The following is a 72,089-nucleotide window of genomic DNA, read 5'->3' as shown; positions in this document are numbered from 1 at the left end:
AACGAAACACTTTTTTTGTTTATTATTCTTTTTTTACCAGGTAAAGGCCCACTGAGCTGTATAGCTTATCGTCACGTGGAAATGTAGAGCAGCCAATACTCTAAACGCGTGATGATTCTAAAATGTGGATGGGGGGGGGGAGAAATGGGAGGACCCGTATAAAAAAATATCCACGCGACTACGGGGAGAGAGAGACACGCAGACTCCAAATATGCAGCAGTGGTCTGGGCCGGGATCGAACCCACGACCTCCTGTAGACCGGGCGAGGTAGTTGACATCTCCTAGCCACCGTGATGATGATGAGAGAGAGACACGCAGACTCCAATTATACAACAGGCGTCAGGGTCGGGATCGAACCCACGACCTCCTGTAGACCGGGCGAGGTAGTTGACATCTCCCTGCCACTCTCGCCGCTCACGTGGTGAGTGCGAGTGAGCCGGAGCGTCTCGTCGCACCCGGGATTCGTCATCCGTCGGTTTGTCCGCGTGAGACGCCTCGTGGGTGGCGATCTCTGCGGAAGGAGGGTGTGCCGTTCAAACGCTGCTCTTGCAAACTAAACTATTATATACATAAAAATGTATTACCAGGTAATGCCCACTGAGTTAGGTAGCTCTTTTTCAGAAGCGACCAGGCCACAAATGATAACTCAACGGAGAGGCTTGTCACGTGGAAATGTGCAGCATCCAAATACTCTAGAAGGCACGTTTCTAGTAACAAGCGAACTCTTCTGAACCAAACATAGCAACCGAATAAGATACCGAGGGATTAACGACTCCAGATGCAAGAGAGGTCATTGTTCCTGGGGAGGGACTGCATGATGATGGATGATGATATTAATGAGGCCATCACTAAACACATTCCCATTGTGCTATCAGAACAAAGGCACGAGACGCACCGAGTTTGATACTTGAATCACCAAACTCGAGTTGTCACAACAAAGTGTCATTATCCATTGTTGGCTCGAGTTGGTTGCGAACTGGGGCTGTGAAGATCCGAATTCTCTCGACGGCTTTCGCCCCACGGGGCCGACTTGGAATTCCCTGCGTCGGAAAATCTCGCCAAGCAGAAAAACGTCACCAAACACGATCCGATCAAAAATTGTAACTTTAACATTTAAAATCACACGGTTTGTGATATTCGAATGAATGTATTGATTAGGTTGTGAGCCGTGCTGGGCCAGGATTGGGCAAAGACGTTACCCACTTTTCACCCAGGCAACCAGAGAGTACAGGCCTAGGTATTTCTTAATCTATCACTAAAAACAACAAACAATGACACTTTTGGAACGGACGAGTAATTTTTTTTCCATATCCTATTCATTGGAATCATGATTACAGAACGTTTGAATTGTATTATCGCTGTTGACAACCCACGAAGGGGTGCCGTTTCCTCAGCTGGTACTGATTTTACGCGCCCCAGAGGGACGATTATGATTGACTGATGGGATTTACACGTGGTTCTCAGTGAGTGGTCTACGCAGCATGCAGCCATCCCAGGCACGTCTCCGTGCGAGATGCTATCACACCGTACGTTTCTAACATTCCGGCATGAAAGGAAGACGAGCTATTGCCATTTCCTGTCCCTCGTGTGAACTCGAATATCGCTTGGCATTCTCGAGTCATCTGGAGCAGCAGGCAGTGAGGATATAAACCAAATAGGCAATTATTGAACTAAGTAGCAACTCACTCAGCGACCGCAGCTGCAACAGGCCACGCAGATTGAGCCCATAATCTCGATGGGAGTTGATAAAACTCGTACCACTTTGTGGGCGCGTGCGACCAATTTTCGCGTAAATGTGCCCGATATCATCAGATCTCAGAAGCTAAGTCACGTGATCCCTGCAGCCGCTACATTCACAAGAATGTAAAAAAAAAATTGAGTCGGTTGTTGAATTGAATTGCGACGCTTGAATCTTTGACCACTTGCTTTTGTGGAACTCCACCAATAACGCGACGCAAAAAAGGTCGGAATTGGCTCCTTTCTGAATTGTATTTTTTGCAGAATGGAGCCGATTTTTCCAACAAACACGGCCGTCATCTCCCCAAGAAGTGGCGGAGTGGGTTACCGAATAAATAGTTCCACGAATCGGGCGCTTTGTCAACGAAACTATTAAACTTAACTATTTTTTTAATTTTACCTCAGAAGCGACCTGGCCACAAATGATAGCTCAACGAAGTGGCTTGTCGCGTGTTAAACTTATCGCAACAAAAGCAATCCAAATAAAATAGACGCACGTTTCTAAATGTGGAGGGAAAACCCGGAGGACCCGGAGAAAAAAATCCACGCGATCACGGGGAGAGAGAGACACGCACACTTTAAATATACCGCAGGCGTCAGGGTCGGGACCGAACCCACAACCTCCTCCTGTATACCAGGCGAGGTATCTAACATCTCCAAGCCACTGCGGCTTTGTCTTTGACCAGCGCCGTTGCCCCGAGGCTGCGGGGATGCTCAATGGACATGAGAGGTGTGAGTGAAGCCTGGCATGTGGAAGCTTTCCCATACCGTACTTGACCCAACACAAGGGCAGTTTTGAGAATTACAAAAAAATTCCTGGCTTGGGGTGGGGCTTACTGCGAGACTTGGATATGGAGCTGGTGCACGCGGCCTCGTCCACCAGAGGGCGTGTCGAATCATCCACCCCCATCACGCCCCACGCGCGGAAAGTTTGCAAAAATAAATCTAAAATTCCCGTTCCACGGGGCAAGTTTACAAGACTCTTCACCTCTGAGATTTGCAGTGGAGTGCTCTGCTCTGAATTCCAGACGAGGTGTCTCCCGGTGTGAGGGTGGGTGCAGTGTCCATTCTCGTTGGTGGCGGTGGTAATCCTGAGCCGAGCGGTGGAAATTCCACATTCCTACAACAATTGCCAGCCCATACAAAGTAATTCACATTAACTATTGAACAAACTATTTGTATTTTACCAGGTTAAGGCCCACTGAGCCATGTAGCTCAGTGTAGCTCAACGAAGTAGTTTATCACGTGGCAATGTTTTGCAGCCAACTACTCTAAACGCGTGTTTATAAATGTGGAGAGAAGAACTGGAGAACCCAGAAAAATCTCACGCGATCACGGGGGAGAGGGACACGCAAACTCCAAATATACAGCAGCAGGCGTCATAGTCGGGATCGAACCCACGACCTCCTGCATACCAGGCGAGGTAGTCAACATCTCCTAGCCACCGTGATGATGATGAGAGAGAGAGGCAAACTCCAAATACACAGCAGGCATCGTCAGGGTAGGGATCGAACCCACGACCTACTGTATACCAGGCGAAGTAGTTAACATCTCCTAGCCACCGTGATGATGATGAGAGAGAGAGGCAAACTCCAAATACATAGCAGGCATCGTCAGGGTAGGGATCGAACCCACGACCTCCTGCATACCAGGCGAGGTAGTTAACATCTCAGAATCACTTTGATGATGATGAGAGAGAGAGGCAAACTCCAAATACACAGCAGGCATCGTCAGGGTAGGGATCGAACCCACGACCTCCTGCATACCAGGCGATGTAGTTAACATCTCAGAATCACTGTGATGATGATGAGAGAGAGAGGCAAACTCCAAATACACAGCAGGCATCGTCAGGGTCGGGATCGAACCCACGACCTCCTGAATACCAGGCGAGGTAGTTAACATCTCCTAGCCACCACGACGAAACACCCCAGCACCGTCTAAATGCAACCGCGTCTCCAGACGCTTCTCACAGGGGGTGGGGAGGGGGCTGTTTTCGCTCCACGCACACGAACACAAATGGGGCCTTAAGTCTCGACGCGTACAAGGGCAGCAGCGGTAGTGTCTGAAACGCACGAAATTCAAGAGGAAGAAACATTCCAGACAGCGGGGAGCAGACGCCGAGAAGGAGCGACCTCCCAGTCTGTCCACAGGGTGACTGCCCGACGACACTCGAGATTAATGAGAACCAAAATGCCATCGCTCCCACGGTGGGAAGCGCTCCCTCTGCGCGGCGTTCGACAAACGTAGTCGGTGCTGTTGTGGTGGATTGTGGGGAGTAAAAGGGATAGGCAAGGATTTGTTGCCGTGTGAAACGAAAACTAAATAACGATCAGGCCCAGTAATCAGCGGTGCCTTCTGGACCAATGTTGGTTAAGTTTGCAAAGCAGCTTGACTTGGACGTTACAAGGGTGTGTGTGTGTTTATGTTATGAGCCCGGTTCCAAATAACAACAACAACAACCGCCATTCGCCACGAAGTGGCGGTGACGTCACCACGACGCTTGTGCCAGGCTATGTGCACCTTGAGGCCACGTGAAGTGTCGAACGCCCGCTGGCAGGAGGTCACGGGGCAGACCCAGGTGCCACGGGTCGACTGACTGAGATGACTGAGACGAGTGGCTGATGCACCACCTGTGCCCCCTACTGTGCCAAATTGCTGTGCTTTAGCCACCCGGCGCTCTGCTCGTCGTTGTGAGCGTCGCTCATCCGCCCTCCGTTGATGTTGGAGGGCGACTGCCTCCAACTACCCAGTAGCGTCCTTCACGAGCCTCCTCCACAGAGGTTCAACACACATACGCGGTGGCGCCTACGAACCCGGCGACCCGAGTTCGACTCCCACTCATGGGCAACAACAGTGGCGATTATCTGAACCGGTCCTGGACTCAGCCTCAAATGAGTACCTGGTACGGTGTGTAAACATCACCACTGGGGAGATAAAGACGTGACGCTACTCAACTTCCCCTCCCCACATTCCTTCGCGAGCCGTTTCCGGCCTGCATCGGTGCTCGCTAACAGCACTTGCCTCGTCTGTCAAGGCTACACCGGGGAATCTTTGTCTTTGTGTGAACCCGGTTACCTGAGTTGGATTCCTGCCCACGGATGACATCTGAATCGGTCACAGATCCCCCTTCACCAACACACGCTGCTGACCAGCGTGGTGAAGTTTGGCAAAAAAAGTCACTTTCACTGAAATGTTATTCAATTCCTAAGCCATGACTATAGGAATCCAACTCAATTGGCTGGGTTCATAGCGGAACGTGCATCACCACGCCACGCAATTATTGCAAATGCAATATGCTAATCGGGCTACCCAATTTATTTTATTTTAACAGGCGATACAACCTGCCGAGACCGAAGTCAAACCTGGCGCAGAGCTGTCCTTGATGAAATAAATGCTACTGGGGGATATTCGGGCACGGGAAGGGACGTAGTTCAATGGACCGGGTGATGTTTTAAGTTGGCTCACCAACACAACGCCGCTTTCCTGAAACAGCTGAAGAGTGAACTCGCAATCGGCGTGAACGAGTTCAAACCCTGGACAGGAGTCGTCGTCTCAATCCGCAATCCCTCCATGCCGTGTCGATGCAACTTTGTTGTGACAGTGAAAGTTGTTCCCCCCGACCAGAAGGGCGGCGGAGTCTTCACGGCTGCCCTTTGACGACGCGAGCCGCGCCCCGACTGCTCGCAAGGCGAACTCGTCTCGACTGCTCGCAAGACGAACTCGTCTCGACTGCTCGCAAGACAAACTCGTCTCGTCTGCTCGCAAGACAAACTCGTCTCGTCTGCTCGCAAGACAAACTCGTCTCGTCTGCTCGCAAGACAAACTCGTCTCGACTGCTCGCAAGACGAACTCGTCTCGACTGCTCGCAAGACGAACTCGTCTCGACTACTCGCAAGACAAACTCGTCTCGACTGCTCGCAAGACGAACTCGTCTCGACTGCTCGCAAGACGAACTCGTCTCGTCTGCTCGCAAGACGAACTCGTCTCGACTGCTCGCAAGTCGAACTCGTCTCGACTGCTCGCAAGACAAACTCGTCTCGACTGCTCGCAAGACAAACTCGTCTCGACTGCTCGCAAGACGAACTCGTCTCGACTGCTCGCAAGACGAACTCGTCTCGACTGCTCGCAAGACGAACTCGTCTCGACTACTCGCAAGACAAACTCGTCTCGACTGCTCGCAAGACGAACTCGTCTCGACTGCTCGCAAGACGAACTCGTCTCGACTGCTCGCAAGACGAACTCGTCTCGTCTGCGGCGCAGCTTAAGGCGCCTTCTGAAGCGTCTTGGTCAGGGGTCGGCCACCAACATAACCCAGAAGAGACATTTTTATTCGGCAACAGCAACAACAACAAACCGCTCGGTATGTCAAGAGCCGCAATGCGCAGTGGTGGTGGTGGTGGTAGATCCGAGACAGCGGTCCTCAAGCAACGACGTCACGAAGCAGCAGGTCCCTGAACGAGCCTCCGCGCGCCGCTCTGGAGACGCGGGCTGCCGACCGCCTGGCCGAGGCAGGAGCGCGCTCAGTTACACCCCGAGTTGCGTCTCCCCCCCCCCCCCCCATGTTTACGGCGTTTCGCAATGACGCCGTCACTTTCACGAAGAGCGCCACCTGACCTGCGTCGCCTCACATTTGTAGTACATGTGTAGTAGCTACAAATGTAGTAACTACACATGTAGTAGCTACTACACATGTAGTAGCACAAGTAGCTACACATGCTACGGGGCCCCGCACTTTCAAGGGCCCCGCGCTAAATGCTTTCAAGCTATCAATTCCGGTTTAGTGATTCTGCACTTGCTCTATTACTATAGTACTATACCGCCTTCAACTTCTAAGAACGACCGGGTGTTTAAGGTTAGCGATTTTTCGTATTATGTGGCTGTATAACAAATGAAAAAAATACAATTACTTTACTATGCAAATGAAAAAATTGTGTTTTAATATTTATGATTTTTTTAAATTTAGGGCCCCTTTATAACATATGCTACAGACCCGGCACAAGCTTCATCCGGCACTGCGACTACCCTGTAAATCCCTCTGATTCACGTCGTCTCCATGTTTCGTCGTCGCACCTTTCGGGAACGCATCGCCCGACGTGACCTGGGGTGCAGGGTGGGGGCACTTCGCTGAGCCATCGCCGCGTGTGGCCGGCTCGCTTCTGCGAACAACAAAAACACGATACAGCGCGGTGGGTCTTACCTGGTGGATATAAAAAGAAAATAGTTGAGATTGTATATTAGTTCCGGGCAAGCTGGTGAAATAAAAATAGTTGAGTTTTTAGATTAGTTGCGGGCAGCTGTTAGTAGCGAGCCCCCCCCCCCCGGCCTGCTTGCTGTTTGGCTGTTCTTGTTAGCTCCCCATTTGGCCGGGGCCCGGCCGGCTTGGCAGGCAGGGACAGCAGCTTACCCTCCTCCGCCTTGGCAGCGGCGCTCCGGCTGGCGACTGTCTTCACTTTTGAATCCCCAAGAATTCGATGTTGGAGGCGCCTACCGTTAACTTGGATGCCATTCAGGCGGGAGCGCAAGGGACGACCCCCCCCCCCCGAGCAACCATCTCAAACTCAATCTCCATTCCCCCCCCCCACTCCCACCGCAATTCCTTGCTGCCAAGGAAGGCCCCTACAAACTCCCGCGCCAATGGCCCAACAATCAACAATCAACAGGGCCTGTGTGAGAGAGGCGAGGCGCGCCGTGGAAAACTTCGTTGTAAATGACTCGTAGCTACAACACACACACACGCACGCGCGCTTACACACACACGCACGCGCGCTTACACACACACGCGCGCTTACACACACACGCGCACGGCCGCTTACACACACACGCACGCGCGCTTACACACACACGCGCACGGCCGCTTACACACACACACGCGCGCTTACACACACACACGCGCACGCGCGCACACACACGCGCACGCGCGCTTCCACACACACAAATTATTAAGATCATCCCTCCCCCAGGAAAGCCTTCACAGACTCTTTGGGCAAGTATTGTTAGCGAGTAGCACCTATGAAGGCCGGAACGGCACGCAAAGGGGGGTGGTGTGGCAAGTACCACGCTCGGACGCCTTTGTCTCCCCAGTGGCGATGTTTACAGCACTTCGCACCAGAGACTCATTCGAGGCCGAGCCGTCCTAGGGGAGGCCCAGAACCGGTTCAGATAATCGTCACCGGGTGTTGGTGGCCGTGAGCGGGTTCGTAGCGCAGCGCTAACCGCTACACCGCCTCTTACACTCTCACACAAAGATACAAAGATCCCACTCCTATGTATCCTCAACAGATTGCAGGAGCACACACACACGAACACACACACACACGCGCGCGCACTCACAGACACACACACGCGCACTCACACACACACACACGTGCACTCACACACACACGCGCGCGCACTCACACGCACACACGCGCGCACTCACACACACACAAACACGTACACACACACACACACGAACACACACACGCACACACACACGAACCCACACACGCGCGCACTCACATACACACGAACACGCACTCACACACACACAAACACACACACGAACACACACACACACGAACACGCACAGACGCGCACACACGCACTCACACAGACACGTACACACACTCACACAAACACGTACACACACACGCGCACTCACACGCACTCACACATACACGTACACTCACACAAGCACATACACACGCACTCACACACACACGCACTCACACACACACGCACACACGCACTCACACACACACGCACTCACACACACGCGCGCGCTCCCGCTCCGTAAATGCGCGCAGTGTGGCTCAGAGTGGGAGTAGCAGCCCAGGGCTGGTGGTGCCCGAGAGTGGGAGTAGCAGCCCAGGGCTGGTGGTGCCCGAGAGTGGGAGCAGCAGCCCAGGGCTGGTGGTGCCCGAGAGTGGGAGTAGCAGCCCAGGGCTGGTGGTGCCCGAGAGTGGGAGTAGTAGCCTAGGGCTGGTGGTGCCCGAGAGTGGGAGTAGTAGCCCAGGGCTGGTGGTGCCTGAGAGTGGGAGTAGTAGCCCAGGGCTGGTGGTGCCTGAGAGTGGGAGTAGCAGCCCAGGGCTGGTGGTGCCTGAGAGTGGGAGTAGCAGCCCAGGGCTGGTGGTGCCCGAGAGTGGGAGTAGTAGCCCAGGGCTGGTGGTGCCTGAGAGTGGGAGTAGTAGCCCAGGGCTGGTGGTGCCCGAGAGTGGGAGTAGTAGCCCAGGGCTGGTGGTGCCCGAGAGTGGGAGTAGTAGCCCAGGGCTGGTGGTGCCTGAGAGTGGGAGTAGTAGCCCAGGGCTGGTGGTGCCCGAGAGTGGGAGTAGTAGCCCAGGGCTGGTGGTGCCCGAGAGTGGGAGTAGTAGCCCAGGGCTGGTGGTGCCCGAGAGTGGGAGTAGCAGCCCAGGGCTGGTGGTGCCCGAGAGTGGGAGTAGCAGCCCAGGGCTGGTGGTGCCTGAGAGTGGGAGTAGTAGCCCAGGGCTGGTGGTGCCCGAGAGTGGGAGCAGCAGCCCAGGGCTGGTGGTGCCCGAGAGTGGGAGCAGCAGTCCAGGGCTGGTGGTGCCTGAGAGTGGGAGTAGTAGCCCAGGGCTGGTGGTGCCCGAGAGTGGGAGTAGTAGCCCAGGGCTGGTGGTGCCCGAGAGTGGGAGTAGTAGCCCAGGGCTGGTGGTGCCTGAGAGTGGGAGTAGCAGCCCAGGGCTGGTGGTGCCCGAGAGTGGGAGTAGTAGCCCAGGGCTGGTGGTGCCCGAGAGTGGGAGTAGCAGCCCAGGGCTGGTGGTGCCTGAGAGTGGGAGTAGCAGCCCAGGGCTGGTGGTGCCCGAGAGTGGGAGTAGCAGCCCAGGGCTGGTGGTGCCCGAGAGTGGGAGTAGCAGCCTAGGGCTGGTGGTGCCTGAGAGTGGGAGTAGTAGCCCAGGGCTGGTGGTGCCTGAGAGTGGGAGTAGCAGCCCAGGGCTGGTGGTGCCCGAGAGTGGGAGTAGCAGCCCAGGGCTGGTGGTGCCCGAGAGTGGGAGTAGCAGCCCAGGGCTGGTGGTGCCCGAGAGTGGGAGTAGTAGCCCAGGGCTGGTGGTGCCTGAGAGTGGGAGTAGCAGCCCAGGGCTGGTGGTGCCCGAGAGTGGGAGTAGTAGCCCAGGGCTGGTGGTGCCCGAGAGTGGGAGTAGCAGCCCAGGGCTGGTGGTGCCCGAGAGTGGGAGTAGCAGCCCAGGGCTGGTGGTGCCTGAGAGTGGGAGTAGCAGCCCAGGGCTGGTGGTGCCCGAGAGTGGGAGTAGCAGCTCAGGGCTGGTGGTGCCCGAGAGTGGGAGTAGCAGCCCAGGGCTGGTGGTGCCCGAGAGTGGGAGTAGTAGCCCAGGGCTGGTGGTGCCCGAGAGTGGGAGTAGTAGCCCAGGGCTGGTGGTGCCCGAGAGTGGGAGTAGCAGCCCAGGGCTGGTGGTGCCCGAGAGTGGGAGTAGTAGCCCAGGGCTGGTGGTGCCCGAGAGTGGGAGTAGTAGCCCAGGGCTGGTGGTGCCCGAGAGTGGGAGTAGCAGCCCAGGGCTGGTGGTGCCCGAGAGTGGGAGTAGCAGCCCAGGGCTGGTGGTGCCCGAGAGTGGGAGTAGCAGCCCAGGGCTGGTGGTGCCCGAGAGTGGGAGTAGTAGCCCAGGGCTGCTGGTGCCCGAGAGTGGGAGTAGTAGCCCAGGGCTGGTGGTGCCCGAGAGTGGGAGCAGCAGCCCAGGGCTGGTGGTGCCTGAGAGTGGGAGTAGTAGCCCAGGGCTGGTGGTGCCTGAGAGTGGGAGTAGTAGCCCAGGGCTGGTGGTGCCTGAGAGTGGGAGTAGCAGCCCAGGGCTGGTGGTGCCTGAGAGTGGGAGTAGTAGCCCAGGGCTGGTGGTGCCTGAGAGGGGGAGTAGCAGCCCAGGGCTGGTGGTGCCCCCAGCGCCTCCGGGGGGGGGGGGGGGCTCCTCGTGACGTCGCGCGCCGTCGGGGCCCCGAGGCGACGGCGCCGGGTCCGCTGGGGGCTCAAATCCTGGCGGCAGCCGCCGCCTTCTCTGCCGCCGCTGCGAAGGCGGCGGGGGGGGCGCAATGAGTCGCGTTAAATCCGCGTCAGGCTCGCACTTAAACGTGGCAAAATTCCAGCGCTGAGAATTACGAGGTGGCATGTTTAAAGTCACGATAAAGTGGTTTTGGGGAAGGATCGCGTGAAGTATAAATGTTGTGTCGTAATCCCTCTGTAGTAGGTTCGAATTAGGTGCACACACACGCAGCTTGGAGGCAACACTATTTATTAAACGGTAAGTAATATAACACTGTACATAAGGTGGTGACCACCTTCCTCAACTCACTAACACTCTGGAACACGACACAGACTGGACCAGGCAGGCAACGGCCTGCCTGGCCCAGGACGACGACTCGGGACTTGACGACCGATGATGTCTTCTCTTTGGAGTACAGTACAACCGCCTTGCTCTGCGTTCACACCACGCTTATATCTGCTTTGGCATGGCCGGCTCCGCCCAGGCGTGGCTGGCTCTCTCCAGGCCACGCCTCCCTTCCCAGGACACGCCTCACTTCCCCCACCTCTGGGAAGGTCCGGATCCCTCCAGCACGTGACCCCCCAGGCACCCCCTTGGGCCCCCAGCCCTCGTACGGGCCAACACAGTAGTGACCGTTCTGTCACTACACCTCCACCACCCGACACAGCCGGTAGGGCTTGTCACGTAAACAACGCGCCTGTTAGTTACTGTGTCAGCCCAGCGGTGTGTTGGAGAGTAAATCCACAACATTGACAATTTGCGTTGTACGACGTTTCGCTGGTAATTACATCCAGCATCATCGGGCGATTTGCCAGAATAGTGAAGCCCTCCACCTGCTTCCGGTCTTAAATAGAGCAGCAGCAGGACGACGTCATCACTGAGCCCATCATGTGCAGAAATCAGAGGCGGAGTGGGTGGGGGGGGTATTGTAATTATGTAATAGATTAGTAATAATTTAATTAGTATGTGTTTCCTCGATAACTAATTGTAAGATGTCTTCTGCTTCCACGCGTTTGTCGCACTCACGTCGGTCCGCCGTCCTTGCCAACCTGGACGTCGCTCTCACGTGGGTGGGTAGGTTGGTGGGTGGGTGGGTTGGTGGGTGGGTGGGAAAGTGAGTGGGTGGGTTGGTGGGTGGGAAAGTGGGTGGGTTGGTGGGTGGGTTGGTGGGTTGGTGGGTGGGAAAGTGAGTGGGTGGGTTGGTGGGTGGGAAAGTGGGTGGGTTGGTGGGTGGGTTGGTGGGTTGGTGGGTGGGAAAGTGGGTGGGTTGGTGGGTGGGTTGGTGGGTGGGTTGGTGGGTGGGAAAGTGGGTGGATGGGTTGGTGGGTGGGAAAGTGGGTGGGTTAGTGGGTGGGTTGGTGGGTGGGAAAGTGGGTGGGTTAGTGGGTGGGTTGGTGGGTTGGTGGGTGGGAAAGTGGGTGGGTTGGTGGGTGGGTTGGTGGGTGGGAAAGTGGGTGGGTGGGTTGGTGGGTGGGAAAGTTCCGCCCTGTGACACTGGGCTGGATCGGAGGTCGCTTGGAGGGTGTCCAGAGGGGACCCCGGTGGTGTCGCCTCTCGTGCACCATCCTCGAGCACGATGGATTGCGCTGCGCTGCGAGAGATCCGATTGGATACTTCGTCTCGTGACGTCACCCCAGCGGCGGTGGTGATGGTGGCATTAGCGTTGTTGTAGTGGTGATTGTAGTGGTGGTGGTGATGGTGGCATTAGCGTTGTTGTAGTGGTGATTGTAGTGGTGGTGGTGATGGTGGCATTGGCGTTGTTGTAGTGGTGATTGTAGTGGTGGTGGTGATGGTGGCATTGGCGTTGTTGTAGTGGTGATTGTAGTGGTGGTGGTGATGGTGGCATTGGCGTTGTTGTAGTGGTGATTGTAGTGGTGGTGGTGATGGTGGCATTGGCGGTGCTGGTAGTGACGGAAGTGGCGATGCTAATCTCACAAACGGTGGCATTTCACATTGGGGTGCATCCCATGTGGAAAGTGTTTGCGTTACAATAAAGCAAAACTAAAAGTGCATAAACATTTTATGCAGATTTAAGTCAGGAAACTCTACGGCGCACGCATGGAATGTGCGTGATTCACAACTTCACTCTCTTGTAAACTAGATCTTCACCATGACCCTCGAGAGGGAATTTCTAGTTCAATCTGTTTCAATAACACTTAAATGATGTGCGTATTACGCCACATATTGAATTGCTGATTCACTTTCTCAGCTATTTTGTTTTCTCGAAGTTGGACGTGTCCTGAAATAGATGAATGCCGGCTGTGTGTGGCTGTGGTTACCGAATGTCTTAACTCACGACTGCACGGTTAGATTCTGAGCGATGTTCAAGATCAGCTCCTCGCCCCTTGCAATGGTTTGCCATGTTATGGCACTGTGGAAGCTGTCGCTATTACCATCATTATTATCATAACTCCTTGGGTCGATAAAATGAGTACCACGTCGTGTGAACCCAACAATGGATTTATATATCGAGCGACTAGCCCCCACGCACCCATGATATCACAGGGCCGTTATCATCCTCTTTAAAATAGATGGCAGATGACATACTTTGGTAATTCGCAACAGAGGGAGGGGCAGTAGCAGAGAAAGAGCGACCTCCCATTGAGCGGAGGTTGACTTTTAAGCAACTCTGTGGACTTTACATATAAACGCCGCTCCGTTGGTTCCGCTCGACTCCACGTTTACGAGTCGGCCGGGCTTCTCCCTCCGCGAGTAAAATGGGATGACGCGCATTGCCGACGTGTGTTGACCTGGAAAGCTGAAGCGGATTAGGGGGGCACGGGATCCGGGGCTTGCACGAGATCCGGGGCTTGCACGCCGCGCCCACCTTGGGAGTCCATTAATGAGGTTCGGCGAGCGGGCAACTCGGAGGTGCGCGTGATGACCCCCCCCCCAGCCCCCCCCAGCCCCCCCCCCCCCCAGCCGAGCCAGTCGGAGTCAAAGGTTCGGCTCCTAAAACCAAAACCGACACCTCGTCACCAAGTGGCGGTGACGTCCCCACGGCGCTCCGTGCCAGGCCAGGTGAACTTTGAGGCGACGCTGGCCCGGACGTCACGGGACAGATCCAGGTGCCATGGGTTGACTGAGATGACTGGCAGATGCACCAACTGTGTCCCCCCCCCCCCCCCCACTGTGCCGACTTGCTGCGTTTTAGTCGCCCGGCGCTCCGCTCGTTGTTGTGAGCGTCGCTTCTCTCTGCCCTCCGTTGTTGTTGGAAGGCGACTGCCTTCGAATTGTCCAGGAGGGTCCTTCACGAGCCTCCTCCTCGTCGACTCCTGCCACAGCTGCACGGTAATTTCTGCAGGAGAATCTCTGCAGGGATTTCCCCCAAAATGTTCTAAGCTGCTGTCAAGCGGTTAAAGAACTGATGACGTGATCGATCACAACACACGGGGGGAGGGGGGGGGCTCTTGTGTGTGTGTGTTGCATCGTAGCCCAAGTGCAAGATGCGATCGTCTCGCAAACACGGGTACTAAACGTCCCTTAAGTTTGTGGACGGGCAGTGGTTAAAAAGACACGCATGTTTCACCAGAGTTAAATTGATTCGATATATTTGAATTCGCCTCAATGACAATGGTCCCACCACTGACGACAGTGTCGTTATCCGCAGCTCCTGTCAAAACCACTGCCGGATGAAGGCCTGCCCATGCCTCGTTGGTCGCAAGGGTTGTTTGTGTGACCATACTTCACCATGTTGGTCCATTCAGCGGTTCAGATCTTAACTCGCCGCTGATGTTAGCCCTGGCTGGGGATCAAACTCGGGTCGCTCCTCTCCACGCCAACCCCCTCCACCCTCTCCGATTAGCACTGGAGCTAAATACTTTTTTACCTGGATTGAAAACTCATTTCTAAAGATCGGTTTTAATGTGTTTAGTTTGTTGTCCTTCCCCCGCACCCCCGATTAGCGCGGTTGGCTACGTACGGTGCGAAAGAAGTTCAACGTACGTGCATCTGCATTGTTTAAACCATCAAAGATAACTTACCAGCATTTTAAGAATGAGTGCAAAGGCTTTGTTTTTGGTTTTATTAATGGACAACACTGATTATTACATTTATTCAAACTGTAAACTTCACAGATTAAGATATTACACTATGTACAAGACGGAAGCATTTGTCATATGACCGCGGTGCATGTGTATACATCGTTGCAAACAGCAGACACATAATTACTGTCAGCAGTGCCTATACACCTACACTGCTTCGATGTACATTTGTACAGCATGTATGTGTAATACACATGTATCAATGAACGCATGTACAATGTACTCTTATATTTATACACGCGCACACGCACGCACGCGCTACTGTTGAGTGGATACGTAATCTTCGAGCAAGTGCTGTTGGCCAACGATCCACCAAGGCCAACATGGCACGTGATTAGGTTGGTGTGGCCTGCGTCACCCCGACCACGTGGTGTGGTGTGGCCTACACCACCCCGACCACGTGGTGTGGTGTGGCCTCTCCACCCCGATCACGTGGTGTGGTGTGGCCTGGGCCACCCCGACCACGTGGTGTGGTGTGGCCTTTCACCACCCCGACCACGTGGTGTGGTGTGGCCCGAACCGCCACTCAGCAGCCACCTTTGTCTCCACGGTGCCGACGTTCACGCGCCGCGACGATTTAAGGCCGAGACGACCCAGGAGAGGCCCGGGACAGGTTCAGGTGCTGCACACTTCATCGAAGCCAACGGCTGGGAGTTGAACCCCACGCTGCTCAGGACGTCGGCGCAGGCGCGGCGCGTGAACTCACCGCTCCGCGTCGCGAGCAGACACAGCCACGTGCGCAGCCACAGGTGAGAAGGGATTTAATTTCTTTGATACTTTACGTAAAAATAGGCTATAAAACGTCCCAAGCATATTCACATTATATTGGCATGACTGCAGTAAAACGTTACTTACTTAAACCGAACCGCCGCGTCGTGCCCCACGGAGGCACGACGCACGCGCCGCTCTCAAGGTGCCGCCAACGATGGCCGGTGACTCGTCTTCAGTCTTCTGTTGTCGTCGTCGTCGTCGTTGGTGAGCAAAACAAAATCCCGCTCCCCCCCCCCAAAAAAATTAAGCCAACGTACGCTCACACTATTTTATCGCAAACTGTGCACCTTTTGTCGAACACGTGAAATCACGTAAAAAACAAACCAAGATTGCTTTACGTTGACGCTTTGCAACTTTTCGTTTGTATGTCCCAGCTTCGTCGATGAAGGCACGGGGACCGGCCACACCGCGTCCGCGAGCCGCGAGGGACGCTTGAGGAATCCACCAGGCCGCAGCGGGCCCCCGGCCTCCACTCGGCCCGCCGTGCCCGCAACGGGCCCCACAAGCTGGCTCCACGGTTGCCATTTAACACTGCTTATTATAATAATAATTATTATTATTACAATAAATTCTGCTCGAACGTTCCAAAGTCATTGTCCGAAGGTTAAAAGTGCTTTTGATTGTGGGGCAGCATGATTCTTCTTTCTTTACATTTCTTGTCACCGCGCCGCTCCTCGAAATTTATTCCTGCAACAGAAACAACAACAACAACAACACATTTAAATTTAGCATTTTTAAAAGCCAGGAATTGGCACGTAGAGCAATTGTTATTATTTTGAACGCTTTAAATGTTGGAGAGGTTAATACTGCATAGGCACAATGACACTAAATGGGCATAAAGAGCACAAGACTTAACCTGCTCATGCAGCAATGTGACATTGCACTTAATATAAATATACATTGTAAATTGCACTGTGATTGATATAGTGGAGCGCGCTGCGCTGCGAACCCGGGAGCCCGAGTTCGATTCCAGCTCACGGCCACCAACACCAGTGACGATTATCTGAACCGGTCCCGGGGCTCTTCTAGGGCGACTCAGCCTCAAATGACTATCTGGTGCGCTGTGTAAACATAGCCACTAGGGAGACAAAGGCGGCCGGACATGCTGCTAGCCACCCACCCCCTCGTGTGCCGTTCCAGATTTAATAGGTGCTCCCTAACAGCACTTTCCCCAACAGTCTGTTCAGGCTATACGGGGGATCTTTGTCTATGCTACAGTGTGTTGGAGTAAGCCTACACAAGCATTGTATTGGCTCATGAGCGATCCTGGTCGAGCTGGCTAATGTCTACTCTTTTAAGTATAAATTCAGGGTGAAATATAACGCTTAACAACTGCTCTGGCAAAGTTGTAACCGTGTCTTAAATTGGCTGATTTAATCTCCCGGTTAAATAAATAAAACTCAAGGCTCCAGAGGGTTTAAACTACGGTCAGAGTCCACAATAATCATCATCATCGTCGTCGTCGTCGTCAAATTGGTAAAACGATGACCGCCTGACTGTCATATGCAGCGGCTGCACCCCGCACCGTAACAACGTGGAGTTCTCACCGCGCTCGTGGCCAGCAAACGAGATTAAACCGTCGCCAACTTCCGATTAGAGGCTGGTGGGGTAGAGGCTGGAGGGGTAGAGGCTGGTGGGGGGTGGGGGCTGGTGGGGTAGAGGCTGGTGGGGTAGAGGCTGGTGGGGGGTGGGGGCTGGTGGGGTAGAGGCTGGTGGGGTAGAGGCTGGTGGGGTAGAGGCTGGTGGGGTAGAGGCTGGTGGGGTAGAGGCTGGTGGGGTAGAGGCTGGTGGGCTTCCTGGTGGGGGGTGCTGGCTCTACATCAGCAGAGTTGTTTTGTACGGCGCTCAATAAGCGCCGTCGACGTGCGCCGGGAGCGTGCGGGCTGGGCGATGCGTGGCATCGTGGCTTGGCTTTCAATTTCATCTGAATTCAAAACGTGGCCTCGTCGATTCCCAAGCCCAGGGGCACGCAGCGTTGCGTGTCACGGTTTGCAGAGAAACGACGAGGGGAATGGCGTGCGGACCCGGGCACCTTCCCAAACTATTCGATGTCATTTGGGAGGGCACGAGCAGCTGCTGTGTATGAAGTGAAACGAGAAAGGGAGGCTTGCTGGGGTGCAAGCGTTCGCCTCCCCCCCCCACCCACTTTTTTTCACACAACAACTGCATTAGTGGAGGTGCCTTCTGTGTGTCGAAGGGTTGAACGTTACCGTCCGTGCCAGGGCGTGCAGCCGCCACCAACCGGAGAATCTGCGTTCGTAAACGTAGACACGTGGGGGGGCTTTGTTTGTGATTCACACGTGACTTCTGGGTCAGATCTCGTGAGAAGTAAAAAAAGTTCTTGTCGTACCCACTCTCCTCCACCCGACGCGGCCAATTAATTGATGTTGCCGCGTGAAACAAGGCGCTGGTTTATTGCGTTCCGCTCGTCGTCACAACCACACGGTGGACACGCCGTGTCGCCAGTGCCGGGTTAAGCTCGTGCGGGGCCTGTAGCACATGTTGCTATAAAGGGGCCCTCAATAAATAAATACACTCATAAATATTAAAACACACGTTTTTTTACTTGCATAGTAAAGTAATAATATTTTTCTCATTTGCTATACGGCCAGATAATACGACAAATCGCTAACCTTAAACACCCAGTCGTTCATAAAAGTTGAAGGTGGTATGGTACTATAGTAATAGAGCAAGTACAGAGTCACTGAACCGGAATTGATAGATTGAAAGCATTTAGCGCGGGGCCCTTGAAAGTGCGGGGCCCGTAGCTACTACTACATATGTAGCTACTACATATGTAGCTACTTGTGCTCCTAGGATAATCCGGCACTGCGTGTCGCAGGTGGGTCAGTGAGAGATTACGACCCGGTTCAGTGACAAATCGCGACTCGTGCCATCGTCGGCGGGTCTCTCGGTCTCCGGAGCAGCAACTCAGGCCACCACGTGGCAAACGATGAGTCTCAGGCTGGCAAATCTGTTTCTCATGTTCCCTTCAACATTTTCTGTTTTCCTTCCAATTGCATTGCCACTGTGCTATGAGCGCCACTGGCACGAAACAAACCCCGCTTACAATTGAAATGACACCCCCAGAAGTTGACATCATAGCACGACCGTATCTTTTTTAAAGTCGCTTTGATAAATCCGCGAGAGCGCTGAAAGTTTAAAGTTTCTTAAATCCCACATCCCTTCCACCTCCATCCACCTCTGTCCACCCAGACGTTAGAAATGGGTTCACCACAACATGGTCGCGAGTGGTGGGGTAAGGTGTGGGTAGTGCACCTCCAGAACTTCACTTTTGTGTTTGGCGTCCTTCCACCGCACCTCCGATTAGCACGGGTGGCTACGTACGGTGCAAAATAACTTCAACTTACATACATGCACAGGAGTGAGCCTGAATGTTTTGAACCGCAGCAGATATTTCATTCGAGGTTGTCAACATTTCGCGGCCGTAACTATAGCCCGCCCGAGGAGATTGGAAGCTTCGTGTGGAGTGACAGGCCAGGTAGCTTCCAAAACAGCACTACACAGCTGATTCGGAGTGAGACTTCTGTTGCCGAGCCGGGGCGACAGAACGTCAACACGCACACACTCTTCCGACACAGTCTGGGCGGCGTGGAAGAGTGGGCCTAAAATAGCCTCTCTGGAGGCGACGCTCGTTTAGAGCTCACCGTGGTTGAGACCCCCTTCCCGCCAGCGGCGGTGCGCGAGCGCGCGAGAGATGGAGCGACCGCCACCTTCGCTGGCGGCCGACGAGCGGCAGCAGTGGGCCCGGCCGCGACGCGGCTCCCTACAGGTGCGCGAGCAGGTGGCGCAAACGTGCCGTCCCCGCGGCGACGGAAGGGGGAGCCGCTGTAACCCAGCCTCGGCGGCGGGGGCAAGATAACTGGAACGCTGATCCCCGGTCCTCCTGGAAACTCACCCCCCCCCCCCCCCCAACCACGGGCCTGACCCCCTGACCGTGACCCCACTCGCATTCTACGTGCAAAGGCCCACGGAGTCGACGGCCACGATCGGGGAGTGCCTGACGAGGTCTCTCCGTCAGAAGCCATTTTTGTGATAAACGTGCTGTTGAACTTCTTTGGCACCGTACGCGGCCAACCGTGCTAATCAGAGGTGCGGTGGGAAGGACAACGAACTAAAGACAAAAATACAACTGTTTTAAATGAACAAGTTTTAAATCCAGGTATCAACCGAACCTTGCCGTTCAGCCCCGCCCTCTGGGAAGCGACAGGCAAATCGAACGGTTCCCAGACAAGTTTGCCGCAGAAATGCTACTAACTATTATTTTCATTTTTTATTTCACCAGGTCAGGCCCACTCAGCTATGTAGCTCTTTTTCAGAAGCGACCTGGCCGCTAATGATAGCTCAACGAAGTGGCTTATCATGTGGAAATTTATAGCAGCCAATTACTCTAAGTGTGGAAGGAAAAACCGGAGGACCCGGAGAAAAGTCTACGTGACCACGGGGAGAGATCCACACAAACTCCAAATATATAAGCATCAGGATGGGGATCGAACCCACGCCGTCCTGTATACCAGGCGAGGTAGTTAACTTCCGTAAAACGCCTTTACCAATTGGCACAATTCATCGGTTAGTTCACGACCTGTTTGGGAAATCGACTGTGATTATTCATTGCACGGATTATTAAACTCAGTGCGCTTATTCGGACGAGGGCCATTTCGCTCGGACCTCTGAGAGATCTGCATAAACACACGGATTCTTCCTCTCTGGACACTCAATGCCAAGTTGTATTTTTTTCAAATTGGCCGTGCGTATTGGGGCCACTGATGGTTTTCACGTCCGCGCACAAGTGGTGTGGAGTGGCTGCGTGGGTGAGAGAGGGGGAGGGGGTAATTGCCATGTCAGAGCCGGTAACACGGACATTTTGAGTTCGAATCTTGAGCTCCCATTTCTGAAACGGTTGCGAGATGTTAAATCCCTCGCCTGGTATATGGGGGGTTATGGGTTCGATCCCAACCCTGACGCCTGTACATTTGGAGTTTGTATGTTTTCCCCGTGGTCGCATGGATTATTCTCCAGGTCTTCCCGTCTTTCCCTCCACATTTAGAATCAACATCATGCAGTTAGAGTATTTGGCTGCTATACATTTCCACATGGTGATAAGCCACTTCATTTGGGGCCAGGTCGCTTCTGAAAAAGAGCTATACGGCTCAGTGGGCCTTACCTGGCTAAATAAAAATAGTTTAGTTTTAGCACCTTAAACTTCACAATTTTATCCTGGTCAACACAGTCTACAGCAAACAATGCCATTGTATAAATTTGTATTTTTGGAAAAGTGGACGGTGGTGGAGGCGAGGGTTGGTGGCTCGTACAAATGTTGTGAAACTCCCTTCCCGCGGCGCGTCGAGGAGCCATATGAAGTCGCCTGCCTTCCCAGGAGAAGGCAGTGGCAGAAAATAATGTGGACTCCACCTGTTCTATATGTATGGGATAGGGGTGGTTCCCCCTCCACACGTAAGGTTTTCTCCCGGTGCTCCAGTTTCCTCCCACACGTAAACGCTCATTAATTGACCCCGCTAACACCTTAATATATGTATAGGACGGCAGAGCTTGGGAAATTACTCGCGCCTGCTCGTCGTGCAGCTGCTGCCTTCCCACTTGTCTGTGGTGCCTCCTCCTCGCGCCTCCGAGTAATTTATCTGCCTCCGAGAGCGAGCGGATGGTGTGCGGAAGCGGTGTGCGCGTTGCAAGTTTAAATGACTACCATTATCATTATTGTCAGATGCCACATTTGGGAAACTAGGCGCAGAGTTTCCCGCTTTCTCATCTGCGCAGCTCCACAACAACAAAGAGTGGGACGGGACAAACCCTGGCGGATGTCAGGCGACCGGTGGCCCAGTGCGACGAGCTGGCCGTGCCCTTCGCCAGGAGCACGGCGAGTGGAAGCGACAGAGCTCTGCTCTTTTTCCCTGCATGCCGGCGGCGTTGCATTGGCGTGCGCGGTAAACGCTTGTAAAGCGCGTACCCAACGGAGGGACTGGATGGGTGAATTGCGTGCGCCCTGTCCGCACAACTCAAGAATTCCTCGGGGCACGTAAGGAAAGCGGCGCTCACACGTTCCCACTCGATCTCTTCGGGAACGCCGCTCGGCTTGCTGGGAGCAGTAGCTGTTGACATACGGCACTACCACTAGAGGACACGGCACACACATTCATAATAATCCCTCGTGATTGTGCCCCGTATTCCTTGTGGCTCGGCGGTAAGAAGTGAGCAGCTCGCAGTCGGAATGTTGTCAGTTCAAATCCTGGTTGGGGGAGTTGACTCAGCCCATCGCCCCTTTGGGGTCGATACAATAGGCACTCGCTTTGTGGCAAGCCACCAGTTGTCGTCCGATGGGTTTCCTCTGGATAGACTCGCCACTGGCTTGGGGCAGTAAAGGGGCCACGTGAATCACCTCCGTGCTGCTGTGAGTCGGTCACTAAAATCCGGCATGTCCCACGAAACCTAAATCATAACGGGAGGACAAAATCAAGGCGGCACACGGCCGTGGCGAGCCGAAATAAATAGATGTCGGCTCTTCTGAAGCGAGGCGGACGCCGCGATAAATCTCTGGGCGTCTCACCGCCACCAGGGCTGTCTGTCCCCTGCCAGGATGCGGCTGCTGTGCCGTCTGTGCTGTGGTAGGGGGGGGGGCGGTGTGGTGGTTTCCGCTGAGCGTGGCTCTGCACAGCCTAAAGGCCTCGGAACACCTGGACGCAGCTGCTTCCTGCGTGTAAGCGCTTCCTGCACGCCGCGCTGCTGCTGCTGCTGCGTGGCGAGTGGGAAGCCCTGCGGGCGACATTGGCGGCGCACGGCCCGACAAGCACGACAAGGCAAGCACGCACCGACAAGCACGCACGACACAAGACAAGCACGCACGACACAAGACAAGCGTGCACGCACGACACAAGACAAGCACGCGTGCACGACACAAGCGCGGCAGGTGTGAGAGGCTCCTGCTGCGTCTCTGGTGCGCCGACGAAGGGAAGATGTGCGGACACATCCATCGCCGCCGCGTTCCCAAAATCTACGCTCCCCGCATTCACCAACCCGCACTGCCCGGTGTGGTGAAGTATGGTCAAATAACTCCCGTGGTGGTGGTGGTGGTGGGGGGGGGGGTGTCCTTCACACGGCATGGGGAGGTTTCCAGGATCCGGGCGGTGGTGGCTACTACGCACGTGGCACTGCAACCCGCAGTGTGGAGGCAGCGATGGCTGGTGGATCGCACAAATGTGAATCTCCCTTCCTCTGGCCGTCGAGGTTGCCACACGCTGGTTCACCGGGAGAATGCAGCACAGCAATAAGGTGGACTCTGGGCTGTTACTTTGGCACATCCGTCTTACAGAGGACAATCATATTGCATTATTGTTGTAATGGTTAGGCATACATTGTACTCTAGTGGTAGTGCCTTATGCTGATAATCCCTACTCGAAGCCAGCTTTGGAATGTTCCAGAAATGACCGAGTGAGAAATTATTCCATGCCCCCCTCACCCTCTAGAATTGATTCACGTGTGAAAGATCAGCACGGGAGGTGCTCATTTTCATTGGAAGCCCTCAGCCAGCGGAAAACATTCCACATTTCTATGGCGGGGGTCAGTCTTTCAATAGGAACACCGCTGTTAACTTCCAAAAAAACAAGATTCGTTTTATTTTATTAACCCCAAACGCATAATGAGTCGTGCCCTGCATGGGATATGAACTCATAACTTTGCAACCGTGACCCGAGCCCTCTGCCGCAGCTATCGCCTTGGTCACGTGTTGTTCACACTCATCCCAAGTCTGTGAACGGTGCCAACGCGTCAAGTTATTTGCATTCCCCGCGTATAGCGGGGCGCCGTTCCACACTGTGGGCATTGCCTTCCCGACGTTGTGTTTAGCAATGGTTCGCCACGTGTTTGGCATGTCAGAGATTTGTATATACTTGACAAATATAGAAATGTTGTACCTCTCCTTCCCCCAATTGTGTTCCGATTGCACGATCAGTGTCGCGTTACGAGACGCCGAAACCATTTGGTTCGCTCACGGAGCAGCGCAAAGCCTCCGTGAGCTGCTGAACGGCCCACGGAAGCGGATATCACAGAGCTACCTCTGAGACCCCTTCGAGTGACCCTGTGGTCCGCAGAGCTCAAGTCCAGGTGCTTGACTGCTCGAACGAGCTTGGGGGCAGCGCTCCGACGGCTGCTAGCGGCACCGAGCCAAGGGCCAAGGGGTGGCAACTCCACATCGCTGCCGTTACGGGGCCAGTCTCTTGTTGACGTCCCGCAAAGAGGAACTCGCTTTATGGGCGTGCAGAGGGATTACGGGGTGAGTCCACCCGCCGGCTGGGATTTTAACTCACATCCTTCCGACTGGCGAGTTGAGCCCTACGGCTACAACGCCGCCAGGCCGGACGTACGCCCCCCCCCCCCCCGTGCTGCGAGCGCTGCTACAGACTCCACGGACTCCTCGGGTCAGTTGACCTCCCCCACTCCTCCCCCCTCGCCCCCCCCCCCGCTCACCCTCCCCCAGTGAACGCACAGATTCCTTCGCATCTGGAGTGGCGTCAGCGCGAGGCCGCGTGGGGCACGTGGAGGGGTGAGCGGGGGTGTTCGCATAAAAATACCTTCAACGGCCGCAATACATCTCGAAGAGCGGCTGTTGATAAAATAGAACAAGACCCCAGGCTCGGCTTTCCAAGCGGGAAACAACAACAGCAAAAGGGAGAGGCAATTAAGCACTCCACATGAGCGGTTCGAGAAACAAACAAGAAACAAATGCTCGCTCGGAACGGTCCGCGCGCCACTCGGCTGCGTTGGGTGGGTAACCTCCAGCGATCCTCCATTCAAAGCCCCAAACCAAACTCCGCAAATCTGCGCGGTGCCCCCCCCGCCCCCGCTGCCTCCGTCCTCCCCCCTCACCGCTCTGCGTAATGCAAACATCGTGAGCGCACCGCGCAGCTCCTACACCCCCCCCCCTCCGCGCGACAGAGCGCGGCATTATACGACGGCGACGCCGCCGCCGCTGTGGCGCGCGGTGTCGAATGTCCTTTGGCTGCGGCCACGAAGAGCCCTCACGGCGCGATCGCTAACGCAGGGCGGGCGGGCGGGCCGCCCGGCACATCCTCGCACGGCAGCAGATGTGTTTGCGCCGATGGAACACTGGCACGGTGCCCATCGGCTCTCCCATCGGCGATGCCAGATCCGGAGGGGAGAAGGGAAAATAAAACCTCCGTGGAGAACATTGAACCGAATAAATATATGTGCGTCTATATTAAAAAAAGACTACTCCAGATTTTTCACAATGGACTGAAGGAACCGTGAAAGATCACTGTGTCACTTTGTTGTTGGGAAGTATCCGTTTGTTGAAAGCGGTGGAAATGTTTGTAAAAATAATTACGTAACGGCGGGGAAAAGTAGGCCAAAGGTACCTTCTGTAGGGACTCCCGAAACGCTCTCTCGAGTGGAGGCCCTTTCACCAGCGGTGCTGTTGCGTCCAGCAGGCAATTGCAACGAAAGATGTACGCTTTGAAAACTCAAATGTGCATCGTAATGTGTGGACGTGCTTAACGCACCCCACCCTTATGGCCCAAAATCCTTTCATGGAACACGCACGAGAGGACGTCCGCTGGAGAGATGGAGCGGTGAATTCAGCTCGTGTGCTGGTGCTCGATGGGTTGTTCTATCGCATAACCACGAGAGACGACAACAGCCCGGGAAGGCTTCCATCCAGCAGTGGATTGGGGACCGCGGCAAACTATGACGGCCAACACACAGATTCACTCATTCGCAGTCAGCTTGGCCATCACCGATCTGAAGTTGATAAAACAGTTTGCCTTTAAAGGCTGACTCCTTTGCCTGATGACGACCGTTTGTGTTGCGATCGGAACGTCGTGATTTGTTTTATTTTATTTCTAACTACGTGACTTTACCGAAAGAACCAAAGAGTATTGATGCAATGAGTGCCGCTTTGTGAGCAAATCAACGCTGGTGGTCCTACGGCGTGACTGGCCTCTGACATGGGAATGTGGAATTTCTACCAAACGCCAAGGACCACCAAGAGGGGAGAGTACAAGCATCTGCCCGTTTGAGCACGGAGACACTTTGCCTCTCTTGAAGATTTTTTTCGAGCGGAAAAAGAATCTAACTCTGAGACGCCCAATTCCCACTTTTAGAAGAAAGATTACAAAAAAAAATCCCTAATAAATTCATCATCCATAACAACACATATCTCACTGAACGCAAACACCCACCCCCCCAAAAAACAGCCCTCGACGTCTAAAGGTAAAACAGCTGATCCGACACACACTCACCCAGCAGCCAAGCTCACACAGTTCCTTCCCAAGCTCACCCCCCACACTCCACAACCCCCCCCCACCACCACCACACACCGCCCGCCCGCCCGGCACCACCGCCGCCACGCCACCACCACCACCCGCGCTCGTCGCGTGTTTTCGGGCTGACCCCGCGACCTCAACGGCGCCAGACCCCCGCCCCGTGGCGCCGCTCGCCGACTGAACATCTGTGGGCCTCCCACCCCCGTGCTGGCTGCCAGCGAAGCGCACGCGCGCACGCACATTAACACACACGCGCACATGCTCACTCGCTCTCTCGCTCTCTACACACACACACGCGCAGACATGCTCACACTGACACACACGCGCGCGCACACATTAACACACACGCGCACATGCTCACTCGCTCTCTCGCTCTCTACACACACACATGCTCACACTGACACACACGCGCGCGCACATTAACACACACGCGCACATGCTCGTGCTCTCCTAGCCAGGCTGACAGCCAGGCGCGCACACATGCCCATACTGACACAGCCAGGCACACTTATACACACTCACACACACATACACACTCACACACTCACACATACACACTCTCACACACACATACACACTCTCACACACACATACACACTCACACACATACACACTCACACACACACGCACACTCACACACTCACACACACACATACACTCACATACTCACACATACACACGCACACTCACACACACTCACACACATCACATACACACTCACACACACACATACACTCACACGCACACGCACACACTCACACACATACACACTCACACGCGCGCGCGCAAACACACATCACGGAGTTATACGTACTCTGACACAGCCAGGCACACATATACAAAGACAAAGATCCCTCCCCCATAGTGTCCAATGGACTGTTGGGGCCAATGGCGGAGCCGATCGAAATCCCTAATTTCGATCGGATCATTGGGGTTTATTAGTAATACATCGGCATTTTGCAACCCCCACTGCCACTGTGTAGCATATTACTGTGTGCCAGGGACTCTATGAGATGATAGGACAATAGTCTGAGACCATAATCGGCAATAAGTAACGGCACAGCAGTTATATGTGACTCACAGAATTGTGCGCAGTTGCGTCTACAGCACACGACTTCCCTGAAGACATTCACCTTCAGCGAGCGCGATGCCGATCACACGACGCGGTTCGAATTCGACCCTCGATCGATGGCTGCACCATCACCGCACACGCGTCGAATAAGAAGCAAGGGACAAGTCCTTACTTACTAACAACTCTCTACTCACTAACAACTCCTTACTCACTAACAACTCCTTACTCACTAACAACTCCTCACTCACTAACAACTCCTTACTCACTAACAACTCCTTACTAACAACTCCTTACTCACTAACAACTCCTCCATCATTTCTCATTGCTGGAGGGGTTGCCCCCCCCCCCCGCTACCTCACGATCCTGGCCCCGCCACTGGCTGGGGCAGGTGCTGTTAGCGAACACCTCTTAAGAAGGAGTGGCGCGGCGCACAAGGAGGCGCTCGTGTTGGACAGCATCATTCCATTGCCACCTTTGTCTCCCCACAATTGCACCAGGTGCTCATTTAAAGCTGAGTTGACCTAGGGGAAGCACACAGCAGAGTGGGATATCAGTCGGCACTGATGTTGGCCTTGTCCGGCAGTCGAATTGAGCTCGCGAGGTTTCTGTAGCGCACATTTGTACGACAAAGATCCCCCGTATAGCCTTCAACATACTGTTGGGGCAAGTGCTGTTCGCGAGCGCCAGTGTGTGAAGGCCGACACGGCACACGAGGGGATTGGTGGTCAGCACCACGGCCGGCCGCCGCTTTTTGTCGATGTTTAAACACCGCACCAGGCACCCATTTAAGGCTGAGTCAACCTAGGGCAGGCCCAAGACCGGATCAAATATTTGTCGCCAATGTTGTCCGTGAGCGGGAATCGACCTCGGATCGGTGTGTCCGTATCGTAGTGCAGCGCAAACCACTGCGCCACCACTCCCCACGAATTACATTGACACACACAACACCGCACACACTTCCACAGAATCTGACACAGTCAGACACAATCGCGCTCCGACACACACACACAATCTTAGAGACACAGACTTACCCGTACGTATACTGACAGCGAGCTGTTAGCGAGCACCTATGAAGGCCGACACGGGCACACTAGGGTGTGGGTGGCCAGCACCACGCCCGACCGCCTTTGTCTCCCCAATGGCGATTATTTATACACACCGCACCAGGCACTCATTTGAGGCTGAGTCGGCCCAGATGATGCCCGGAATCAGTTGAGAAATCCGCCACTGAGCGGGAATCGAACTCGGGTCGCTGGGTTCGTCGCTGAGCATGCTAACCACTGTGCCACCGCTCCCCACCCATGTAAGCCAACACAGAGGCACGCACACGCACGCGCTGACACCAACGTACTGACACCAACACGCAGACTGCCAAACGCACATGGTGGCATGGAGACGCACACACGCGTGCCAACAATAGATAGACGAACACGTACATAGACGAACACACACACGCGCGTAGCCGCCCACATATTTGCCCAGATGCACGCAGGCTGACACAGATGGGCACACACGTGCGCGCACGTGTGTGTGCGTGCACGTGTGTGTGCGCGCACGTGTGCGGGCTCACGTGCAGTCATGCAGACATGTCACACCACGGGGTCACGTGGCGGGGGAGCGGTGCGGGCAGGGGCGAGCTCGGCACACGCCAGGGGACACTCTGCGTGGCCAGTGGATGCGCGTACGCACAAGACGAAGAGCCCCCCCCCCACCCCGTGCAGCCTTCGCGGACTGCTGGGGCAAGCGCTGTTTGCGAGTAGCACCTACGAAGGCCGGCACGGCACACTAAGGGGTGGGTGGCCGGCACCGCGCACAGCCGCCTTTGTCTCCCCAGTGGCAACGGTTAGACAGCACAGCAGGTACTCATTTAAGGCTGAGTGGACCTCGAGGAGGCCCAGGACCGGTTCGTAATCATCACTGGTGTTGGCCGTAAGCGGAAATAGAACTCGGGACGCTGGGTTCGTGGCGCAGTGCGCTAACCGCTGCGCCACCGCTCCCCACCACGCAAACACAGAGATCCCCCGGAGAGCCTTAACAGGCATTTGGGGCAAGTGCTGCTAGCGAGTAGCACCGACGAAGCGGCACACGAGGGGAGTGGGTGGCCGGCAGCAGCAGCACGCCCGGCCGCCTTTGTCTCCCCAGTGGCGACGATGAAGGCACCGCACCGGCGACTCGTTTGAGGACAGGGCGCTCGCCTGCACGTCGCTGTCACGCAGACGAGCGACAACACGTGCCCACGGGGAAACACATCTCTCGGAGGGGCGGGGGGGGGGGGTTCCCCCATCCCAATTGAATTCTGAAATCGATTCAGCCGTCAGTTCCGGAAACAATTGGGGTGGGGTGGGGTGGGGGGCGGAATGATTTGGGGCTGGGTCGTTACAGGGTGGGCGCTCAAATCCTAAGCCATCGGTGAAATGCATTTGCGGCGCACACATTGTCCGTGATGTGACATTGCGCACGTCGGACGCAGGCAAGGTAATTGTAGATGAGCACAAGACGTGTAAGTTTTTGAGTGACGTCTCGCTCTAAAAAAATATAAACAGGTGAAGTTTTTATTCTGTTCTCGCCCCTGACGCAGTCGTTTATTAAGCGGGTCCATCGTTTTGGTGGCAAGGCCACGGTTACACCGCTGTGGCTTGCCTTTAATATACCTCAATGTGCCTCTCTATGTCTCTGTGGGTCTCTATGTATCTCTATGGGTCTCTCTGTGTCTCTGTGGGTCTCTGTGTGTCTCTGTGTGTCTCTGTGGGTCTCTATGGGTCACTGTGTGTCTCTGTGGGTCTCTGTGGGTCTCTGTGTGTCTCTATGTGTCTCTGTGGGTCTCTGTGTGTCTCTGTGGGTCTCTATGTGTCTCTGTGGGTCTCTATGTGTCTCTGTGGGTCTCTATGTGTCTCTGTGGGTCTCTGTGTGTCAACATGAGTCTCTATGTGTCTCTGTGGGTCTCTATGTGTCTCTGTGGGTCTCTGTCGGTCTCTGTGTGTCTTTGTGGGTCTCTATGGGTCACTGTGTGTCTCTGTGTCTCTGTGGGTCTCTATGTGTCTCTGTGGGTCTCGCTGTGTCTCTGTGGGTCTCTGTGTGTCTCTGTGGGTCTCTATGTGTCTCTGTGGGTCTCTATGTGTCTCTGTGGGTCTCTCTGTGTCTCTGTGGGTCTCTGTGTGTCTCTGTGGGTCTCTATGTGTCTCTGTGGGTCTCTGTGTGTCTCTGTGGGTCTCTCTGTGTCTCTGTGGGTCTCTGTGTGTCTCTGTGGATCTCTATGTGTCTATGTGGGTCTCTGTGTGTCTCTGTGGGTCTCTCTGTGCCTCTGTGGGTCTCTATGTGCCTCCGTGGGTCTCTGTGTGTCAACATGAGTCTCTATGTGTCTCTGTGGGTCTCTATGTGTCTCTGTGGGTCTCTATGTGCCTCTATGGGTCTCTATGTGCCTCTGTGGGTCTCTGTGTGTCAACATGAGTCTCTATGTGTCTCTGTGGGTCTCTATGTGTCTCTGTGGGTCTCTATGTGCCTCTGTGGGTCTCTATGTGCCTCTGTGGGTCTCTGTGTGTCAACATGAGTCTCTATCTGCCTGTATGGGTCTGTATGAGTGTCCGGGTCTTTGTGGGTCCACGATATGGTCCATTGTTCGGGTTGCATGACGATAATCGCGCTCTGGCTCACGTCTTCTATTTATCCGCTCATGAAGGAGGTGCGACGCATCGGGCCGGTGACCTTCTCATGTGGTTGATGGTGACACAACCGGCGTCTTCGAGGAGGAGGAGGAATGGCAAAGCCAGGAGGTGCCATGTGTTGATTATGGACGTCCGCGCCGTTCCACGATGTCTGCCAGCAGCGTTCTTCCTGTTCTGGGTGGTGAGATTCTTGGACGGTGACAGCAGCAGCAGCAGCAGCGGCAGCGCGATCCCAGAAGGGAGATTGGGACGTGAGTCGGTGGCGAGGTTCACTGTTGATGTGTTTGGTTGATGGGTCGGTGATTGTCGTTGGCAAATGTCTAAACTCCTTTGCGTCTTATGTAAATCAAGTCAATGAGCTTTCAGGTAAGTCAACTCCGCCTTGACGCTCATCGGCGGATGAATGTATGTTGATACGCGGTCAGGGTGCTGGGCAGGCACCAACACCAAAACCTCACCGCATCAGTAACGTTGCGCAAAAAGGGCAATAACAATACTAACAATAATCATGATGAAAGGCGACGTTCCAGGTGATGATCTCGCTGCTCGAAGGAAACGTCACCTGTCGTACATTGTCTCATGTCAGGGCAGCGGCGTCGATGAATGTGCTGCGCTGGTGGTGCTGAGCCAGGGGTGGACATTGCGCGTTGCTATGGCAAGGGGGCGGGAAGTGTTCATTCGGTTACGGAGAAGAAGACGAAGAAACGAAACTCTGTTGGCTTCTCCACAAAATAGTGCACGTGTGTATTGTATCTACAGGCGAGCGGGTGACGGTCTGAGTCGACCCTCGATCTGCGTTTGAACTCGTGACCCTTCCGAGCGCGAGTCAAGTGGTGTGTCAACAGTGGCAGCAGCAGCAGCCCTTGCTGTTCACACACAGAGGCTCACGACGCGCGCGGAGGAGCAAACAGCAGCACGCAACCCCACGTCCGACGCGACGATGAACCGCCTCGATCAGCGCCGCGAGGAGCAGCGCCGCGGCGCAGGAGCCGTGGTCCACCGCCGGATCCGCTTCGACTAAAGGACGACCTTGGGCCCAGTCGCCGGCGCGTTCGTCGCGCTGCGAGTGTCTCTTGCAGAGGACGGCGCGGCCTCCGCTCTCATTCCGTGGCACGGAGGCTGACAGGTAACATGCACACCCGTCAACCCCTTGCCAGTGCTCTACCTTGTTACGGGCCGATTCAGACCTGATTGGTCATCCCGTGGCCCTTATACATCTCAACGTTCATCCTGCAAAGTCCCCTCACCAGTGAGAAGCACAAACACAGAGACAAAAACGCATTGAGACGCCTGTATGTCACACGAACCTGAAAACTACATCTTCACGTGCAAGAGTACAAGGCAAACCGTTTGCGTGGACACGGTGTGGAATTGCGACGCATAAACAAACTCTGGATTGACTAAAGGTGGGAATGCTGCCGCTCGGTAGAGGGGCAAGGAAATTGGGCGACAGTGAAACTCCACGTGGCGACAGTCGTCATCTCTAATCCTCGAAATAGTTTTTTTTTCTTTCTTAGAATCAAATTAAGCGGTGCAGAATCCATTTAGGAATTTAATTACAAACTTAACATTGCGCCACGTATCAAGATTTTCGCACTAAATCATTAGTTTTTTTCTTTGGCAGTGCAGTTTCCACAATTATCTCCCAATCACTCGTCCCATCAGCGTCACTCACATGACGGACTACCATTTCATTGTTGAAGACACGAGCCGGTCTCCACATTGGACAGTCATCGCTCACTTCCCACTGTGTGGTACAAGCACACAAGATGGTCGTCATCGTCATCATCATTCTATCCACCTGATGATGATCATGGTGGTGGTGGTGGCTCATTTGTTAGTGCACTGCGTTCTATTCACAGTGACAGCTCACATCAGCGGCAGTGATATCCTAACTGCTCCTGAAACCCCCATTTTCTCCCTTTAGCAACCCCCACACTGGCCAGCATTGGTGAAGTATGGTCAAACAACTGCCCATGGCTGACACGACAATTGGGGCATTCATACAGCGGCAGATGAAACAAAGGGCCACACGTCAATGTAATTACGTAAGTCGCGTAGGAAATGCCGTACGGGATTATATTTAGTCTATGACTGTGCGTGTGCACAAAGACAAAGGTGCCCCCGTGTAGCCTTAACATAATGTTGGGGCAAGTGCTGTTAATGGGCACCAAGGAAGGCCGGCACTGTGGCACACGAGGCGGTGGGTGGCCAGCACCACGCCCGGCCGCCTTTGTCTCCCCAGTAGCAATTTATTTTTACACATCTCACCGGGTACTCATTTGAGGCTGAGTCGACCCAGGGAATGTTCAGAACCCATTCAGATAATCGTCACTGGTGATGTCCGTGAGCGGGAATTGAACTCGGGTCGCCGGGTTCGTAGCGCAGCGTGCAAACCGTTGCGCCACCGCTCCCCGCAGCACACACACACAACTTAGGTATTCGCGCACACACACACACAATACACATTCATTGGCACAAACAGATACACTCAAAAACATATCCGGCCATACAAGCCACACACACACCGACACACACACACGCTCACACACATTCCCAACGAGAGAGAAAACACCGAGCCCCAGCGCTTAACGTATTGGTTGCGTTTAAGAAGTTGTTTTCTCTCTCTCGCTCTCTCGCTCGCTCTCTCTCTCTCTTCGTATTCTTTGCCGTCTCAGCGACGTTGTTTTCTCAACACTTTTCCTTCCCGAGAAACGCCGCCGTTCAAACAAACGGGCAACACGCGCGGGCCCGGACCACCCCGAGACGGGCGTGCGCGCCCCAAAGAGATCGGGCCCCGGGTCGGCGTTCGCCTAAAAGCCACGGGAGCTTTGGTGGCGTGCGGGCGGGTGGCGTGCCCCGGGGGTCGGGGGCTGGCGCCTCCTCCGATCTCCCCGCGGCACCAGCGGCCGCCCCGGTCGAGCTGCTTTGTGCGGAGGGGGCGAGCAGTGCGGAGTGCTGCTCTGGGGAGTCGCGCGGCGCCTGCCGTAACGTTACGTAACGCGTGACGCTGAGATCTGTCAGCGGCGCATGACTGATCACCATCTGCCCAGCATGCGCGCTCACACACACACAAAACAAACAAAGAGAAAGATTTCGCCCCCCCCCCATCCTCCTCCTCCCGTGTTGCATGCAACAGACTGTTGGGGCCAGTGCTGTACGTGAGAGCGGTGTGTGATCAGCACCACGCCCGAACGCCTTCTTCGTCTTCCCCAGTGGCGATGTTTTTACACGCCGCATCAGGTACTTATTTGAGGCTGAGTCGACCTATGGGAGGCCCAGGACCGGTTCAGGTAATCGTCACCGGTGTTGGTAGGCGGTGAGCAGGAATTGAACTCGGATGGCCGGGGGTTCGTAGCGCAGCGCAGCGCGAGCCGCTATGGAGCCAGGCACGGCGCTCTGTGCTGTGGGCAACACAGACACACCCCACACGCAACGGCCGCAATTTATCTCGATTTGGCGCAAACCAAATCGAGATGTTATGTTGCACCCGTGCGATGCGCATCGCGGCCAGGAATTGAGCTCAGGTCTCTTGAATAATTGCAGGGCAAGACCCACTGCGTTACTCCTCCGCGTCACAACGACAGTCAAGATCTTGCAGACTTCTGAGCGCCGTCAGCGAGGGGCCTACGAAGGCCGGCACGGCACACGAGGGCGCGGTTGACCAACACGACGCCCGGCCGCCTTTGTCTGATGTTGAGACTCTGCATGAGATCGAGTCGACCCAGTACGTATTCTTGGGTCTTTCGGTAAAGTCACGGAGATAGGTTCAAAGAAAATAACAAATAACGACGACGTTTCGATCGCAATAAAAGCGGTCGTCTTCTTTTTTTGAAGACGACCGCTTGTGTTGCGATCGAAACGTCGTAGTTTTTAATTATTTTTCGTTATTTTTTGTCATTTTCTTTGAACCTATCTACGTGACTTTACCGAAAGACCCAAGAATACGAGTTCCTGCAGTCACGAAAGCTTTAAGTCAAGATTTGGCCGAGTACGTGTTTAGACGTTCGCGGCTCTTATCGGCCGTTAGCGGGAATCGAACTCGGGTGGCGGTGGGTGAGTGGCGCGGCGCTCTAAACGTCGCGGCGCCGTTCCCGGCACCGCACTCGCACGCGCAGAGGGTGGCCAAGAATGCGCTTTTGAAGAGTCGCCGGAGCTCGGATGGAGACGCAGCACGAGCGCTCGACAATCATCGCGACGCACGAAGACGGCAGCCTCGGGCCACTCAGCGCCCGCGTTTCGCGATTGGGCAATTTCCCCCCCCCCCCACTCCTCCTCCTCTCTCTTCCCCTGAAACCCGGCGGGCGACTCGCGGTGTCCACCCGGGAGCTGCCGTCGCTTCGACGCTCGCGGAGAGCCGCCGCGTCACCTTCGAGCGGCGGCTCGCGTCACGCAAAAGTTCGGTTCATTCGCGTTCCGCCGCGCGATTGATGCTGCCGCTGCTGCCGCTGCTGCCGCTGCCCGGGCGGCGATTGCGATGGGGCGCGCCGTCGGTCACTTCGTGGCGTCTTTCATGCGATGACGTTGCCACGTCGTTTTGATGCGAGCGAGCGAGTGAGCGCATCCGCACACCGTTTAGAAACATCCACGCGGTCAGAGTCGTTTTTCTTGTTGCTGCTATAAATTTCCACGGCTGCGGGAATCGAACTGTAAGATCCCAGCAAACTGTCCGAGTGCCGGGACAGCCTGACTTTGAGGCCACTCAACCGTCAGGAGCAGTCGTCGTCCTCCTACACTCATCAAAGTGTCAACACGGCGCTTGCAACTGGGGCTTCACGCTGGCGAGATGTTAACTACCTCGCCCGTTATACAGGAGGTTGTTGGTTCGATCCCGTCCCTGACGCCGATATATTTGGACATCTGTAAAAAACAGAGCTCGAAAGCTCATCAGAATCCTCCAGTTTATATAAATATCCTGATTCCGCATCAAAGGAATGCTTGTCTCCGTGCTCAAACTACGATCTCTCTTTCGCGGTGCTGAGCCAGTTGGAGGAAATTCCACATTTCTATGGCAAGGCCAGTCATTCGGTAGGAGGATCAGATTAATGCACCGGCACCGTTCACGTTCTGCTGTGATGTGCACTGATGCCTACTTTGTCGAGGGCGATATCGGCACGTAGAATAAAGATTGATCGATTGACTTGTTTCGCTTCACAGAATAAAGTGGTACTAGTTTTCATGAGCGATGGAGGCATGCTGGACTTAAGTCGACCTTCGACGCGGTTTTAACTTTGCAAACTTTTGGTTGTGACTCGGATGTTCTGCCACAACACCAGCTGGGCGGTTGAATCATTCACGCGCTATTAATGATGGAGATCTACACGCGTGTTCCGTGCTAATGTTCAAACCATAGACTCGGCACTATAATTTGCAAGTGTAGGTCATTGTGCGCCGGTGTGGAAGCCAATTTTCCAAAATGTTCTCAAATTACCTATAAATGAAACATAAATGAAACGAGTAAGGCTCGCCATCGGTATACTCAACTCACGTCTCCCTGTGTGAAGTCATAATTAGACGTAACTCATCACTCCCTTAATACAGTGATTGCGGAATCTCAGTGGGATCTCACCGATTAAAAAAATTAAAGCTCATTCTTATTTTACCAGGTAAGGCCCACTGAGCACTTTTTTTTAGAAGCGACCTGGCCTCAAATGATAGCTCAAAGAAAGCGGCTGAGTAGCAGCCAAATACTCTAAACGCGTGATGTTGATTCTAAATGTGGAGAAAAAAACCCGAGGACCCGGAAAACAATCCACGTGGCCACGGGGAGAGAGAGAGACACGCAAACTCCAAATATACAGCAGCAGGCGTCAGGGTCGGGATCGAACCCACAACCGACTGTATACCAGGTGAGGTAGTTAACATCTCGGCAGCTATTCAGCCAAAGGGCATCCTGCAATTGCAGGGACAGACTTTAATGTAAAAGGTGCCTCGTTTACACGAGTCAGGCCACGTGTCTCTTCCACACTCAGACAAGGACTGGGTCGTGCTCGTACCCCCAGCTGCCTGACGTGGAACTTCCACATCCCTATGACAGGGACTGGTTTCCCAGAATCGGCGCAGTGCATGAACCACTGCACCAACCGCTCACCACAATATATGGAAAGACAAAGATCCTCCACAATGTAGCCTTAACAGACTGTTGGGGCAAGTGCTGTTAGCGAGCACCTATGAAAGCCACTACCATGCCCATTTGTGGCTGAGTCGACCTCGGGGAGGCCCAGGATCAGTTCAGCAAATCGTCGCTGGTGTTGGTGGCCGTAAGCGGGACTCGAACTCGGGTCGCCGGGTTCGTCGCGCCGCGTGGCGCTAACCGTTGCACTGCCGCTGCTCACAAAACACACGCACACACACACGCACACACGCACACACACACACACGCACACACACAGACCTCCTCCGTGGTGCTGCCCGCTTCCCCACAGATGCTGACACATCCACAACCGCCGGCCCCTCTCCTTCTGCCCGCGCGTGCCACGTGTGCGGCAGCAGCAGCAGCGCCGTGCGCCAACCGCACACAGCGACGAGTGAGCGATGTTCCGACCCTAATGGATTGGAGCTCGTGACCGCAACCTGCGGTCACGTGCACGGAGACTCTCGCCGGCCAGCGACGAATTCGTGCGCCTCCGCCGCACATCGCCAGAACTCTTGTTTTTTTTTATAACAACCAAAAATGTAATGACGTAAATCGACAGAGAAACAGAACCAGGACGCAGAGGATCGCTGCCTGGTGCAGATGCGAATGGATCGAGAGTTGTGAGTTAAGGTGGGGATGAGAAGCGGAGAAAGGAACAACACGAGAGCTCGATTAATAAGAAACAGAGAAATCTTAGACCAAAGAAAAACTGTGGTCGTCATAAAGCAACCGCAGTGCGATTTGAATATATATGTTCTATTTTTTTATCGCTCCGTTATTTCGAAGATCTCTCCGATCCGTTTTCGGGGTCGTACCGCGTGTTGTTTGGCTTCTCCCACTTTTGCGCTGGTTGTTAGCGCGTGGAACGAAACGTCGGACAACGTGCCGAACAACACACACAGGTACGCACACACGGTATGACCCATAACCACATTGGAAAGCCGTACATCACCAACCGCGAAAAAGCTGTCAGTAATAAATAAATAAATCGTTTCGAAATCTATTATTTCAGACTTGCCTTCTGACCGCTGGGCCTGTGGTAACCGCTGCCTTGAGTGAATTAATCTCTGCGTTGTCTATTCTGTGTTGTTGATGCCGATATCCGAATCTGCCATGGTTTGTGCCGATGCGGTTTTGGGTGAACCGTGAGCTTCGTGGAAGGTGAAACCGAGGGAATCTTCTGCGTCGGGTCTTTCGCCAACGTGTTCGTGAGTTATTTTGAACTCCGTTCAGCTCTCGGTGTTCAACTCACATTGTTGTAGGTGATGCGAATGGGCCCGAAAAAGGGTGGGGGGGGGGGCTTGCGTGACTTTAAGCGACGACGAGGAATGTTAGCGAGAGCCCTGATGAATGGGAAGGCGACTGTTTTCCTCGGTCCGCAGGACTTCCCGGAGGGCTGCGGCGGATGGGCGGGGGAGAGACGCGTGACAGGCAGCGCGGGCAAGCCAGGGTGTTGGGGTCGACTACAAACTGGGGCCTTATTATAGATTCACAAAGAAAAAGTGCACGTGACGTAATTCCGCATGCTTGAAATTGTCATTCTGAATAAATCGGTTCTAGCAGTAGTCGCCTTACGAATAGACAGTTACCCCACCACAGGGATGTGGAATTTCCACATCTGGCACGGGAATGCTGACGGACAATACCTCAACGGTGATACGAACAGAGAAGCACTTTGACTTGATGCAAGTCATCCTCCATACCTCGACGGTTCGCCGTGGATGTCAAGTATTTTGAAAAAGTACTATAGTAACAAACTATGAAAAAAACTATTATCTTTTCAAAGTGCAAAGTATAGGGAATGTAAATAAATCACTTAAATAAATATACAAATAAAACGAAACAACGTTTATCTTACCAGGCAAGGCCCACTGAGCTATTAGCTTATTTTTCAGAAGCGACCTGGCCTCAAATGATAGTTCAATGAAGTGGCTTATCGCGTGTAAATTTATAGCAGCCTAATACTCTAAACGCATGGTTATAAATGTGGAGGGAAAAACCGGAGGACCCAGAGAAAAATCCACACGATCACGGCGAGAGAGATACGCAAACTACAAATAACCAGCAGGCGTCAGGGTCGGGATCGAACCCACGACCTCCTGTATACCAGGCGAGATAGTTAACATCTAGCCACCGTGATGATGATGATGATGAGAGAGAGACACGCAAACTACAAATAACCAGCAGGCGTCAGGGTCGGGATCGAACCCACGACCTCCTGTATACCAGGTGAGGTAGTTAACATCTCCTAGCCACCGTGATGATGATGATGAGAGAGAGACACGCAAACTCCAAATATACAGCAGCAGGCGTCAGGGTCGGGATCGAACCCACGACCTCCAGTATACCAGGTGAGGTAGTTAACATATCCTAGCCACCGTGATGATGATGATGAGAGACACGCAAACTCCAAATATACAGCAGCAGCAGGCGTCAAGGGTCGGGATCGAACCCACGACCTCCTGTATACCAGGCGAGATAGTTAACATCTCCTAGCCACCGTGATGATGATGATGATGAGAGAGAGACACGCAAACTCCAAATATACAGCAGCAGGCGTCAGGGTCGGGATCGAACCCACGACCTCCTGTATACCAGGCGAGGAAGTTAACATCTAGCCACCGTGATGATGATGAGAGAGAGACACGCAAACTCCAAATATACAGCAGCAGGCGTCAGGGTCGGGATCGAACCCACGACCTCCTGAATACCAGGCGAGGTAGTTAACATCTCCTAGCCACCGTGATGATGATAGAGAGACACGCAAACTCCAAATATACAGCAGCAGGCGTCAGGGTAGGGATCGAACCCACGACCTCCTGAATACCAGGCGAGGTAGTTAACATCTCCTAGCCACCGTGATGATGATGATGAGAGAGAGACGCAAACTCCAAATATACAGCAGCAGGCGTCAGGGTCGGGATCGAACCCACGACCTCCTGTACACCAGGCGAGGTAGTTAACATCTCCTAGCCACCGTGGCACCCACAGCACAAAGTAGGTGATTAGTCCGCGGAATTCCAGGAGGTCTCGTATGAACCTCAGAGCCACGATACATTCGTACGTGCACCACAAAGCGTGAATAGATACGTTAACAATGTGTAATAATCCTTCAGGAGACGGCTTCGGAATCGGTCTTTTTATTTCCACTCCACAATACACTTTGCTCACTCACTCTCCGTTGCTGGCAGACAACGGAGAGAGAACAGACCACGCACTAAGTCCCCACCGCGCACGTGGCAACCCCAGCCCCTGTCCGCGCGTGACCCTGCTCTTGTCAGTTTCAGTCTGCTCCCGATCGTTCTCCTCCACTCGCTCTTAATACCTTCGTCACGTGGTTCCCCCAGCCAATCGTTCATGGACAGCTTCGACCATTCTCGATGGTTCCCTGTCAATCCCGGGACCACGCCCCTCATCCGGCTCCCCATTAGCTGGGGCCCCGAATGGCTAGGCCAATCACTCCTGATGACCTGTCGTGATGACGCATGGGCCATGGTCCCTATCTCAACCCTTATTGGCTACAAGCAGGACCGGCAAGCCAATCCCCACGTGAACCCTCTATGGCTGTTATTACAAATGTATACTTTAACAATGTATACGTGAACAATATATACGTTCACATAACAACCCCTTCGATTAAATTGTGACCCGAGATCGATTCATCAAATTGTGCAGCTGGTGGGTCGTTAGAATCTTACAGTTCTACGTAGTTGTTATTTTAAAAAAAATCATTCAGCCCATCATTCCATAGGGGTCGAGAACTTGAGGTACCGCTTTGCGGGAATTCAACAGCGATTGTCCATCCGGTGGACAGACTGGCCCCCTCCCATGGGAATGTGGAATTGCCACCAGTGATCATGGCTGCTGCCGATGGAGACGAGGAGGCTCCGTCCCCGCGCCCTCGGGTTGAGCGGGGAGACATTCTGACCGCACGCAAAATGTTTTGCTTTGTAAATCATCCAGACGGAGTGAGAACAGCGAGTCCACTATCGTGCCCGTAATTGGAAAACAGAGTTCACAGTGAGAGTGGCATCTGAGCTCCCAGTCACCAACAGCCGACTGCAGTCATTCCAGCCAAGTCAGATCCCCTCCATCTCATACGGGTGCTTAAGTTGCCCAACAGGGCCATTTGCCAAATCTGCTTAATCACACTAACCATATTAATACTAATACCCATCTGATTATGTACGGTGCCGTTGTCAATCCACTGCTGGATGAAGGCCTTCTGACACGGGTTGTGTAAAGGTGGGGGGAGAGAGCCCGGCGAGTTCGATTCCCAGGCATGGCCATGAATTTAGGGGCCGATCCATGCGAGGTGGGGTGCCAATGTGGGAGTTTTTCACCAAACGAACTCATGATTCTTACTCACTTTTTTATTTTACCAGCTAAGGCCCACTGAGCTATATGGCTCTTTTTCAGAAGTGGCCTGGCCACAAATGATAGCTCAACGATGTGGCTCATCGCGTGAAAATTCGTATCGGCCAAATACTCCAAACGCTTGTTGATTCTAAATGTGGAGAGAGAAAAACCGGAAGACCCGGAGAAAGATCCACGCGGAACATGGGGAGAGGAATATGCAAACTCCAAATAAACAGGCATAGTCAGGGTCGAGATCGAACTCACGACCTCTTGCGTACCAGGCGAGGGAGTTAACAACTCACACCGCGGTACCCCTCTGCTCCATGTGGGTTCAACAGAAGCGTGACAGATCTCACCGCTGATGTTCGCCATGGGCCAGGAATTTGACTCAGGTGAGGGCAGTGCGTTAATCACTGCTCCACTGCTAAGTAATGCACAAAGACAGTCGAATATTTGATATTAAACGTTTCTACATCTCATCACCTGCATCATCTCCATTTCCATCCCTGCAGCAGTGAAATCAGTCCGCCACACGCGTCTCGAAAACGGAACTCGATCCCAGATTAGGAACATGTACGGAGAGGTGAATGTACCCGTCTGCTCTCCTTGCAGCGTCGTGATGCATGATTGCATGCTCGCGATGGACTCAAGGTGAGGTTTGCCGGGCGAGGAAACCAAAACTCAAATCTAACAGAGAGAGCCCTTGCCGACAAACATCTGGCACATTGCCGGCATCGGTTTAAGCAAAGCGTGACCTTGCTGAGGAGCATCTCTGTGTTGAAACCGGTCCAGAGTTATTGCCAGAAGGCTGCGGGCCTGCATCTTTATCACAGGCTGCTATAAATCCACACGTGATAAGCCACTGAGTTAAGCGATCGTTTGTGGCCAGGTCGCTTCTGAAAAAGAAGCTCATAGCGAAGTGGGCTGTACCTGGCAAAACAATAAAAAGTAGTTTAAACTAGATTCGAAGCTTTCGTGACTGCAGGAATTATTCTTTGTTTAATTGTATCTTTGTTGTGAATTGCTTATCTGTCCTGTACTTTGCGCTCCTATCGTGTTTTTGTATCGTGTTTGTTGTTGTAACGTTCTTACACCGTGCCCCTACCGAACATCTGTGAAAAAGAGTTTTATAGCTCATGGGATTCCCCCTGCAGTATCAATACTGATTCTGGTTCTGGCATTGGGGAGCGAGGATGTGGATGTCGCAGAGGACTTTGTTTGTGGGCCTTTGGGCCTGCGGTCAGAACCCGTGCACAAAAAAAACCCACCATTTAAGGGGGTTGCGAGGAGGTCAATAGACGTTTGTCATTCGGCTGGGCTACTTCCATCACGCTGATGGAGTAAAGAGGTCAACTGCTGCGCTAAGAGGCCGGTGGTTGAGGCAGGAGTAATGTCCGTGTTATTGTAGCAGTCAGAGAGCTGGACTTCACTCATGCATACGGGGAGAAAAAAGCTTCAGCTCTTTAGGATATCGGTGTATGGGAACGATGCAATCAATATGATGACCGCATTAGATTGATGACCTTTAAGTATTGATGTGCAAGTGTCTGAAAATTGGCAACTGGTTGAAAGTTAAATCTGCATTCTCGGTGTTGGCAGGGTGCTTGCCTACCAATCGAAAGGTTACAAGTTCAAAACCTAATCCTGCTTATGGATCAGCACAGGCAAATCATCCCTCTAGGATCAATAAACAGGGTAATCATCAGTGGAAACCCTGTTGACACCCTTGTCCCCACCATAGAAATGTGGAATTACCGACGCAGGCTCAAGGCTGCAAACAGCAATGAGCGCTTCTCCCAACTTGCGTTTCTGACCTAACAGTTGGAAGTGACGCGATTCTAAGTTCACCGACACAGCCTCTGCACTGAGTGCAACCTGGGCAGGGTACCACGAGTTCCTCATTGAGAGACCCGACGAAGACCCAGAAGAACCACCGTATCGATCTTCCGTGAAGCATCCACGCACAGATGTGGAATCTTCATGATGGTTGCGCGCGCGTGGAAAATTAAAGTCTCCCCGGCGGCGTGGAGACTCTGCTCACCACCCAGAGCAGAACCGCGGACCGCATAACCACTCCATGCCCGATTCACAAACACTAAGGAGGAGGAGGCGTCACCGCAGCCGGGATGTGTGCTCACCACTCCGCTACACCTGATGCAATCGTCTGGCTCAACCAGCTCTACGTCGCCGTAGACCACGTGAAGAACAAGATTATATAAACTCCCCGCGCCCGTGACGCTCACATCGAGCTCTGCGCGCGCGCGAATCCACAACTGCATTCAGTGCCGAACACGAGCACAGATTAAAGCCAGGGGTTTTGCAAAAGAAACTTACATTTTGTCCTGTCCCAGTTCACCTTTTGTTTTTTAAGATCTTGACGCCACCGACCACAGATCAGGCAACGGTGGGCGGGGAGGGGGGTGGAGGAGTGGAGGGGACACGGAGAAGGGGGGGGGGTTGCAAAGATCCGCGTTGGGGCACCGCGCGCGTCTCACCTTGCGCTTCTTGGCGCGTCCCTCGGCCTGCAGCGTGCGCGTGCACTGCTCCACGCACTCGCTGAAGCTCAGGCCGCCCGGCTCGCCGCTGTAGTCCTCGTTGGCCAGCTTCGCCAGCGCCAGGATGTAGCTGCAGGCGATGCGCAGGATGGCCAGCTTGCTGAGCTTCTGCCCGTACGAGTAGCACGGCACCTGCGGGAAACCAAGGCGGAGTGAGGACGGGACCCACCACCCCCCTCCAGCGCCCCGCCACGTGCGCCCCTCCGAGCCGAGTGGCAGCTCGGTGCCTGCGCACGCGGCGTGAAAGTGGAACGAGCGATGCGGGGCAGAGCGGTGCGCTGTGGTTAGGGCGCTTTGCTCGCATTCGGCCGTGTCTGGAAGTGAACTTTCTCGGAATCATAATTGAGAACAAATAATGCAGTTAGAATAGTCGTCGTCATCATGATTGTTGTTGTTTTAAGCCGCGGTTGTGTGGCCATCAGCCGACTGCCTGACGAAGGTGTCTCCAAGCCGCCTCTGTCTCTCGCGGGCTCACGGTCCACCGATCCGTCTGACCCACGCGCGTCAGCTGATCTCATCGCCGCGTCTCCGCGGCGGACGTGCTAACCACGGCGCGTTCCCTCCTTCGGCCGCCACTCCGTCGTTAGTCTCGACCACCGGCCATCGTCCCTACTAGCGGCGGGTTCCTGGCCAAGCCACGCTTACTTCTCTTTGTGTCTCTCGGTGCATTTCCAAGCACGCACTTTCGTTTGCTTTTTTGCACGTGTCGGCTTTCATTCCATTTGACTCGGATTTGAGCTCTGCACACTTCTCCGCTGCTAGTGTCCGCAGCTGCGTGCTTAGAAGCTGGCCCAAAATGCATCCCTGGAAGGCAGCGCAGGGAAACACGCTGCCCGCTGGCATTGGGGACCTCTTGCGTCTAGGTGTTCCGAATCTTGAGTCCTTCCTCCCTCTCCCTCGAACCCTAATTGCCCCGGGACCTCTGGCTGGGCCACACAATAGCATCTTATTGTTTTACATTCAGCTCCCACAAATAAACACAACTTATCCTCTATCCTCCTGTGTCCACCAACAGAGTCACTCAATCGCTCATTCTATCCCCATCCACCAGAGGAAAGCCATTTAGATACTTTATCCCTCTTACAAGAGACTCTTTGTAAAACTTGAGCTGTTCAAATAGTTACTCAAAGTTGTGCAGTAAGATGCCCAACGCTTAGGCTGGCATTCACAAATCCGGTGTTGTGACAGAGATATGAAACTAAAAGAGATTGGTCGCCAAGAAAAGTGACATGGGATGGGACCTAAAGGCCTCGAGTTTCCCTCCGCAGAGTTAACGAAGAAGGGATTGTAAAAGAAATCCACAGTTTGCCGAGCCGCGCACACAATTAGTGGGAACTCCGCTAGTTCGATACGTGACTAGCCGCCCTTAGACGCCGCGCCACGCAACGGGAGACATCGCCTCGCCCGTACCTCCAGGTTGTGGGGAATTAATTGGCAACAATTGGAGGGTGTTCAACAAACACGCTTCCCCCATGTGTTAGAGACTTCATAATCAACGATAATGCGTGTATTCATATATAGACAAAGATCCCCCGTATAGCCTTAACAGACTGTTGGGGCAAGTGCTTTTAGCGAGAACCTATGAAGGCGGGCACAGCACACGAGGGGGTGGGTGGCCAACACCACGCCCAGTCGCCTTTGTCTCTCCAGCGGCGATGTTTGCACACCGCACCAGGTACTTATTTGAGGCTGAGTCGACCTAGGCGAGCCCCCGGACCAGTTCAGATAATTATCACTTTTTTTTTTGGCTGTGAGCGGGAGTCGAACTCGGGTCGCCGGGTTCGTAACCGCTACACCACCGCCACATTCGCATCGTTACAGACATCGTTACAGACATCGTTACAGACATCCAGATGAAATTGTTGTGGGGGGGGGGGCAAATGTCATTAATTAGCGAGCACCATTTTTAGGTTTCGCAGAGCGGTCTGCCTATTACCACGCCGACCCTCCTGACCACCTTTGTCTCTCCCCTGCTAAGTGCTGATCACATCCCAGGGTGCCACACACTCTCACTTGGGGCTGACTCAAAGCGAGGGGAAGGCCCCTGTGAGTTTCAGACGCCACTCGCCACCCAGGTCACGCAGTGGCCGGCAGTCCATGCACCACAGTCCACGAGTCTCGGTCTCTCATCAGGCGCGACTCGTAGGGCGGATTATGATGAACGTCGTGGGATTTTTACTGAACTGCCTGCCGTCTTTTTTTGTTCGTGTTGTAATTCTCTAGGAATAACAGCGGCAACTTGACCACAACTCTCTCGTGTTTGTTGTTGTCACGTTCTGACCGGCTCCTCCTGGACATCTGTGAACAAGAGCTTCATAGCTCATCGGATTCCTCCTCCAGCATCAATACATCTTCTGATTCACATTCACAGACCCGAAGTTTGAGAAATGCGACCATCCCTCCAATGGTCTGTAAAATGTACCTCCTTGTGGCCACTGATTTAAATGATACCCACACGTTTACGGTGGTCTTCTAAGGATGGACTGACCCCGATCGTGGCAATGTGGAATTTCCACTTCATCTAGAGAGATGAGCCGCATGGCACTGCTTGCGTGAGGGAGGAGATGCTGAGCGTGTGACAATTTTTATTATTATTTTAAAATGAGACAGAGTTTTCAAAATATTTGGTATTAAATTCATGTATTTTAGGTGTCTGATGAATCGTGACATCTAAATAGCATGATTAATAGCCACTTAATTAAAATCTAAAAATAAGAGTAAACCTTAACATTTCATTATGCTCGTCTTAATTTGTCGTGTGAAGACTAATGTTTGTTTTTATTCACGGCTTCCTGATTAATGGTATTATTGTGAAGACTGGAGTTTCAATTGAAATTCACTTTGCATTCATTTCTCCGGCCGGGTGTGTAAAGTCGAGTTAAAATTCACAAATGCAGAAACGCTGTCGTCTCTTCTCAAAGCAACCCCCGCGGAGCGATGATTTGTTTGTTTGTAGGAGTCGTCATCTGGTTGGAGATGAAGGCGATTCGTGCAAGGAGTAACACTTTCACTTCTACTTTCGCGCTCCGCACAAACAACTGCAAAGCGTCTCTTCTTCTGCGCTTGCATTTTAGGGAACCCGTGGTTCCACACACAAACAAAGACTAACAAAGACCCCCCGTGTAGCCTGTAACAGACTGTTGGGGCAAGCGCTGCTAGCGAGCACCTGTGAAGGCCGGCACGGCGCACGAGGGCCAGCACCACGCCCGGCCGCCTTTGCCTCCCGAGCGGCAATGTTTGCACACCGCACCAGGTACTCATTTGAGGCTGAGTAGACCTAGGGGAGGCCTAGGACCGGATCAAATAATCCTCTCTGGATGGTCGCCGTGAGCGTGAATCGAACTCGGGTGGCCCGGGTATCATGGAGCGACGCGCGAACCGCTGCGCGCACGCGTGCAGTCACGTGGCGTGGCACGCGTGCAGTCACGTGACGTGGCACGCGTGCAGGCACGTGGCGTGGCACGCGTGCAGTCACGTGGCGTGGCACGCGTGCAGTCACGTGACGTGGCACGCGTGCAGTCACGTGGCGTGGCACGCGTGCAGTCACGTGACGTGGCACGCGTGCAGGCACGTGGCGTTGCACGCGTGCAGGCACGTGGCGTGGCACGCGTGCAGTCACGTGACGTGGCACGCGTGCAGTCACGTGGCGTGGCACGCGTGCAGTCACGTGACGTGGCACGTGGTCCTCAGTGCGCGGGTCTACACGAGACAGTTGTCGTCAGCCGCGACTTATCCACCGCTGGATGAAGATGCCCCCGGAGCCGATCGCCACCTGTCACGCGGTCTCGCGATGCAGCGATCGTCTCTCTGTGCTGCTTCGGCACGAACTTCATCGCCCGTCCGGGATGTGGACGCCCTCTCGGGCTCGTCAGCCTCCTTTGGCGACGACTCCCACCGTTCGTCTCGGGCCACCGGCGCATCAAGCCCTGACAGAGACATTGGCCTGCCCGAGCGCACTTCTCTAAAGGCACCACGGTGTGGGGCGCCGCAGTGGCTCGGAGATGTTAACTACCTCGCCTGGTATGCAAGAGGTCGTGGGTTCGATCCCGACCCTGACTATGCCTGCTGTGTATTTGGAGTTTGCATCTCTCTGTCATCATCATCATCATCACGGTGGCTAGGAGATGTTAACTACCTCGCCTGATATACAAGTGGTCGTGGGTTCGATCCCGACCCTGACTATACCTGCTGTGTATTTGGAGTTTGCGTCTCTCTGTCATCATCATCATCATCACGGTGGCTAGGAGATGTTAACTACCTCGCCTGATATACAAGTGGTCGTGGGTTCGATCCCGACCCTGACTATGCCTGCTGTGTATTTGGAGTTTGCCTCTCTCTCCTCATCATCACGGTGGCTAGGAGATGTTAACTACCTCGCCTGATATACAAGTGGTCGTGGGTTCGATCCCGACCCTGACTATGCCTGCTGTGTATTTGGAGTTTGCCTCTCTCTCCTCATCATCACGGTGGCTAGGAGATGTTAACTACCTCGCCTGGTATACAGGAGGTCTTGGGTTCGATCCCGACCCTGACGATGCCTGCTGTGTATTTGGAGTTTGCGTGTCTCTCCGCGTGGTCGTGGGGATTCGTCTCCGGGTCCTCCGGTTTTTCCCTTCACATGTATAAACATGCGTTTCAAGTATGTGGTTGTTATCCATTACCGCATGATAAGCCACTTCGTGGGGCTATCATTTGTGGCTTGGTCCCTGATGAAAAAGAGCTGAATCGCTCAGGGGGCCTTACCTGGTGAAATAAAAAGTCGAATTAGTTTAGTCTCTGCATTGGACTCTACAGGGTGGTTCTGATGTTTTGTGACCCCGAACTAATTCTCTAAATCTTAATATTTATTTTTTAAATGTAACGTTTATTTAAACATAAATGAATATGCAAAAGAAAAACATCTTAGGGGTAAATTAATTAGGGCTCACGAAACATCTGGGCCACGCTGTACATGATCTAACCCATGTGTTCCTCTTCGTATCGCTTCGTGTAAATCCCAAGCATGCACCAATCCGTACATGCTGGCGCATCTCTCAGATGTTGCTCCATCTCCCACTCCTAAATGCCGACGACTCCGATGCGCACGCTGCGTACAGCTTTGTCAGAGCCGGCCGGGGGGTGGCTCCGCTCCGTGGCCTGTGACCCAGCCCACTGTGGAGGCAGCGGGGGTTGGTGGGTCACCGCGCAGACGTTGTGAAACTCCCTTTGCCCGTGGGTGCCGAGGAGGAGCCGCACCCTGGCTCGCCACGAGCGCGCGGTACAGCAGAACACGTGGACCGCGCCTTTTTCCGTGTGGACGGCATCGAGTGTTGCCCCCTCGCACGCGTGGACGTTCCTCCGGGTGCTGCGGTTTCCTCCCGCATCGAATTTGTTGGCAGCGGCCGCTCAGCGCGTCGCTGCTGCCTTTGTGCGTCGGTGCACGTTGAACTTCTTTCGCACCGTACGTAGGCAACCTCCTCCTCGCGCGTCTGAGTCGACATTGACGTGAAATTATGATGATTATTTTTACCCTGAGAACAGGGACGCGACGACTTCCCAAGGCTACAGTCGCGCCACACGGACTGGGGATTGTTTTTATCTTTCGACGCAGTGACTCGAGCAGCTGCCGTGCAGTGCCGGACTCTCTCGCTCGCTCGCTCGCCCCGTTGCTGCACACACGGAGGTGGTGGGGGGGCATTCCTGACCACTGCGACTTCATCTCTGCTGCTGCTGCTGCAAGGAGGTGCTACCGTGCAGCAGCCGTGCTGACAACAAGGGGAGCGCGTGGCTGCGGCGAAGGGCGTCGTGAACGCTGCCACCGCTACCGCTGTCAGTTTTATAATCGCGCCCAGCGGCGGCCGGTGGTGGGGGGGTGGAGAGAGAGAGGGAGGGGGGGCTCCAGCAAAACACGGTCCGAAAATAAACACGGCGGCTCCGTTACACAAATAGGGGATAATTCCAAAACAACGCGCTTTTTGTAAAAAAAAGGGTGAACCAGACGCGTGCCCGTTGCTGAGCCGAGCGGGCGAGCGGGTGAGCGAGCGAGCGAGGTGGCTGGGAGGGAACACGTGTCTGCTGTGCGAGCCCCAGCACCTGTTTCCTCCAACGTCTTCCCAACGTTCTGGGGGTCGGGGGGAAGAAGTGCGGTGGGGGTAAACGATCGCCGACGGGGGCTCAGGGCATTGCTTCAAAGGCAACGCGGGAGAGATTGAGGCTGTGACATCGTTTTGCCAAGAGTAGCAGCGGGAGGCATGCAGTTGCCGGTGTCACTTGATTACAAAAATTATACCCCAGCTGAATGATTCCGTTTAATTAAAACTCACTGCTCGTTAGTTAATGCGTACAAATTACAACTTCAGGTCGTAGGGCTGAACAAACAGAGAATGTGGAAGCAAACAATGTAACTTGCCACTAATTTGCTATTGGATTAAACTATATATTGTATCATGATGTCGAGTGTGGTGGTGGTGCAGTAGCTTGGACACTTTAAACCCGGTGACCTGAGTTTGAATCCAGGCCACGGCTAATATCAGTGGTGAGTGAATTTAGAACCCCCCCCCGCCCCAGGATCAACATTGCAACCACGTGACACCCTGGCAAAACGAGACGCTCCATCTCAGCCGACTTTCCCGTGTGTAATATAAAACAACAACAAAAAGACCCCCCCACACTGACCAGCGTGGTGAAGTATGGACAAACAATCCCCCCCCCATGACCCACATGGGTGTGGGCAAACGCTCATCCAGCAGTCGGATTGACTAAGGGCCGTGTCACGTGACGTGCACGTAATGCACTGCGGGGTCACAGCCGGCTGACATCTACACCGCGATGTTTCAGGTGTCCTCCTGGGTGAGTGGCGCCGGTTCAAGTCCCCCGTTCCCTTTTTCACTCAGACCAGTTTGGTCATTTTCCATTGGCAAGTAACCGCATTGGCAACACGTCCCAGATGCTGCTGCTGCTGTTGGTGGAATTTATTTGTGGTTGTCCGCGGCTGTGAGAAATACAGCCACGCAGGAGGGCGGTGTGTGGTATGGGCGCTTTAAATGCCCACGTGACAGGCCACTTCGTTGCGCTGTCTGAAAGAGACCTACACAGCTCAGCGGGCCTCACCCTGGTAAGAACCCCTGGAATGTGTTCACTTGAAGCTGAGAATGAACTTCGATGGGATCGACTGCTGTCTCAGACCCCCCCCCCCCCAGTGACGCGCCTGCTGGCGAAGCAAGCTCGGCAGTGCGGAGACAGTCCAGCAAGTAGCTGTGCTCACCAATCCGTGCACACTTTGATCGCTCTCGCATCGCATCCGTGGGTTATCTGCGGGCACGCCGACTTCCCCCCCCCCCGCCCACACACGTTGCACGTGAAAAATACTCGAAGGGGAATTGGCCAATTAACTCAACCAGGACATCGACTCGTGAGGCTTTTGTTTGTTTTTGTCACATCACAGCAGATACAAGTGGCAAAGATGCTCATTAATTTTTATGCTGATAATATTGATGGATGATCGTGTTTAGCTTGTGATGATTAACAATTGAAATGCTTCCATGTAACCGGTGCCAATTAATGTTGATAATGGTTTGTGACCAATGCTCTTGCCATCGCTGATGCTAATGATGATGACAATGACAGCTTGTATTGGTTTCTATTTTAATTAATGTAATCTACCGTTACCCTGCTAATGATGACGATGTTGATGACGATATTGGCAACATTTGGTGTTGGCGTGCAGCATGTCACAAGTAACTAACGGAACTTTCATAGTTTATTTGTGTTCTATTATACTGTGGATTAACGGTGTTATTGTTATTTAGCGTCGTCATAAATATTGCCCCAAGTAGGTGTACACTATTTGACTTGTGTAGCAATACAAATTTGTCTTTTTTATTTACTCTTCAGAGTGGAAGTTATTACTAATGAATATTGCAACCATAATGCATGGGATATCCACTGACATGTTATGTCTAGGGCAAATGCAGCTGCATCTCACGACGATGTAACATCATAGAAACAGCAAGTCTCCGAAGCAGGAGAGTACGATTTGAAATCGCAGTCTGGGTCAAATCAATGCTATCATCAGTACCATCATCCTCCCCGGGTGGTTAAAATAATGAACACCTAGTAAGGCTGCACAACTTAGTGGATGACAACAGCAGTTTGACGATGGGAAGATCGGTGCTTGCCATAGATATGTGGAATTTCCACCACGGGCTTAACAATTTCTATTGTATATTGTATTTTTTTTGTCAGAGGGAGAATGGTGAAGCATGTTCTGCATAACTCGAGGACGCATCAGAGAGCTACGCAACACAACCACGGGAACCCTTTGCAGCTGCATGCGTACCCAAATGAAACGACGTGTCCTATGCACAGACTCGGGCCCATTATGACAATAGGGGATTCACACCGCTGTGGCAGAGATGAGCATCGCACCCCGGAAAATGAGTTTAAGGAAGGGTTCGGATACTTTGACACTTTGACCCTGACAATCTGACACTTTGACCCTGACAATCTGACACTTTGACCCTGACAATCTGACACCTTCACATGCTGACACTCTGGTCCTGACACTTTGACCCTGACAATCTGACACTTTGTCCCTGACAATCTGACACTTTGACCCTGACAATCTGACACTTTGACCCTGACAATCTGACACCTTCACATGCTGACACTCTGGTCCTGACACTTTGACCCTGGCAATCTGACACTTTGACCATGACACTTTGACCCCGACACTCTGACACCTTCACAGTCTGACACTTTGACCCCGACATCTGACACCTTCACATTCTGACACTTTGACCGTGACACGTTAGACCCTGACACGCTGACGCCTTGGCATTCTGACACTGACCCGTTGACACTCACACGTTAACCCTGATGCCATGACCGTTTGTCCCTGACGCTATGACCCTTTGACTCAGACACTGTGACATGTTAATGCAGTACTCGAACGCTGACACTCTGATACTAACATTCTGACACACTGACACTTTAACACTGCGACACTTTGACATTTTAACACTGATACACTGACCCTTTGACACTAACACTCGGACACATTGCATGTTGAACTTCTTTCGCACCGTACGAAGCCAACCGCGCTAATCAGAGGTGCGGGGGAAGGACAACAAACTAAACACAAACAGCAGTTCTAAAGAGATTAGCTTTCACACATTGACACGTTGACACTTATTACTGACACCCTAACATTCTGACGCACTGACACTTTGACACGAACACTGAAACTTTGACACTCTTTCACTCTGACACCCTCAAATTCAAACAAACGCCCTGACACGTCGACACTGATATTGACCGACACTGACTCCCTGCCCCCCCTTGTACACCCTTGACATTCTGACTCACTGACTCTGTGGCACGAGCACTGCCACACTGCGACATTGGCACGCGCCAGGAGACACGCCAACGGCAGGAGGATTTCTCCACAATTCCGGCTGTCGCTGAATGAGGCCGGTTGTAATCATCGGCGAAACGTCGTTACTCGAATCGTCAACGCTGTTGCGGGTTTACTCTCCAACACACCGGCGTGCTGAACTCGCAACTAATTGGCACGTTTTGTTGACGTGACAAAGCCCTGACTAATCGGCTGTGTCGGGTGGTGGCCGGGTTCAACGACACATTCATATTTACGCGATCTTACTCCCCCCAACCCCCCCCCCCCTATTATGGACTTTCACCCTGACACACCGCTGTGACACGAGCGCATCTCTGACACTTTGACCGCGAGCCGATTTTGCTCACGCCACTCCTGCCCCCCCACCCCGTCATTTGGTGAGGCCGGCTCAGCACGTGGTGGGGGGCTGGGGGGGGTTGGGGGTGGCAGGGAAGATGGGGGGGGGTCACTCACGGACCATCGCTGCCACCTCGCCGAGACGACCGAATCACCTGCTGGCGAAGAGCCTCGAAAGCGGCGCTGATGGTGTGCACGCGCGTGCGCTCCCGCGCGTTCGCGAGCAGCCTCCTCGTCTGCTGCACCACCTTCGAGTCGGAGCCCTGCAACGAGGCCGCCCCGCCCGACTCGTCTTCGTCGTCGTCATCCTGCTGCCCCGGGCCTGCCCGCGGGCCTGCCCCTTGCCCGGTGCCGGCGCTGTCCATGCTGTCCTCCTCGCTTGGCGCGACGGGGACTCCGAACCGGCCCCTCTTGGAGGGCGGAGGGAGCGGTGATGTGTGCTGCTGCTGTTGCTGCTCTTGCTGCTGCTGATGATGCTGTTGCTGATGATGCTGCTGCTCTTGCTGCTGGTGGTGCTGCTGTTGCTGATGATACTGCTGATGATGATGGTGCGCGAGGTGATGATGACGTTCGTCCACGTAAGACAGTGCATGATGTAGGTGGTGGTGGTGCAGATGCTGCTGCTGCTGCAGCTGCAGCTGCTGCAGCTGCAGGTGGTGGTGGTGGTGCCTCCTCTTCCCACCCACTGAGGCTGGCGAGAGCGAGCACTCGTCGCCACTGCCGCCGCTGCTCGTCCCCGTGCTCGCGTCGAACGCCGAGGAGGAGGAGGAGGCAGCACGGCCACCTTGGGGCCTCGGATTACGTTCACCGTGGCCGCCCTGCCCAGGGCGGACGCCTCGGCCGAGGCGGCAAGACCCCAGAGGAACTGGCTGGGGTAGAAGGCGCCGAGCGGATGGTCGGGCTTCATCTCCTCCAGACGCGACGAGGAGCACGCACCGACGCCGCCGCCGACGACGCCGGCGGCGGCCACCGCGTAGCTGGGCGTGGGGCGGAACGCGTGGGGCAGCTCCGCGTGGCCCGTCGGGGTGCGCCGGGGCTCCACGGGCTCCTCCGTCTCGCTGCTGTCGAGGGGACTTCCCGGCGGGGAGCCCGTGCTCGACGCCAGGGAGCCCGGCGCCGGGGGAGGGTACCTGGTCGGCTTGCTCGACTTTCGGGGCGTCTTCGCCTTCCTCGCCGGCCCCAGCGACCTGGGACCCTCGGCGGCGATGTCCCGCATCCTGTTCATGGTCTCCGCCCGGGGCTGGCGGCAGCGCAAATGATGCGGGATCCGCGGCGAACTCGCGCGCGGCAACAAAAACAGCGAAAGAAAAGTCGCCCCCCGGCGCGCAGCCGTGCGCGGAGGCGACAGTGGCGACCGTCGGTGGATCTTGAGTCCCGATGTCACCACCGCTGCCGGTGCGGAGTGGTCACGGCCATGGCTTGGCAGTCCCGAGCGAGTGCGCGCGCGCGTCCGTCAGTGTGCGTGGCTGGGAAGTCCGGCTGGGAAGACGGGCGGCCGGGCGGAGTGAATGAGCGCGCGGTGAGACGAACTTGCAGGTCGAGGAGTGGGAGATTGCGCGTGACCCGTGTGCGAGCGAGCGCGAACGAGAGCGTGGGGAGCTGAGCGACGGGGATCGAGCGTGAGAGCGCGCGAGCGACACGGCGGAGCTGAGTGGCTGAGGGATTGAATGAGCGAGCGGAGGGAGCGAGCGAGCGTGAGAGTGAAAGTGTCACCGAGTGAGTGGCAGAAGGAGAACGGCGAGTGAGCGAGTCCACGGTCAGGGGGTGCATCTCCGCTCCGTGTCGCGTCCCCGATGATCCCCGACTGCCATGGCAGCTGCTCACAGCAGCAGTGGGAACCCGCGAGCAAGCGGCGGCGGCAGCAGCAGCAGCTCGGAGGAGCAGGCGGGGACTCTGTGTGTTCGTCTCTCGCTCCACTGCAGAGGCAGCAGCAGCAGCAGACTTTTTTCAGGATCGAGGGAGAGAGGAAGGCAGGCAGGGAAGAGGGGCGGGGGGGGGATGAGAGGGGCGGGCAGGGGGGGGTCTCTTGCTCCTGGCGAGCGGTGGGGGTTGGAGAGGGTAAAAAAGAATCTGCAGACTAACTGGCAACAGCTGTGTTTACCCAGCCGGCGCCGGCCTAAGCTTAGCACACTCGCCCGTCGCCATGCCCTCCTCCCTCGCTGCCTTCTGAACCACCCGCCAGCAGCACATCCCATCACACACACATACACACACATACACACACACATCCATACACATACACACACATCCACACACACACATCCACACACACACACATCCACACACACACATCCACACACACACATCCACACACACACATCCACACACACACATCCACACACACACATCCACACACACACATCCACACACACACAATCACACACATCCACACACACACACGTCCACACACACACATCCACACACATACACAACACATGCACACACACACATCCACACACACACATCCACACACACGTCCACACACATACACATCCACACACACAATCACACACATCCACACACACACACATACACACACACACATCCACACACACACAATCACACACATCCACATACACACATACACACACACATCCACACACACACAATCACACACATCCACACACACACGTCCACACACACGTCCACACACACACACATCCACACACATACACAACACATGCACACACACACATCCACACACACACATCCACACACACACACGTCCACACACATCCACATACACACATCCACACACGCACATACACACATCCACACACACACATCCACACACACACACATCCACACACACACATCCACACATTCACACACACATACATCCACACACACATCCACACACACACACATCCACACACATCACACATCCACACACACATCCACAACACACATCCACACACACGCACATGCACACACACACACATCCATACACACACATCCACACACACATGCACACACACGCGCGCACACACATCCACACACACGCGCGCACACACATCCACGCACGCGCGCCCACACATCCCTTACACACACACACATCCACACACACACATCCACACACACGCGCGCGCACACGTCCATGCACGCACGCGTACACACATCCACACACGCGCGCCCACACATCCCTTACACACACACATCCACACACATCCACACACACGCGCGCGCACACATCCACACACATGCACACACACGCACGCGCGCGCACACATCCACACACATCCACACACACGCGCGCGCACACATCCACACACATGCACACACACGCACGCGCGCCCACACATCCCTTACACACGCGCGCTAAGCACGCTCACCAACTACAGCGACTGCCATTCGCGACCAAGTGGCGGTGACGTCGCCACGGGGCTTGTGCCAGGCTAGGTGCACCCTTAAGGCCACGTGAAAAGTGTGGAAGGCTCGCTGGCTGGAGGTCACGGGATAGATCCAGGTGTTATGAGTTGGCTTACTGAGATGACTCGCAGATGCACCAACTGTGCTCCCCACCCTGCCAACTTGCCGTGTTTAGCCGCCCGGCACTCCGCTCGTTGTTGTGAGCGTCGCTTCTCTGCCCCTCGCTGTTTTTTGAGGGCGACTGCCTCCAACTTGCTCAGTAGCGGCCTTCACGAACCTCCTACACAGAGGCCGATCTTGACGCCGCTGGTACCGGTCATTAGCAAGTCCACTCAGCTCCACATCCTCCCGTACAGCATCAGCCCATCTCCTCTACAGCCCGTGCCGCGCCCATGTACCCCCCCCCCTCTATCCGGCCAAACAGAAGCTGCTTGGGCATGCGGGCTACGTGACGCAGCCAACGCAACCTCGCCTGCCGAAGCTCACTGATGATGGATCTGAGCTCCTCGCACAATATCATCTGATTACACCCAGGATGGATCGTAGGCAGGCCAGCCTGGATGTTTCAAACCGGGGCAGATGTTCCTTAAAAGGGGGTACACGTTTAACAGGCAGAGAGAAGGGAGGGGGCATAATAATTGTGGCCGAGAATTATCGGCGTTTCATACGGTGCGAATGGGCCAGGTAGCTTCCACGCAGCGTTACGCAGCTGATGGAACGAGAATGCCGCTCGACCGATTTGGAGTGAGACCTCTGCTGCCAAACCGGATCTGATCGTAAGCACACGACCCAGGGACGGGGACTTCTCAACGCTCTTCCGCAACTGCCCAATCACGAATGGGGAGTTGAGTTGGACAAGTATTTGATGACACGGCATAAGGCCCAGGTTAGTGCTTTGTTTTTGTAGGGCTGATCGTAAGACCGCCGCCACTTGCTAGCAAGCTCCAGGTCTCAGCACCCGAGTCCTCCAATGACTTCTCGGAGTGGGCAGCAATTACCAGATGATCAGCATTACACGCCATTGACCAATAGGGAGCCATCCCGTGCCCGCACCCGTGCATTGATCAGCCCCCATTGTGTCAGTGTCATATGGAGACACCACCGGTATAATTGTGGTCAAACGAGACGTTAAACAGTGATGTTAAACAGTGTAGGGGCCAGACGACATCACGGTCAGTTGGGAGATCACTCGGGTAGGTGTTGGTGTCAAGGACATGGGCCCGCATTCGCTGTTCGGTCACTATATAGTGCAGCAGATGTTCTTGCTTGGAACCTGTGTGCATCTATGTATAGACACAAAGACAAAGATCCCCCGTACAGCTTTAACAGACTGTTGGGGCAAGTGCTGTTAATGGGCACCTATGAAGGCCGGCACGGCACACGAGGGGATGGGGGAGCAGCACTACGCCCGGCCGCCTTTGTCTCCCCAGTGGCTATATTTACACATCGCACCAGGTAATGAGGCTGGGTCGACCTAGGGGAGGCCCAGGATCGGGTCAGATAATCGCCACTGGCTGTTGGCCGTAAGCGGGAATCAAACTCGGGTTCGTAGCGCAGCGCGCTAACCGTTCCACTCCCCATCCTTGTATACACACACACAGGCATCTCCACACACACACACACGCATCTCCACACACACATCTCCACACACACATCTCCACACACACACATCTCCACACACACACACACACATCTCCACACACACACACGCGTCTCCACACACACACGCGTCTCCACACACACACACACGCATCTCCACACACACGCATCTCCACACACACACACGCGTCTCCACACACACATCCGTGGACATACACGCGCTGGCGAGCAGCCCTCCCCCCTCCCAGCCACCAACCCACCCCACATACCCACACCCAAAGACAAAGTTCCCCCGTGTAGCCTTACGGGCTGTTGGGACAAGTGCCGTTAGCGAGTACCTATTAAGGTGGGAACGGCGCATGAGGGGGTGGTTGTGGCCAGCAGCGACACGCCCAAGCCACCTTTGTCTCCCCAGTGCTGCTGATGATACCAGGTACTCATTTAAGGCTGAGTCGACATAGAGGAGGCACAGGACTGGTTCCGATATTCGCCACTGTTATTGGTCGTGAGTGGGAATCGAACTCGGGTCGTGCAGGGTTCGTAGTGCAGCGTGCTCACCGCTGCGCCACTGCTCCCCCCCCCAACGCGAGAAAGATCCCCCGTATCCCCTACACAGGCTAGAGGGGCAAGTGTTGTTAGCGAGCACCTATTAGTAACCAACTTACACACACATACACAAAGACCCCCCGTACCCCCTACACAGGCTAGAGGGGTGCTCGCTAACGGCACTTGTCCCAACAGCCTGTAAGGCTAAACGGGGGAACTTTGTCTTTGGGTGTGGGTACGTGGGGTGGGTTCAGTGCCGGATTATCCCGGTAGCACAAGTAGCTACTACACATGTAGTAGCTACATGTGTAGTAGCTACATGTGTAGTAGCTGCATGTGTAGTAGCTGCACATGCTACGGGCCCCGCACTTTCATGGGCCCCGCGCTAAACACTTTCAAGCTATCAATTCCGGTTCAGTGATTCTGCACTTGCTCTATTACTATAGTACTATACTGTCTTCAACTTTTACGAACGATAGGGTGTTTAAGGTTAGTGCATTGTCGTATTATCCAGCCGTATATCAAATGAAAAAATGCAATTACTTTACTGTGCAAGATTTTAAAAAAATGTGTGTTTTAATATTTACGTGTTCTTTTCTACGTAAATGTAGGGCCCCTTTACAACAACAACAACAACATATGCCGCAGGGCCCCGCAGGAGCTTAACGCGGCACTCGGGTGGGTTGGTGGCTGGGAGGAAGACGACCTTCGTCAGGGCCCGCGGCGTCGGTCGCTCGAGTCGGAGGAACGTCGTGAGTCGGCGTCGCGCGTACAAAATGTAAATAACTCGCAAAGTCACTCGACTGGGATTAGTTCGCGCATGCGGAGCAATCAACACCCAAGGACAAATTGACGCGGGACCCCTCTCGAGACAAGGCACGGGGGCCGCTCGGTGACGCTTTTCTGGGTAAACAAAAGCACGTTGTGTTGAACTTCTTTCGCGCCGTACGTGAAGCCCCACCGTGCCAATCGCAGATGCCGAGGGAAGGACAGGAACATGTTTTTTTCTGTTTCCATACCTAAGGAATCCGATGAGCTGTAAAGCTCTCTTTCACAGATGCCCGGTAACAGAAACAACCACAAAGCACGCGCGAAAATAAGACGCGCACACCTCCCGCTACCCACTGCTGCCGCTGCTGTGTCTCTACCTGCTAGCAGCCCCTCAGCTCGGTACATCAGCCCCCCCTCCCTCCCTCGACCCCCCACGAAGCTCCGAGCTGCTGCTGCTGCTGCAGGAGCAGCTGCGTGGACGCGGTTTCGTACAGAGAGCGAGAATTCGACTCCGCTGCACTCAACTCCCTTGCTCTGCCCGCCGCCCGCCCGCATGAGTCGAGGATGCGGACGAGAGCCGATGCACATGGACGAAACGCATTTGCGCACACACAAAGACAAGACAAAGATCCCCCGTATAGCCTCTACGGACTGTTGGGGCAAGTGCTGTTAGCGAGCAGCAGCGCCTATGAAGGCCGGCACGGCCCACGATGGGGTTGATGGCCAGCACCACACCCGGCCGCCTTTGTCTCCCTAGTGACGGTGGTGAGATGTTAAATGCCTCGCCTAGTATGCAGGAGATCGTGTGTTCGATCCCAACCTGACACCTGTACATTTGGAGTGCGCGTGTTCTCCCCGTGGTCGCGTGGATTTTTCTCCGGGTCCTTCGGGTTTTCCCTCCACATTTAGCATCAGAATGCGTTTCGATTATTTTGCTGCAATCAATTTCCACATGATAAGCCACTTCGTTGAGCTGTCATTTTGTGGCCGGATGACTTCTGAATAAAAGCTTCATAGCTCAGTGGGCCTTACCTGGTAGAATACAAATAGTAAAACAAGGAGAGTGTCGACGTTTACACGTCGACCTAGGGGAGGCACAGGACCGGCTCAGATACTCATCAGATACTCATCAGATACTCATCAGATACTCATCAGATACTCATCAGCGGTGGTGGCCGCGATCGCGAATCGAACTCGAGTTGCCCGGGTTCGTATTGCAGCGCGCTAACCGCTGCACCGCCGCTCTCCGCACATCGCTACACACGCGGACAGCGAACTCCAGATGTCAACTCCGGGTGTAAACTCCAGGTGTAAACTCCAGGTGTCAACTCCAGGTGTCAACTCCGGGTGTAAACTCCAGGTGTCAACTCCGGGTGTCAACTCCAGGTGTCAACTCCAGGTGTAAATTCCGGGTGTCAACTCCAGGTGTAAATTCCGGGTGTCAACTCCAGGTGTCAATTCCAGGTGTCAACTCCGGGTGTCAACTCCGGGTGTCAACTCCGGGTGTCAACTCCAGGTGTAAACTCCAGATGTAAACTCCGGGTGTCAACTCCAGGTGTAAACTCCAGATGTAAACTCCAGGTGTAAATTCCGGGTGTCAACTCCAGGTGTAAACTCCAGATGTAAACTCCGGGTGTCAACTCCGGGTGTAAACTCCAGATGTAAACTCCAGGTGTAAATTCCGGGTGTCAACTCCAGGTGTAAACTCCGGGTGTCAACTCCGGGTGTCAACTCCAGGTGTAAACTCCAGATGTAAACTCCAGGTGTAAATTCCGGGTGTCAACTCCAGGTGTAAACTCTGGGTGTCAACTCCAGGTGTAAACTCCAGGTGTAAACTCCAGATGTAAACTCCAGGTGTAAACTCCGGGTGTCAACTCCAGGTGTCAACTCCAGGTGTCAACTCCGGGTGTCAACTCCAGGTGTAAACTCCGGGTGTCAACTCCAGGTGTAAATTCCGGGTGTAAACTCCAGGTGTCAACTCCGGGTGTCAACTCCAGGTGTCAACTCCGGGTGTAAACTCCAGGTGTAAACTCCGGGTGTCAACTCCAGGTGTCAACTCCGGGTGTAAACTCCAGGTGTCAACTCCGGGTGTCAACTCCAGGTGTCAACTCCGGGTGTCAACTCCGGGTGTAAACTCCGGGTGTCAACTCCAGGTGTAAATTCCGGGTGTCAACTCCAGGTGTCAACTCCGGGTGTCAACTCCAGGTGTCAACTCCGGGTGTAAACTCCAGGTGTCAACTCCAGGTGTCAACTCCAGGTGTAAACTCCAGGTGTCAACTCCAGGTGTCTACTCCGGGTGTAAACTCCAGGTGTAAACTCCGGGTGTAAACTCCAGGTGTAAACTCCAGGTGTCAACTCCAGGTGTAAACTCCAGGTGTCAACTCCAGGTGTCAACTCCAGGTGTAAACTCCGGGTGTAAACTCCGGGTGTCAACTCCAGGTGTAAACTCCGGGTGTAAACTCCGGGTGTCAACTCCAGGTGTAAACTCTAGGTGTAAACTCCAGGTGTCAACTCCGGGTGTAAACTCCAGGTGTAAACTCCGGGTGTAAACTCCAGGTGTAAACTCCAGGTGTCAACTCCAGGTGTAAACTCCAGGTGTCAACTCCAGGTGTCAACTCCAGGTGTAAACTCCGGGTGTAAACTCCGGGTGTCAACTCCAGGTGTAAACTCCGGGTGTAAACTCCGGGTGTCAACTCCAGGTGTAAACTCTAGGTGTAAACTCCAGGTGTCAACTCCGGGTGTAAACTCCAGGTGTAAACTCCGGGTGTCAACTCCGGGTGTCAACTCCAGGTGTCAACTCCAGATGTAAACTCCGGGTGTCAACTCCAGGTGTAAACTCCGGGTGTAAACTCCAGGTGTCAACTCCAGGTGTCAACTCCGGGTGTAAACTCCAGGTGTAAACTCCAGGTGTCAACTCCGGGTGTAAACTCCAGGTGTAAACTCCGGGTGTCAACTCCAGGTGTAAACTCCGGGTGTAAACTCCAGGTGTCAACTCCAGGTGTCAACTCCGGGTGTCAACTCCAGGTGTCAACTTCGGGTGTCAACTCCAGGTGTAAACTCCGGGTGTAAACTCCAGGTGTCAACTCCAGGTGTCAACTCCAGGTGTAAACTCCGGGTGTAAACTCCAGGTGTAAACTCCGGGTGTCAACTCCAGGTGTAAACAGATTACCTCTGCGCGCGTGAATTCCAACACTACACAGGTGGTCTACCTCACATACCAAACTCACGCACACGTACACCTTATACACACACCAAGACAAATATCTCCCCGTGTAGCCTTGAACAGACTTGGTTTGTGAAAGTGATTGTTAGCGAGCAGCTATTGAGACTGCCACGGCACGAGAGGTGTTGGGTGGCCAGCTCCACGCCCGGCCGCCTTTGTCTCCCCAGTGCTGATGGTTACACACCGCACCAGGTGCTAAGTTAAGGCTGAGTCGACCTCGTGGAGGCCCGGGACAGGTTCATATATTCACCACTGTTATTGAGCGGGAATTGAACTCGGATCGTAGCGCTGTGTGCTAAACGCCATACCACCGCTCCCCATATACTCGTGTGTGTGTGTGTACATAACCGCCGTTCACCACTAAGTGGCTTTGACGCTACGGCGACGATTGTGCCATGCTAGGTGCACCTTGAAGGCCACGTGAACTGTCGAAGTCTCGCTGCTGGCGGGAAGTCACGGGACATACCCAGGGTGCCATGGGGTGACTGACTGGGATGACTGGCAGATGCGCCGCCTGTGCCGCCCTCCTGTGCCACGCGCGCGCGCGCTCACACCGCCTCGCACACCGTGCGATTACCCTCGCTGAGATGTCAAACGTCTAAGCCGAGCGGAATGATTCCGAAAATCATGATTACAGCTCTCTGCCGAATCCACCGATGGGTGAAGGTGTCCCCGCGCCCTTGTGGTGACGGGAAGTTGTTTGGCCAAACCTCGCCACGCCGGCTGGGTCGTGCGGGTTGGTGAAGGGGGCGCCCAGGACTGGAGCACTCGTCCGCGCCGTGGCCAGGAATGGAATCCGGGACGCCGCTGGCCCAGCGCGCTTGCCACGGTGCCACCGATGGAGCGTCACGGATACCAGGAGGTGCTGTAGAGTACTTCAGTGATTTGATTTACCTTTCCTACACTTTACCCTCCTATCGTGCTCTTGTGTTGCTTGTTTGTGGCATCGTTCTTTTCCTGTTCCCCTACTGGACGTCTGTTCAAAAGAGCTTCATAGCTCATCGGATTCCTCCAGTATAAATGCATATTATGATTGTGATATTGGTCAGCTGTTGACCTCAACGATCAGATATGATGCCCTTTCTCTCAGTGATAGTATACACAGCATGCTATTGTTCATATTGAACCTGTTATTTGATATGTTCACCGAAGCAAGAACTTTACGCTGCGATTTACACACCCCTTGTACACGTACACAAGACAAAGATCCCCCGTATACCCATAACAGACTGTTGGGGCAAGTGCTGTGAGCGAGCACCTATAGAGGCCGGCACGGCGCTCGAGGGGGTGGGTGGGTGGGTGGCCAGCCCCACGCCCAGGCCGCCTTCGTCTCCCGATTGGCGACCTTTCCACACCGCACCAGGGGAGGCCCAGAACCAGTTCATGTTGAACTTCTTTCGCACCGTACGTAGCCAACCGTGCTAATCGGGGGTGCGATAATCGTCACCGGTGTAGGCTCCGTGAGCAGGAATCGAACTCGGCTGGCCAGGTTCGGAGCGAGTTCGACTTTACAGGGTTGAGTGCATTTAGCGAGCACCTATTAACGCGGCTTGCGGTGGTGTGGGGATGGTCTCAGGTCGACAAGACCCCATCGGCGACTTCGCCGGTTGATCAAATTAGTGCAATAGAATTAAAGTTAACAAATAAAATCGGGGCCATTTATAGGCAAACACGGTCTAAGCGTAGCAGCGGAGAAATTCCGTAATTTTTGTTAATTGAAATGCAAAAAGCGAACAATGTGAAAGACCTTCATTTAAAGCTTTCCTGGCTGCAGGAATTTATATTATTGAGTCTTTTGTTATTTTCTTTGAACCTATCTACGTGACTTTACCGAGAGACCCAGGAGCAATGCGAGAGACGCCCTCGGTGAGCGAGACGCGTTCAAAAGCAAACCCGCCGTTGGTTCACAGGCCTCTGGTGTGCGCCCGTAATTATTACCGAAGCCCCCTTAATCTTTGACAAAATAATCACAACTTGCCTGAAATTGGTAAACGTGTGTTGTTCTTATGCGTTCGGCGCATTATTATTTACGATGGGCGACCGAAACGTTTTTGCGAGTTGGGTATTAAGTATTAACAATGCGATCGCACTTAATCATTTACCCTGTTCAACGTAATCATGAATCGACGTGGAAGCCAACCGCCGAGTGCCGCGTTCGTTCGCTCGACTGGCGCGGACCAATTGGGAGGCGGATTCGAGCAACATTGGCGATTAAGTCGACGCGATTTTTATTTTCTCATTCTCGGTTCTTCTGTGACAGCCTACGATGACAACGACAACAACAACGACGACAACAACAACAACGACACCAACAACAACGACACCAACAACAACAACGCATTGCAGTGGCGTCCTCCTCCGGCCCCTCCAGTTCCCTCCCAACCCACGTGGCCCAACACTCGTTTCGTGGCGTTGCCCAAACGCGTCCATGCAGCACCACGGCACTTGGGCAATGCGTCTGGCTGCCCTTCTCCCCCGCCTGTCTGCGCGCAGGCCGGGCGCGTTGCAAATTCCACGGCCCTTTTGAGACGCGGGGTGGGCGTGAATGGCAGCGCTCTCTATCAATGGCGCACTACCCATTGTGCTTTGCCATGCACGCGCCTTCAGTGGAGAGCATTTGGCCGGGGGGGGAGGATGGGGGGGGGGGTCTGTATTCGATTTTCTCCACCAAAGTGAATGCCCGGTGCCCCACATCAGCGCTGGGATGCACAAGAGGTGCCAGGGAAAGACGATGCACAATGCTGCTCCCGGCATTTCTTCTCTGTCCATATTTGCCTTAAGAGGTGCTCCGTAGCGGCAATGGCCTTGGACGATTTATGAGGCTGAATATCGAACGGTTTGCCAACGTCAACCCATTACAAGGGGCTGATCGAAAACGTTTTGTCTCAGATAGAAAGCAGTGGCTGACAATGACCAAAGTGGCGTTCCTCTGCACAGTCCCCTTGAAGTGAAATGCATCCAAATCCCGAGGCTTTCATCCCAGCCCTGAAGACAACTCCTTTGTCCTCTTCCTCGAACTGCTCGCTCACCGCACATATCGCTTCATTGTCGGTCGAGGGTTTTTGTTGTTTGTTTGTTTTCCCTTCCATAGATGCACTGTTTTGTTGTTGTTGTTGTTGCTTCTGTAATCTTGTGGAAATGTATGGGAGTCCTTGGCAGCCAGGTTGGATCGGTGTGAGCATTCCCCTGCACATCGCGTCGTGGACAGTAACGATCGGCAGCGCGCAGGAAGACGCCACCGCGTCGTGTAGCGCCTGGCGCTCTGCGCCTGGCATCCAGACGTCGCCGGTTCGATCTGGCCCGGCGTGGCGGATGAAATAATGGGGCCAAGTTTCTCAAATTCTTTCCCCACCTCTCTCCAGCCGAAACTGTGGACTGAGGTGGAGGCGGGGGGCGGGGTAAAATGTGGGCACTGGCCCGCCCTCTTCCGACTATTCTGACCGGTGTGTGTGGAAGAGTAGGCCAAGTACTGTCCGTCTAGCGGCAGTGGAAAGTATTGTCGGGGCCGAACCTTTTTACCTTTTAAGAATCATGATGGCTTCAGCCATCTGTTTAATATGACCGAGTTCATACATTGTTGGCAAACTTTGGTAACGAAAACAAAAGTAGAGTGATGCATTTTTTCGATTTAAAGCTTTCGTGACTGCAGGGATTCATCTTCTTGGTTCTTTCGGTAAAGTCACGTAGAATGGAAATAATAAAATAATAAAAATAAAGCATAATAAAATAATTCTCACGACGTTTCGGACACAACGCAAGCAGCCGTCCTCAGGTGAAGACCAGGTCTGTCGGGGAGACAGCGTCTGAATGCTGTCTCCCCGACAGACCTGGACAGCTGCTTGCGTTGTGGCCGAAACGTCGTGAGAATTATTTTATGATATTTTATTTTTATTATTTTATTATTTCCATTCTACGTGACTTTACCGAAAGAACCAAGAAGATAGAATGATGCACTTTAAACTGATCGCTGCTTCATACAATGACGTCCGACCACGGGCTTTTACATCGTCCCACATAGAGTAGCGGGAATGTGCATCACCAACTGGAGGAGGTGTGCACACGAGTCCAGTTAACAGCGTAGATGTCTGTGTCACGTGTCCCTCCTCCACCCGACACAGCCAATCAGTGAAGTCGTCACGCGATGAAGGAACGCGTCAATTGAATCACCGCTTCAGCAGCAGCTGCAGCGGTCGTGTTGGAGAGCGATCTCATGACGTTAAACAACCAAGTACAACTGGGTGGAGGAGGGCGTACGACACACATTTTGCTCAAGCGATCCAAAAACCCACTATGAATCATTACATTGGTGGCTAAATCCTAAGGGGCCGTCCATAAATGATGTCACGCGATTTTGGACGATTTTTTACCCCCCCCCCCCCTCGTCACACGGCGTCACAAAAAGTCAGACCCCCCCTCAAATATGACATCACAAAGCTCTGCCCCCCCCCAAACCATATTTCCATTTTGAAAATAAATCATGCTTCAAATTGCTTTAAACTATTGTCATTGTAGTGCGTATTTAATGTGGCGCTGCACTCTGATGTAGGAGAAAACATTTATTAAAAAGTCTATTTAATTAAGTAGAACGTGTTGTCTATATTTATTTAAAGTTGCGCATTTTGATGTGACGTCACATTTCTCAACCCCCCCCCCCCCCTCATCACACATCGTCACAAATGTCTGACCCCCCCCCCCCCCAGGTGCGTGACGTCATTTATGGTCGGCCCCTGAAGGAGAAACTTAACTATTTTTACTTTATCAAAATATGTTTTTTATTCAACCAGGTAAGGCCCACTGAGCGATGTCGCTCTTTGTCAGAAGCAACCTTGCCGCAATTGATAGCTCAACAAAGTGGCCCATCACGTGGAAATGTACAGCAGCCAAACACTATAAACGCGTGTTGATTCTAAATGTGCAGGAGGGGAAAACCGGAGGAGAAAAATCCACGCGACCACGGGGAGATAGAGACACGCAAACTTCAAATATACAGCAGGAGGTGTCAGGGTCGCGATCGAACCCACGACCTCCTGCATACCAGGCGAGGTAATTAACATTCCGCGACCGTGGCGCCCTACACAGTGTTACATTCATTAGCCCCGTCTAACGGGACCCTTCTTGGCAGTGTTAAGATATGAAAAGAAGAAAAGGCTTGAATCTTTTCTGGCAATAACACAGGAGGTGTTAAGATGTAAAAGCACACAATAGACACCGATGATGGCAAGGCCTCATGTCTACATGAACCACACACACGTGTGGAGTGAGCCATTCAGAGACACGATGTAGGAGGCAACAACGTTGATTCTACACTTTACGCAACACCGTTACACACGGGACTATATACACATATTCTCACTCTTGTTACGCATAGGGGGCCGTCAATAAATGACGTCACGCACCTGGGGGGGGGGTCAGACATTTGTGACGATGTGTGACGAGGGGGGGGGGGGTGAGAAATGTGACGTCACATTAAAATGCGCAAATTTAAATGAATATAGACAACACGTTCTACTTAATTAAATAGACTTTTTAATAAATGTTTTCTCCTACAACATCAGAGTGCAGCGCCACATTAAATACGCACTACAATGACAATAGTTTAAAGCGATTTGAAGCATGTTTTATATTTGGGGGGGGGGGGGGCAGAGCTTTGTGACGTCATATTTGAGGGGAGGTCTGACTTTGTGACGCCGTGTGACGGGGGGGGGGGGGTCAAAAATCGTCCAAATTCGCGTGACGTCATATATGGACGCCCCCTAGGACCACAATGCACCTATTTCTCTTGCATACGGGATTACTATAATGGGGTCAGCCACGTGCTGCCTGACCCAGGATGTCGAAGGCGGGGACGAAGACGCAGCCGCAGCACTTGGGTTCCACTTCACCTGCAGACAGCCCCGATCTGTGCTCGGGGCTTCCCTTTAATCTCTCTCGGCGCGGCCTGGCTCCACCCTCGGCCCTCCGTCCAGGCGACACCGCACTTGTTCCTTCTCTGGCTCCGCCCTTAACCACGCCCCCTTCGGGAACTCTCCGGACGTTCTCAGCTACTCCTCCCCCCGTGCCCCCTCGCTCACCTGTGGCCCACATTCCTCACCCCGCCCATCACGTGCTTCACCCGGTGCCGGGGCGACTCGTCCTCACATGGCCCCCTACCACCAGCCGCCCCCCACCGCACTCCCCCAGCGGCCCCCTCTGTGGTGATTCCCTGCACCGCTGGTGGGGGCTGCACCCCCCGACTCTGTGGGTAGGACTCGCCATCCTGCTCGCACCCAGCGCCACGCCCCCAGTGGCCCACTGAGCGGCACTGCGCGGCGCCTGTTTCAAAGGCACTTGGCGGTGACGCGCCGTCGTGATCCATTTAACATCACTCCACTTGTACTAAAACATGCAATCAAAAATATGCTTTGATAAGGCGCGCGCATTGCCCTTGAAACTGATTGGACTACACCAGAGACGCCATACGCCCCAACTCAGATATTTCATTTTTACTTTATTAGTTTGGGGCAATGTGATGCTGAATACAGTGTCATCATCAGCAGTATAGCAGCAGCAGCAGCAGTATAGCAATAGCAGCAGCAGCAGCAGCTAGTATCTGTCCACTGCTGCATACTTGTCAACCCCTCATCATTGCCGCCCTTATTGCAGACCAATTCACACCTCATCGGTCATCCCGTGTCCTTATACATCAATTTCCCTGTACAAGAATACGGCTCAGCCCGTATGGCTCGACACCAAACGAAGCACAAAAAGCAGATTTAAAGAAGTTAGTTTTCAACCTGGACGATTATTTAAAAGTGCACGGCTCCAGTGGCTTCTTAATGTCGGAACGAAGAGCGTTCCAGACGGCGCCTCCTACAGCGCTCGATGCGGTCACCGTCTTTGTTCGATGGCCATCGCCAAAAGCCGTTGCGAGGATGAGCGCAGTTCGCGTGATTGATGGTTGATGCTCTTGACGAGATCAGCGAGACATCGTGGTTCATTTGTGGCGAGCACTCTGCGTCTAATGAGTGCGACCTCATAATGGTGCTCACCATTACTTCATGGCATTATCTCCGCCACGACGGTCTAGTGTGCATACATTGCTACTGATAGTATACGACTGTGTACTGTATACACACACACACATGTAATCGGTTTACAATGGGGAGCCGAAGTGTAGTGTGACACAATGTGCGTGTTAGGAAGTGGCTGTATGGCTCGGTTTATGTTTAATTCGTAGTTTAGTGGTGGTTAATTGAAGGTGGAGGGGTTACCAGCCCCTCGCACCCGTCCAGAGCCCCCGTTTAGCCACTGTGGTGGTCACAGACGCCATGAGGGGAGAGGCCAATGGGCATTGGCCCTCCCCCCACAGCACTGCCCACGACAGTGTTGCCCGTCCGGCACCGCGAGGAGGTAGGAGGTTGTTTTGCCATCTCGGTCAGTCGACCCGTGGCACCTGCTGGGTCTGCCCCGTGACCTCCTGCCAGCGGGCGTTCGACACTTCACGTGGCCTCAGGGTGCACATGGCCTGGCACAAGCGTCGTGGTGACGTCACCGCCACTTAGTGGCGAATGGCGGTTGTTGTTGTTGTTGTATGGCTCGGGGAACTGACTTCCTACGTCCGATCTCACCGGAGCGGCACTGACGTGACCCTGGGTGTGACCCTGGGTGTGACCCTGAGTGTGACCCTGGGTGTGACCCTGAGTGTGACCCTGAGTGTGACCCTGGGTGTGACCCTGAGTGTGACCCTGGGTGTGACCCTGAGTGTGACCCTGAGTGTGACCCTGGGTGTGACCCTGAGTGTGACCCTGGGTGTGACCCTGGGTGTGACCCTGGGTGTGGGTCTGGGCAGCCACCCGCCACTAGGCCCGGATCGCAGGCGCATCGACTCGAACATCGCGGGCAGCAGCGGACACCACGGCGCGTCCTGCAGGGGGCCGCCTTGTGACTCTACTTCTTGCCTGCTCCACATCATCATCAACATCATCGCCATTAACAGCGACGATCAATCCAATGCCGGATGAAAGTTTCCCCAAGACGCCGCCGCCACCGACTTCGGCGATCTTGCGATGCGACGGCCCATCCAGCACCTGCGGATTAAACTGTTTTGATCACTCCATCTCCTCACCGGACGAGCCCAAACTCTCAGATGCGTTTGCATTTGTCGGTCCAGAACCGACGACTAAAATGTAGAGTGTAAATCTTCATTACAACTGACATGAGGTCACAAGGGGCGGTGGTGCAGCGGTGAGTTCAGCGCGCTGCAATTCCGGCGACCTGAGTTCGATTTCCGGCCACGGCTAGCGTCAGTGGCGCGTGTGTGTGATGTCTGAGCGGGTTCAGCGTCTACTCGCATTGGCGTCGCCCCCTGCAATCAGCCCCGTGGCACAGATGCTCGCCACGAGTGAAGGACGCAACGAGAGCGCACTTCCTCGTGGCCGTCATCTTCACCGCATCGCGACGCTTGCAGGCGCACTCCCGCGACCGTCTGGAACGCTCTTCCTGCCGATATTAGGAATCCACTGGAGCTGTGCACTTCTGAGGCATCTATATTGAAGCACCATCTATTTTAGGACGGCTTTTTGTGGTTAGTCTGTTGTCCTTCCCCCCCGCACCTCCGATTAGCGCGGTTAGCTACGTATGGCGCAGAAGAAGTTCACCACGTATACGTCTCCAATCTCTTCCCAAGCCCTCATCCAGCAGCGGATTGGCCAGAGGGCTGCACACATGGACACGCACTGGGCACTGTACGTGAGGTGACTGGTGGACACGCACTGGACACTGTACGTGGAGTGACTGATGGACACGCACTGAATCGCTTTCTATTAGTGCACGAGGGAGCTTCGAAGGGTGTTGGGTAAGAGGCCAATGGAAGTGATTGTGTGTGTGGTCTGTGTGGTGTGTGTGTGGTGTGTGTGGTGTGTGTGTGTGGTGTGTGTGGTGTGTGTGTGGTGTGTGTGGTGTATGTGTGTGGTGTGTGTGTGGTGTGTGTGTGTGTGGTGTGTGTGGTGTGTGTGTGGTGTGTGTGGTGTGTGTGTGTGGTGTGTGTGGTGTGTGTGTGTGGTGTGTGTGTGGTGTGTGTGGTGTGTGTGTGTGGTGTGTGTGTGGTGTGTGTGGTGTGTGTGGTCACATCGTGTCGGGCCGCTCCCTGGCATCGCGATGCCAGGGGGACGCCGCGGTGGCGAGGAGATGTTGACTACCTCGCCTGGTATGCAGGAGGTCGTGGGTTCGATCCGGAAGCTCCAC

General features: G+C 54.1%; 1 protein-coding gene across 1 annotated transcript; it reads right to left on the bottom strand.

Annotated features, from left to right (window-relative positions):
• Nucleotides 1-14,715: 14,715 nt before the first annotated feature.
• On the bottom strand, nucleotides 14,716-54,765 carry ATOH8 (atonal bHLH transcription factor 8; the record flags this gene model as incomplete). Its single annotated transcript, XM_078613197.1, has 3 exons — nucleotides 14,716-16,219; nucleotides 43,570-43,761; nucleotides 53,515-54,765. Coding segments are annotated over 3 exons (1,449 nt in total), but the record flags the coding sequence as incomplete, so codon positions are not given.
• Nucleotides 54,766-72,089: the final 17,324 nt, after the last annotated feature.

The sequence above is a fragment of the Lampetra planeri genome, chromosome 41 (genome assembly GCF_965212315.1).
Source record: "Lampetra planeri chromosome 41, kcLamPlan1.2.h2, whole genome shotgun sequence".
NCBI classification, from domain to species: domain Eukaryota; kingdom Metazoa; phylum Chordata; class Hyperoartia; order Petromyzontiformes; family Petromyzontidae; genus Lampetra; species Lampetra planeri.
The sequence above is the reverse complement of the archived record's forward strand: the minus strand, read 5'-3'. Positions and strand labels throughout refer to the sequence as shown.